Raw genomic sequence first — 72,089 nt, 5'->3', positions numbered from 1 at the left:
CTCAATTTCGTCAAGTGGAACAATGAAGGTTTCATCCGATAGGCACTTCTTCAGGTTTGACACGTGAAAGACACGGTGTACGTTGCTAAGTTATGGTGGTAATTACAGCTTGTATGCCACCGGACCGATCCTGGCAAGGATCCCGAATGGTCAGATGTATCTTGGATTTAGCTTTCCCCGTTTTCCGAATCGGATCATCCCTTTCCAGGGGGAGACTTTGAGTAGTACGCGATCACCCACTTGGAATTCCAGGGGCTTTCGCCTTCTGTCTACATAGTTTTTATGTCGGTCTCGAGATGCCTGGAGTCATGCTATGATTTGGATGATTTTCTCTGTTGTCTCCCATATGATTTCGAATCCTATAAGAGTGTTGTTTGGTACCTACCCTCTCACCAATTATGTGTCTCCTACCTCCACCCAACAAAGAGGTGATCTGCATTTTCGTCCGTACAAGGCCTTGAAGGGAGCGACCTTAATTCTTGTGTGGTAGCTGTTGTTGTACGAGAATTCGATTAGTGGAAAGTGGGTATCCCATGCCTTGTAGAAATCTATCACACAGGCTCGGAGCATATATTCTAGTGTTTGAATGGTTTGCTCACTTTGGCCGTCACTCTGGGGGTGGTAGGCGGTGCTCATATCCAGCTGAGTTCCCAAATGCTTTCTGAAGTTACTGCCAAAATCGTGAGGTGAACCTACTATCCCGGTTAGAGATAATAGATATCGGTACTCCATGTAGTCTCACCACCTCTTTTATGTAAATCTGGGTTAGCTTTTCCATTTTGTATGTTTCCTTTATTGGTAGGAAATCAGCGGACTTAGTCAATCGATAGAAAATCACCCAAATGGCATCCATTCTGTCTGCCATCTTGGGTAATTTGGTAATGAAATCTATTGTTATCCTCTCCCATTTCCATTGGGTAGAATGTTTTGTTGCAGCAAACCCGAGGGCTTTTGATATTCTACCTTCACTTAAGCACAAGTCAGTTGCTTGTTAATGTAGGTAGCAATCTCTGCTTTCATATTCGACCACTAATAATGTTTTTTGATATCCAGGTACATTTTTTCAGAACTTGGATGGATGAATTATCTTGACTTGTGGGCTTCATTCATGACCACGTCTTTGAACCCTCCAAATTTTGGGATCCAGATCCTATCCATGAGATGGTATGCTCCATCCTCATTGATGGTGAGGATCTTTTCCATTCCCCGTAAGGCTTCGTTAGTGATGTTCTGTGGCTTCAAAGCATCCTACTGAGCCTCGTTGATTTTTGAAGACAAGTGGGAATGGATGGTTATTGATAGTGTTCTTACTTGGCGCCCTGAGTATTCCTTCAAGCTTATGGCATCAGCTACCACGTTAGCTTTTCCTGGATGGTACCTGATTTCACATTCATAGTCGTTAAGTAGCTCGACCCCTCTTCGTTGCCTCATGTTTAATTCTTTTTTCTTTAAAAATTTGTTGGAGGCTTTTGTGGTCTATCTAACTTGTGCATTTTGTCCCATAGAGATAGTGCCTCCAAAATTTTAAAGCAAAGACCATTGCTCCTAGATTGAGATCATGGGTAGTATAATTCACCTTGTGGTTGTTCAGTTGCTTGGACGTGTAGGCAATCACCTTTCCGCACTGCATTACTACACAACCCAAACTTTGGTTGGAAGCGTCGCAATATACTACAAAATCGTCTGTTCCCTCTGGAAGTGACAAGACTAGAGCACTACAAAGGGCTTTCTTTAAGGTATGAAAGGCTATCTCTTGCTTCTTTTCCCAAGTGAAAGGTACACCCTTTTGAGTCAGAGTTGTGAGAGGTTTGGCGATCTTCGAGAAATTTTGAATGAACCTCCTGTAATATCCCGCGAGGCCCAAAAATTGTCTGATCTCAGTGTGTGTTTTCGGAGTTGCCCAACCCTTAATTGCCTTAACCTTAGATGGATCCACATGAATTCCCTCTTTACTAACCACGTGTCCTAGAAAATCCACCTTGCGTATCCAGAACTCGCACTTGGAGAATTTCGCGTATAGCTTTTCCGCCCTTATGGTCTCTAGAACTTGTTGTAGATTTTGGTTGTGTCCTCCTTTCTACGAGAATAAACCAATATGTCGTTGATAAAGACTATCACGTAGTTGTCAAGGAACGGTCAATAGAATCAGTTCATCAGATCCATAAATGTCACGGGTGTATTCATCATACCGAAAGGCATAACCACGATTTTTTAGTGCCTGTAGCGAGCTCGGAAGGCAGTTTTGGGGGTATCTTCTTCTCGGACCCGCAACTGATGGTGTCTGGATCTCAGATCTATCTTCGAGAAGTAATCGGCTCCTTGCAATTGGTCAAATAGATCGTCGATCCTAGGAAGAGGGTATTGATATTTGACCGTGAGATTTTTGAGTTCCTGGTAGTCGATACACGTGTGGAAGAAACCATTTTTGTTTTTGACAAATAAAACCAGTGCTCCCCAAGGAGAGAAACTTAGTCTTATGAATCCTTTGTCTAGCAGCTCACTCAATTGACTAGATAGCTCTTTCATTTCTTCAAGGGCTAATCTATATGGTGCCTTGGCAATTGGTGTGACTCTAGGTACTAGGTCGATTCGAAACTCGACCTGTCACTTGGGGGGTATTCCCGGGAGGTCTTCAGGAAATATGTCTAGAAAAGTACACACCTTCGAGATATCCTTGATGTTCTTCTCCTCTTTCTGTTTGTCCACTATGTGGGCTAGAAAAGCATGATTCTTTTTATGCAGGTACTTTTGTGCCATGATACATGAGATAAGACAGAGATTTGTATCATTTTTATTGCCGTAGATAATTAGTGTTTCGTTGGTGGGTAGGTGAAGGCGAACAGCCTTCTCATGGCACATAATATCAGCATGGTGGGGGTTTACCCAATCCATACTGATGATCACATCAAAACTTTTGATATTAACCGGCATCAAATTGATTGGAAACAAATGATTATTTAATGTTAACGTGCACCCTATGAAAATTCCGTTTGTTGTTTCAGTCCTCCCATTAGCCATTTCCACCGTGAAGGCTTTGTTTAACTTCTGGGGACTTTGATTTAGTAAGCGCTTAAAGTTATGGCTCACGAAACTTCGCTCTGCCCCACTATCGAACAAAATGCATGCATATATGTTGTTTAGGGGAAACGTACCAGTGACTACGACCAGATCTTGCACATCCTCCTCTTTTCTTATTGTTAGGACCCTGACTGATCTCCTTGTGCCTTTATTGATGGCTTTAGTACAATTTCACTTGAAATGGCCAGTCTCCCTGCACCCATAGCACGCCTGACTAGCCCCGACATTATTGGGTTGGCTGTTTTGTTGTTGCTGAGATCTGCAATACCGGGAAGTATGCCCATTTTCTATTGCAATTGGTGCACTGTAAGTCTCGGCAGGTGCTGTTGTGGTGGAAATTACATTTATCACACTTCGGTAGGGTACCCGCGTAGGACCTTGTCGGTGTTGGTGTTGTTGATGTTTGTGCGGTCTGAGTAGTAGTAGCATGGACTGCTACAGTTTTCTACTTCTTAGATGATTCCTGATTCTGTTGCCCTTTTCTTTTGTTTCTCCGGTTGTTCTTGTTTTTGTCCTCCTTCTTTGTTTCAGCGTTGGAAGTCTTTGCGCCCTTTCCATCCCCGTGGTCATACAACTTTTGTGGCAGACGTTTGGCACCGTCGAAGGTCAAGGGGTTAGCAGCAATCACGTTCCCCTGAATTGGAGGAGTTAACCCCCAAATAAAGCGTTCAACCTTTTTTTGCTCAGAAGTTATCATACCTGGGCATAAGAGTGCCAGCTCACTAAAACGGTCAATGTATCCTTCAATGTCATAGTTTTGTACGGTAAGATTACATAGTTCATGCTCGACTTTCTACACCTTACCTCAGGGACAGTACTCATCCAGCATCATCGTTTTGAGGTCTTCCCATGACATAGAATTTGTGACTGGTAGTGTTAGGGCCTCAATGTGGCCATTGCACCATGAAAAGGCCCTATCAGCAAACATGTAGGCTATAAATCTTACTTACCTTCATATGGACACCCGCAAATCTCAAAAATAGATTTGGTCTTTTCGATCCACCGGGTAAGATCTATGACGCCACCACTTCCGTTAAATGACTTCAGTTTTGCATTGGTGAAGACCTTGTATGTGCATGTTCTTTGCTGCCCATGGTTATCCACATGGTTGGAGCTTCCTGCCCCATTCCTATTACCTCCTCCATTTGTGCCCTGATTGATGTGGGCTAATGTTGCAGTGATTGCAGCTGAGATGGCTGCTTGGAAAGTAGCAAAGTTCATCTCCGGTGGAGACGGCGGTAGTGGTGCTACTGTTGTAGCGTTTTTGCGAAAATATCGTCTAGGCATTTCAGGATCCTTGGGAATGGCAGAAGGAGTGACATAATCGCTCTTGGTCCTTGATGAGGAGCCTTCAAGAGACTTTCCCTTGGTACACTTCGAAGAGGACTTCCTCTTTTACCCTTTGCCTTGCCCGATAGCCAAAACAGAGGTAGATGTTAGAGTAGGGGTAGTAGAGGTAACAACCGACTTGCCCTTAAGACCGGTTTCAGCGGTCTTCAAGAGTCCTTGAAGTTTACTAAGAGTAACTTCCTTCTTTTTCATATGATATGTCATACAAAATTGGTCATAGCAAGACGGTAAGGAATGCAAAATGATTTCAATTGCCAACTCCTCAGGGAAGTTCACGTTTAGCTTGAGCAAACGGTCCACATGCCTTTGCATGTTTGGCATGTGGCCCGTGACGAATTCACCATCCTTCATGCGGGTTGTTAGCATGGAGTAGATTATTTCATACCGCTCCTGACGAGCACTCTGATGGTACCTTTCCATCAGGTCTTGGTGCATCTCAAAAGGGTAAAAGTCCTCATAGGACTTTTGGAGGTCGACTGTCATCATGGCCATCATGATGCATGCCACCTTAGTAGCATCTCTCTCATGTGTCCTGAATTCAGCGATCTCCTCAGGAGTAGCAGTGGACTCATCAAGCTCTTTTAACTCCTTATCGAGGTTGTATTCTTTGTCCTCATAACGAGTAACCATCCTCATGTTCCTAATCTAGTCCATGAAGTTGGAACCATCAAAGATGACTCTCCCAAAAAGATTCATGATAGAGAAAGAACCAGTTGGGCTAGAGCCCGAAGCATTAGTTTTGAAAGACATCTGAGAGAAGAAAGTAGTTTTAGATTAGATATATAGAGTCCTTAATAAGACACAAAAATGTAATATTAAGGCTAGGATCCAATCACAATATATTATACTTAGAAGAGGGATGTCGTAATCTAAGTAATAACATATTTGAAAGGTAGGTGAATGACGATTCACCAATTTCCACCATGAAAAACGAAATGAATTATTAGCTTTTAATTGGATTTGAAATTCCTAGATTCTTTTGAGATTCATTTAACTTTTCAATGGCATGTTTCAATCTCAATTGTGCCCTTCAAGTTTTGTGACTGGGATGCCGAGGATCACAAAACAAGTTGTGACTAACCATGCAAATTCACTTGGTACCCTTAATATTATCACCTAATCAATGTGTCGGTTAACCACACACACTCCATTAATCTATGACAAACATTAAGTCACCCTTCGTGATCCTTACTAGTCCAAAGTTAGTGTGTCGGTTAACCACACACGCTCCACCAACGACTTGGTAAGGTACAAAGTGTGAATTCCACGGACTAGCACCATGTTCACATTTTTCCTAAAGTAACTAAGATTGGGAATTAAAAATGTTTAGTTACTTTATAATAATCATTATACTTTTAATGAGAATTTAAAGTCATTGTCCTACCCATTCAGCTAACGACCCTCCACCGATCAAGGAAGCGGTGGGTGAGAGTGGACACCCATTAAGCTGCCATTTTATAGGCAACAACCTTATACCCCCTTATAGACCGGCTTCGTGAATGAGGCCTACTAATGGTAAAACGACTTATTCTTATACATATATATATATATATATATATATATATATATATATATATATATATATACATATAATAATTAATCATTAATGTTATAAATAGTATAAGTGTTGAATTTTAACTATTAAAACTCTAAGGGTTGTAATTAAAGTTTATTAAAGTGTGTGAAACTTTACAAATTCCAAAACTTGAGGGCAAGTTTTGTAACCATTCACAACTTTTCATTTCATAACTTATGAATTAAAGGTTCATAAAAATGAAGACTCTTCATTTTTATGTAACTTATGAAGACTCTTCATTTTTATGTAACTTGAGGACAAATTATGGACTCCATTAAAACACATAAATGATCAAGAATTAATCCTGAACAATTCAGCAAATAATTCCTATCATCTTCTAAATTCATAAGAACATGAACATGATCATCAAAGTTTCAAGAATTATATAAGCACATACAAAGCATGAAATTTTGATATAAGCTATTGTAAATGGATTAGAACAACCATTACACCAACTAAAACAAGTTTTAAAACACCAAAACAGTTTAGGGTAATGTTTCTAGTCCATTTCCAGCAGCTACAGTCGAAAATCTTCATTCTAAGGCTTCTTCTCGCCGAGTGCACGAACCTACTCTACGAGTAGGATGAGTTTGGTCATGGACTCGGTGAGTCCCCCCATGGATTTGGCGAGTTCATCATGCAGACAGCAAGAAAATCGACTTTTTTCACTATTTTGCATCAACTATCAAACAAACAAGCCTAGGCTCTGATACCACTGTTGGGTTTTGAGCATTCTAACACTTCCTAAGTGTACATGCAACCCTAATAAACCTTGGATCTATGTTTGTCTAAGGTACATGCAAAATATTATTTTCCAAGGTTTATAACCTATCTAGCATGGCATGGGGTACTTTTAAACATAAAAGAACTAGATGAATTACATAGCTTTTGTTGATTGTTAATTCCTTGGAGTTTGAGAGCCGAGCACCAATAATGTGAATGCCTCAAATGGAAATCAAAAATCACCACAAACTTGGAAAATATATGAGAGAGTACACTATCACTTAGAAATCGGCCACCACTATTACACACACTAGGGTGGTTTTTCATGCAACATAAGCTTATTTATATACTGTGCATGGTTAGGGTGAAACCCTAATAACCCATGTCTTTTCCTCTTCCAAGGATCCATGGGTTAAAGCTCCATGGATCATCCTTGGACTTCCATATAAGCTTAGCCCATTAACAAATGAGTATTAGCCCACACCATATAAATGTAATAGCCCATGATTTAATTAGTCTTCCTTTTAATCACTGAATTATTTCAAGATTAAAAGTAATTAAATAACATGACTTTATATTAATATATTATAACTTATAATATATTAATAAATTGTAAGTATACAATTCTCATAAAATTATCCATAAATAGTTTGGGTGAAGTGCAACCCAAATGGACCATGCCGAGTCGGGTCAAGTATATACCAAATAAGTTATGGACTTAGACACCTTATCCAACACCTCCCCACCCCTCCCCTCCCCCCCACCCCCCCCCCCCCCCAAAAAAAAAAAAAACTAAAAAAAATAAATAAAAAAAAAAAAAAAAAAAAAAAAACTTGAAACTAAGGGGTATGAAGCTTACCTTGGGGCTTTTCGGTTTGTAGAGGGAAGATGGAGAAGGTTTTCAGTCCTAGCTTACTTCTTGAGGAGATTTTTGAGTGAAAGGTGTTTAAGGGAGCATATTCACGAAAATGAGAGAGTAAGGGAAAGATCTTTAATATAACCTGGAACAAAGCAAAGTAGTTTAACATGAACTTGCCTAGGAGCTTAGAAATCGTTCTTGGATGATGGAGAACTCGAAATCTTCTTGAGAGAGTAATGAAGGTTGACAGAATAATGAGATGAGAGTGTGAAGTTGGAAAAGGAATGGTGGAGAGTGAGAGGGAGGATCAGCCGACTAAAGGGAAGAGGGAGGAGAGATTAGTGCATTGTTACATGTTGAACATTCATCTCTTACATGGAAGTATGTAGGGTAATTAGCATGGTTACATGTTGTATAATTTTTGATGTGACACCATTTTGTGTTTTCTTCCTTTTTTTTACAACATGGGATAACCGATACAAGAGGGATCCTCGACCAAAAAAAGTAGTCCAATAAGAGAAATCCTGATTTTTGGTTTGGCCCAATAAGGAGTTTTGGGTCATTAAAACCTAATATGTGGTTTTCGGTTCAAAGAGCCCCAAAAAATGGTTCTCGGCCCACTAATGTTTTAAGAAAGGTTCTTGGCCCAATTAAGGGGTTTTCGGCCTCATGAGTTTAAGTGGAAGGGCTTTCGGTCCAATTCGGGAAAAATAGTGGTTTTTGGCCTTACAAAACCCATTAGAGGGTTTTCGGCCCAAAATAATACCTAATAGTGGTATTTGGCCCATTATGTTCTGAGAAAGATGTTCATGGCCAAATAAGGGTCTTACGACTCAAAACAATGTTAAGATAAAAAAAATCGGCCCATTAGGGCCCAAAAGAGGTTTTTCGGCCCAAAAGGATCAATTTGACAGGTTATTGGCCCATTAGTGCCCAATAAGAGGGTCTTGACCCAAATAGAGGTTTGGACTGACAACTCTTTGGCTAAGTCCAAAGTTGAGTTGAATTGACTTATTAGGTTGTGGTTCGGGATTTTATAAGGTTGTTTCAACCTAAGTATCAATGTATGGAAGTATGAATTTAGTAGCATTAAAGTTTGATTTGTACGAAACATAATGTTACAATGTTACACAAGGAATTATCTTGAGATCTAGGTACATTTTGTCCGACCCTGGGTGGATAGAGTACTTTGTTTTGTGGGCCTCATTCATAATCACATCTCTGTACCCATCGAACATTGGTGTCCAGATTCGGTCCATAAGGTAGTAGGCTCCTTTGTCTTTGATCGTGAGATTCTTGTCCATCCCTTGCAAGGCTTCGTTTGTAAGGTTTTTCGGTATCAAGGCTTCCTGTTGAGCCTCTCTGATTTGCGAAAACAGGTGGGAATGGATGGTCATTGTTAGATACTTGACTCGGCGAGCCAAACATTCATTTCGGCTTAGGGAATCTGCTACCACATTGGCTTTGCCAAGATGGTGTCGGATCTCGCACTCGTAGTCGTTCGGTATCTCAACCCATCCTAGCTGCCTCATATTGAGTTCCTTCTGGTTTAGAATGTGTTGGAGGCTTTTATGATCTGTGAAGATAGTGCATTTTGTACCGTAGAGATAGTGCCTCCAAATTTTTTGAGCGAACACTACTGCTCCCAGCACAAGATCATGTGTGGCATAGTTCACCTCATGGGCCATCAGTTGTCTCTAGGTGTAGGCAATGACTTTCCTGTTGGATTAGGTGTATAAACCCATAACTATTTTTGGTATGTACTTGATTTGATTATGAGCATGGTCCTTTTGAGTTGCCTTCACTCATGCAACTTGATAGGATGACAAAAGGAGAGAAAGAGATAGTAGAATTTATTATATGAATAATAAATTAGTACTTAAAATGGTTTTATTAATATATTACAAGATAAATATATTATTTGGAAATCATATTATTTAATTAGTATTGATCCGAAATTAATTTGGAATGAATTTAGTGATCAAACGAGACTGATTAAATAATTAGGGGACTGTTATGCAAATCATTGATAGTTACATAATTGGGCTGATGGACTCCATTGTAACGACCAAAATTTTCGACAAAATTTAAACTTTTCAAAAACAACCCATTTTAATAATGTTATTACAAAAAAGGTTTTCAATACATTTATTATCAGAGTATTACCAGAACCATATCATAAAACACAAACTCGAGGAGCGGTACGATCACGCTTTTGCCTTGCCACGGTCTCCTGAAGAACCTGAAAAACATTAAACCACAATTGTAAGCCCGAAAGCTTAGTGAGATACCCCCAAAATACCAACCACATATATCATACACATAACATAACAAATCACCAAACAGCCATGCATATCGGGTCTGCTGTGTGACTGGTCCGCCGCACCGGCCAACAGTCCACCTGGTCCACCCTCCGCGTCTAGCCATATACATCGAGTCTGCAGGGTGGTTGGTCCGCCCGCACCGGGCCTTCAATCCACCTGGTCCACTCTCTGAGTCTACAGTATGACTGCTCCGCCCGCACCGGGCCTTCAGTCGGCCTGGTCCACTCTCCGAGCCTCGGCACGTCTGGTCCGCCCTCGTGGGGCCTACAGCCTATCCGGACCGCTCGCTGGGCCTTCGGAACAACCGGTCTGCCCTGGCTATCTTGTCCTACAGCACAAAGCAGGACCCACCTCAACCCAACTCCAGTCCAAACAACCATGTGCACATAAACATACAATCATATAAGAGTTCACAGTCAACAAGCCGATCAAATAGATCACATAACATATCATCATCCTAACCAGGATACCGACCTAACCGGTCACTAGCATAGCATCACCCTACATATCAGGAAACCGACCTTAACCATGTCTCTAACATATGTCATCCTAGCTACCACGATGCCGACATATCAAAGCAATAACATAACAACAAATACTCGGATCTCAATCCGATAAAGGGTCGGCCTTGGTGCCTTAGACCCTGTCGATATAGTGAGGATAACTCACCTCACAACTGCTGACTGAAAAGGATAAGATCACGCTGCTGCAACCTCCGACCCAAACTCCACCACTGTTAATACCCAAAAGACTGAATTCAATAAATACCAATAATTACCAAATTACCCCTGGAAGTCAACTGGTCAACCATTGGTCAAAGTCAAAATCAAACTCATCCTCCTGACTGACTCTACTCGCCGAGTCAACCTAATGACTCGTCGAGTCGCCATGCTCAGAACTTCCCCAATTCGAGACTCAACTCGATGAGTCTCACAACTCTGAGTCCCCTCGCACTCACTCACCGAGTCCTCCCTTGACTCACTGATTCATGGCTTCACCAGAAGGACTTGGGACCTCATGACCAGACTCGTCGAGTCTAAGAATAGACTCGCCGAGTCTAAGGCCATCTTCAACCTACTCGCCGAGTTGTTCTTCCAACTCGCCGAGTTCCAGACCATCTTCAAGCAACTCGCCAAGTACACCTTTGTGACTCGCTGAGTACCACTAGTTCTTAACCCATACAGAAGCCTTCCAGGCCATGCAAGCGATCCAAAACATAAATCTACCCTTATACAACCCATCCATCACGTAAAGTGGCAAACTTTACGTGAATCCAAAGAGATCTATGCATTTTACACTCTAGGGCTAGGGTTTGGGACAAGATAGCTCCACCAATCACTCAATAATAGGGACTTTAATGCACTCTAGACCTTCTCCACTTCAGATCTGAGGTAGCAACCTCAGATCTACCTTTCAAATTCAAGATACCACAATCTAAGCTTCCCACACAACCCCAAAATGATGAATCTAGAAGAACACAGCCCAAGAACGAGATATTACCTCAAAATGAAGCCCCCAACAGCAAGGAATCCGAATCTAAGCAAAGCCCCTTGCTCCAAGCCTCCTAACTCTCCAAGATCTTCCTCCGACTTTCTTCTCCAAGGCTCAAATGCACTCAAAACCTTCACAAACGCGTATCTAGGGTTTCTGGACTTCAAGGGAGATCAAGGAGGCTGGGGAGAGGGTATAATATCCTTTATATAGGGCTCATCCCCCGAATTTAGGGTTTTCTTCACACAGCGCCTACTCGCCGAGTCTAGCCTTGGACTCGTCGAGTTGGCCACGTAACACTCGACCTGAGTTGCGACTCTACTCGCCGAGTCCTCCCATGGACTCACCGAGTTGCCCTTATACATTTTCACTTTTAGCCCTTCAACTCTACTCTTGATATTCCGAGATGTTACAATTCTCCCCCACTTAAATTCGGCTTCGTCCTCGGAGCCTGCGGCAACTCAACTCTAGAAATTCTCTCGCGTTACAACTCCTGGCATAAACCCAACCAGGTTCCTCAAAGCACAACCATAGAAACCAGAAACTTACTTTCTCCTTTCTCACGGTGTCCTGACCACCGTCGCAAGCCGGCCACTGGATTTACCCTCTGATAGCCACACCTAACTACTGAGTACCACACCCTGATACTTCTCTCGATCCAAGTCACAACTCTCACTTGACTCATACGAGCTAGAGATAATCCCTGAACTACCAGAATCCCGGTCTGAATTCAACTTTACCCACTCCGTGCTGACAGGATGATACATCACTTAATCTCATAGCAACTCTCATGAGTTCCCCTCCGCAATCTCTTACCCCATGCTGAACGGGCTCTAGCACCCTCGGGTTGGAAAACCTGATACACTGACAATACCTCCAAACATCCCCCAGGATGAATTACCACTACATACACAACTCCTTCACCGAAATCGAGCTGGGAATCCAAAACTCCATCCCTGCATCCCTTACGAGTCTCTTGACTTTACACCCTCGGAATTTCCTTCCGTGACCTCGGCAGACATCTAAACCGGATGTGATTCCATATCACCACCGCACACACTGCGCAATAACCATAATTGAAACACTTCAATCGTAACTTGGCACTACTAATTTCACTTCCGTGACTTACACTCCCTCTCAGAGCTACATTCCTTTCCTTTTTCCTTACCAAGGAGATCTACTTGGCTGCCTTGACACTACCACAAGCGCCACGGTGCTCACCTAACACTACATCATTTCCTTATGGCATAACCGCTATCCCATGCACCATACATACTCTGAATCCACTCGTAAAAGCTCTCAAGTCCATGCTCAACTTCCTATCATGATCAATATCCGGAGTCAGACCTACTAACACTAACATATCAAGACATACTCAATCCATTTCCTCGCACCGATCTAATCAACACTTGCAGAGCCTTCAGCATGACTGGACCGCCTTACCAGGCCTTTAGCCAAACTGGGCTACTCTCATAACCTTCAGCAGACCCGGACCGCCCTCTAGGGCCTTCAGTCTAGATGGACCATCCTCCGAGCCTTCAGCCTGACTGGTACGCCTACTGGCCTTCAGCCTATCCGGACCACTCAACTAGCAATCAACATTCTGAGTTACTCCTTCGGGAAACTCCTCCCATGCATATTGTTTTAGCCCCCTAGGGGTTCCGAACTCTACCTCCATCCCATATACTCAGTCCTGGCCCGATCCTAGGCCTTCCACAATCAATCGCTATTGGTCTGTATCCCGCCCCGCACGCCTGCCATTTACTCATACCAGCCTACGCCCCTCGCTGACCGAGACACTACTGAATCCCATGCAGCTAAACAACCTTTCATACTAATCGATCCTCCGGAGAATTCTCCAATTCTCCCCCACTTAGAGCACTGACTATCAACCACCGGTCGCCATCACTGACCTCCCTCAACAACCCTTCATGACACATACTCTTTCACGCGAACCGTTTCCCACTAACATGAACAACCTTCACCAATCACATAACCATATTGATGATCCCGGCACGAAAGAACTCAATCCTCAGCTAACCACTCCTCAGACTGCAATTGTTGCTCAATATCCAGACCAACACCCGATTGCCACGAACAACCCTCATGAATGATAACCAACGAAATTTCTAACACTAAGCCCATAACCATGCCATAACCCTCAAAATCAAATAATACAATACCGAAAACCATGCAGCGAGACTAGCAAATAAACAATGCTCCACAATAATCATAAAATAATAAGACAACAAGAAGAAACATACCCGCAGCTGCATCCGGCACTACCTTGACCTCCTCCGCTGTAAGCTGAAAAGCACGACCCTGAGCCCTTGGGGGCTCTGCTCCACCCTGACCTCCACCTGTGATCCTCAACGTGGCCGGTGATGGAGCCTGCACCGATCCTGCAGTAAGATGTGGACAATTGACCCTCAAGTGCCCAACCTGATGATAATGATAACAGATCCTCAAATCCCGACTCGGGACTACCTGCCGACAATCCCTCGCAAAGTGCCCCTCCCTTCCGCACTTGTGGCATGCACCACTGGACCGACAAACTCTGGTGTAACCCCTCCCACACTTCCCAAAAGTGTGGTTGCTCTGATCTCCTAATCTAGAATCGACAGTCTTAGACCGTTTCGGCGCCGGCTGCGACTGCACCGGAGCCTACCTCTGCTCTCTCAACTGCAACTCAATCTCCAACTCCCGCCGCCTAGCGGCCTCCTGCAACTCCAACAAAGTCTCACACCTCTCCGTAGACACGAACTATCTGATATCCCTCTTGAGCATACTCAGATATCGGGACATCTAAGCCTGCTCCGAAGCGAACTCAGGGCAGAACATCGACGTCTCAGTGAACATCCTGGTGATCTCAGTCACCGACTCCGAACCTTGCTTCAGCTCAAGGAACTCCTGAGCTAATCTCTCTCTCTCTCAACACGCGGAACATAACGAGTGTTGAACATCTCTCTGAACTGATCCCATGAAACCACAGCCCTTTGCGCATCCGAATACGACCACGTGGTCAATCTCCACCAATCCTTCGCCCCGAGCCTCAACAGGTTCAGAGCACATCTCACCCTCTGATCAGCAGGGCATGAACACATGAAGAAACACCCTTCCACATCTGACAACCATCTTATAGCAACAATCGGGTCCTGAACTTCATCAAAGGTAGGGGGCTTCGTATTATCGAAGTCCCGATATTGTAAACCTCTACCAGCTCCTCCCCCTTGTCGCTGTTACAGCCGCTGTAGCCGCCGCGGCAGCCGTCTCTGTGAGAGCCGCATAATGCTCATCAACATACTCAACCATGGCGGTCTTGATCAACCCAAACAGTTTCGGCAGCTCGGCCCGGAACAACGCAGCAACCTCATCGTGCAGGATCTCACGAATCCTGGCATCCAATTCGCATGTGCTCATCTGACCGATAACCTTGGGCAGTACTGACCCGCCCGGAACTCCCTCTCCTGCTACTGATCCTGACTCGGATCCACTCCCATCATGCCTCGAAATCTCCATACTGAAATAAATCACAAAATCTCAGACACTTCCCACTATCCCGGGAACCAACTCCCAGCCCAACCCTAGAGGTCATGGTTTCCCTGATACGCGTATGGGTCTTATGCTTTCAATAGTACGGGCCCATACTACCTTCCACACCTACCCATATTTGTATGAAGTACTACCACAACACCCTAGTGACAAGTATACATAGCAAGCGCTCAATCCTCACTCCTAGAGGAACACTAAAAATCTCATGCAGAAGGAAACCCTAGGCTAGCAGGTATCATAAAACAAGCAACACTATCATGAAATCCTGAAGATCCCTAGCCTAGTACTAGCATGCTGTTCTATCAAAGCTCAAAAACAAATATCATGTATGGTATTTTGGGGTTACTTACTGGCTCCGGCTGATCGTACCTCCGCGTCCTCCTTTTACTTAATTTGAAAACCATTTTAAATTCTCTTTTAAAAACTCTCCCTGATTTGAGACTGGATTCACACGAATGTTCCTCCAATTCGCTCAAACCAAGGCTCTGATACCAACTTGTAACGACCAAAATTTTCGACAAAATTTAAACTTTTCAAAAACAACCCATTTTAATAATGTTATTACAAAAAGGTTTTCAATACATTTATTATCAGAGTATTCCCAGAACCATATCATAAAACACAAACTCGAGGAACGGTACGATCACGCCTTTGCCTTGCCACGGTCTCTTGAAGAACCTGAAAAACATTAAACCACAACTGTAAGCCTGAAAGCTTAGTGAGATACCCCCAAAATACCAACCACATATATCATACACGTAACATAACAAATCACCAAACCGCCATGCATATCGGGTCTGCTGTGTGACTGGTCTGCCGCACCGACCAACAGTCCACCTAGTCCACCCTCCGCGTCTAGCCATATACATCGAGTCTGCAGGGTGGTTGGTCCGCCCGCACCGGGCCTTCAATCCACCTGGTCCACTCTCTGAGTCTACAGTATGACTGCTCCACCCGCACCGGGCCTTCAGTCGGCCTGGTCCACTCTCCGAGCCTCGGCACGTCTGGTCCGCCCTCGTGGGGCCTACAGCCTATCCGGATCGCTCGCTGGGCCTTCGAAATAACCGGTCTGCCCTGGGTATCTTGGCCTTCAGCACAAAGCAGGACCCACCTCAACCCAACTCCAGTCCAAACAACCACGTTCACATAAACATACAATCATATAAGAGTTCACAGTCAACAAGCCGATCAAACAGATCACATAACATATCATCATCCTAACCAGGATACCAACCTAACTGGTCACTAGTATAGCATCACCCTACATATCAGGAAACCGACCTTAACCAGGTCTCTAACATATATCATCGTAGCTACCAGGATGTCGACATATCAAAGAAATAACATAACAACAAATACCCGGATCTCAATCCGATAAAGGGTCGGCCTTGGTGCCTTAGACCCTGTCGATATAGTGAGGATAACTCACCTCGCAACTGCTGACTGAAAAGGATAAGATCACGCTGCTGCAACCTCCGACCCGAACTCCACCACTGTTAATACCCAAAAGACTAAATTCAATAAATACCAATAATTACCAAATTACCCCTAGAAGTCAACTGGCCAACCCTTGGTCAAAGTCAAAATCAAACTCATCCTCCTGACTGACTCTACTCGCCGAGTCAACCTAATGACTCGTCGAGTCGCCATGCTCAGAACTTCCCCAATCCGTGACTCAACTTGCCGAGTCACCCCGAGACTCGTCGAGTCTCACAACTCTGAGTCCCCTCGCACTCACTCATCGAGTCCTCCCTTGACTCACTGATTCATGGCATCACCAGAAGGAGTTTAGACCTCATGACCAGACTCACCGAGTCCTAGAACAGACTCGCCGAGTCCAAGGCCATCTTCAACCTACTCGCCGAGTCGTTCTTCCAACTCGTCGAGTTCCAGACCATCTTCAAGCAACTTGCCGAGTACACCTTTGTAACTCACTGAGTACCACTAGTTCTTAACCCATACAGAAGCCTTCCAGGCCATGCAATCGATCTAAAACATAGATCTACCCTTATACAACCCATCCATCACATAAATTGGCAAACTTTACGTGAATCCAAAGAGATCTATGCATTTTACACTCTAGGGCTAGGGTTTGGGAAAAGATAGCTCCACCAATCACTCAATATCAGGGACTTTAATGCACTCTAGACCTTCTCCACTTTAGATCTGAGGTAGCAACCTCAGATCTACCCTTCAAATTCAAGATACCACAATCTAAGCTTCCCACACGACCCCAAAATGATGAATCTAGAAGAACACAGCCCAAGAACGAGATATTACCTCAAAATGAAGCCCCCAACAGCAAGGAATCCAAATCTAAGCAAATCCCCTTGCTCCAAGCCTCCTAACTCTCCAAGATCTTCCTCCAACTTTCTTCTCCAAGGCTCAAATGCATTCAAAACCTTCACAAACGCGTATCTAGGGTTTCTGGACTTCAAGGGAGATCAAGGAGGCTGGGGAGAGGGTATAATATCCTTTATATAGGGCTCATCCCCCGAATTTAGGGTTTTCTTCACACAGCGCCTACTCGCCGAGTCTAGCCTTGGACTCACCGAGTTGGCCACGTAACACGCAACCTGAGTCGCGACCCTACTCGGCGAGTCCTCCCATGGACTCGCCGAATTGCCCTTATACATTTTCACTTTTAGCCCTTCAACTCTACTCTTGATATTCCGGGATGTTACATCCATAGAGTGGAGTGGACGAAATTTATGGGGAAGCCCATAAGATTTCGTCTGTGGGCTCTAAGGAAGGATTTCATGGGCTACTTGTTGCCTAAGTTAGGTATTAGGGTTTCCACCTAAAAACCCTAGCAGCCACAACTATATATAGGACCCCATACAAGGGGATTTTCGGCCTAAGCATTCAAGAAAGAAACCCTAGCCGAAATCTTTCTCTCCTAATTCATCCTCCTTGCATTGGGTGTTTGTGACTCCATTAGAGGTGCAACACTTGGGGCACTAGGCTTTCAGAAGTCAAGATCAAGAAGAATTAAACTTGTTATTGCTACATAACAAGAAAGGTAAAGATTCTAACCCTATCATATGTGATTTTTGATATATGTATGCTAATCATAGGGTTATTGCTTTGGTATTCATAGTTGTATGTTCAATTTAGAAAAGCCTTAGATCCAAGGCAATTTGGTTTGCATGTACATCATACGAATCATGTTATGCTTAAAACCCAATGGTGGTATCAGAGCCTAGGTCGTTTTTCTACTGAATAGATGCAAAAGTGAACTGCCAAAGCATCAAAAAGTCGAGAATTTTATTGTCTGACAGTTCAACTCAACGAGTTGGATGAACTCGACGAGTTAGATGAACTCGACGAGTCTAGTGATCTGATGTCAGGATTTTTGACTTTTTGAACAGATTTCTATTAGGATAATTACCAAAATTCGTTTTTCTTGCATAAAATCGATTTTTATGATTGGTATAAGATATCCTTATCAAAATTAGTGGATTTGGTTAAATATGGATAAGATAGGATTATTTTTATTTAAATATTTAACCTAGTAATTTTGAAAAAGTTTTAAATTACACCCTTTAGGTTTTATAGTTTAAATTTGAAATTAAAAGTTTTAGTTTTTGAAATTTAAATAGTTAAACCCTAATATTTTGAAAAAAGTTTCAAAATTTATTCTCAAGTTTTGGAATTTAAAATTTGATTAAAAGGTTTTAATTTTGAAATATTAAATTCTAAAACCCTAGTATTTTGAATAGCTCAAATTACACCCTTATGGTTTTACTAAATTAATTAAGTGTTTATATAAAATAGATAATTAATAAATCCATTAATTATATGGTTTAAGTTTAATCAAATTAAAAGTCTAATTTATTAATAGATTAAATCACTTAGTATTATAAATGTATAAAATACACCATTATACTATATAAAATTAAAGGTCTAATATATATTATATATGTATAAGTAAAAAAGTTAGTCTTACTGTTAGTATGCCTCATTCACGAAGCTGGTTTATAATGGGTGTTTAAGGAAATTGCCTATAAAATAGCAATTAAGTGGGTGTCCACTCTCACCACCACACTCTTGACTAGTGGAGGGTTGTTAGCCGAACGGGTAGGATAGGCACAACCTTCCATTAAAAGTATAATTATAATATGAAGTAACTAAACGCTTTTATAAATTTATAAATCTTAGTTACTTTAGGAAAAAATTAAATTTGGTGCTAATCCATGAAATTGCACATTGCACCTTGTTGGTCGTTAGTGGAGCGTGTGTGGTTAACCGGCACACTAATATGGGACCAATGAAGGATGGAAATGGGTAACTCGTACATTATCATAGATCTATGGAGCATGTGTGGTTAACTGGCACATTGATTAGGTGATAAACATCTTCGAGAGTCACAAGCTAATTTCCATGGTTATTCACACCTTGTTTGTGATCCTCGTTATCCCAGTCACAAACATGAAGGGCATAATCGAGATTAAACATGTCATTGAAAAGTTCAATGAATCTCAAAATATATAGGAATTTCAATTCATTTAAAACCTAATTTTTCATTTCGTTTTTCATGGTGGAAATTGGTAAATCGTCATTTAGCTACCTTCAAATATTCTGCAATTGAATTACGACATCCCTTTTCCGTATTGTAGAATATTGTGTTAAATTCTAACTTGAATTTCTCCCTTTTGTAAATCGTCATTTACCTAGCCTTAATATTTCATTTGGGTGTTATATTAAGGAGTTAAATCAACTAACTTGAATTTCTCCCTTTTGTAGATGTCAAATTCTAACAACTTTGGTCTTCCCGAATCTTGGAAAAAGCTTTCCATATGAAGATGATGTTCCACGATTGGATCATGGAAACTGAAATCTGTGACAACCCGAAATTTATCCCATCATTTTAACTCTGATTTGGTTAATAAAATCCGCTTTATTAAATTGTCCGTTAACCTTTTGGATTAGGTTAATTAAATTGGGACTTTTTATGACTGCATAAGGGTTGAAACAATTAGAAACACCCTCGATATTCCCTTGAAAAATTTTAGTTGCAACCAAGTCAAATTACGACCATCTAATCGGGTGCGACCAAAAGCCCCTTTTAACGTCAGTATCGGGTAAATTTCAACTGCGCCACAAACTCAACCCCTATATAAAGGTGAGTGGACTCCATTTGAACCTTTTCCACCATCTCTCTATTCTCTCTCTCTACAAAGCCGATTTTGATCCAAAAAACGCCTCTTTCAAGCCCCAAACTAGTAAGTGATCTACCCTAACTTGTTGTTTATCTCATTTAACATGCAAATTCATGTTTAAGACATCCAAAAATGGCAAAATCATGTGTTTACGGCCCAAGAACACTCTTGGACCGCAAACACCTATAAGTGGGGTTTTGAAGCCCCAAAACCCTCCTAAATCACTCTTAGGGCTTAGATATAACTTGTGGACTTACACATATGAGCTTAGAACACCAAAACCTTATCATATGGAGAGTAAACAAGAGTTTACAGCCTAAGAACACTCTTGGACCGTAAACCCCTCTTCATGAGCTGTGAACACCTTTTAAGGTGTTAAATTAGCCCTTCAACACCTCCTAAGGCTTGGGTAAATGTCTAGAAGCAACCACAAATGAAGTAGGGGCTTTAAACATCAAAGGAACCAAGGACTTAGGAGTTTACAGTTGTAAACCCCCCAAGGATTGGTCCATGGGTCGTAAACTCCCATAATGGACCCAAATGATGCCCTAACTTCCCCATTTGACTTGGAAAATGCATAGAATTTTATATCCTTTCATTTAAGACCTAAATTCATGAAGGAAATGACCAAGTGAGATTTTACGGTCGTAAACTCTAAGTTTACAGCCATGAACTCCCTTAAGTGGTTCATTTAGAGCCTTAAACCCTTCTTAAGCCCTAAAAGTGAACCTAGCCTAACTCTACGAGTGATATAAGACCTTTTAGCATCCAAAAACACACCACCCATGAGTTTACGGCCGTAAACTCATGGGGATATGGTCTTATGGCTGGAAACTCCCTAACTAGGCCATATACCCCCTTATTTCAACCCACTAGCCTCCTAGCACTTGACCAAAGTGTTTTGCGCACATTAGGATGCTTATACGTGTTTAATTAGTATTATAATTACTAATTGTATGTAAACATATGTCATCATTTCTTAATAGGTCACTAAGTGTGTTAAAGTCTTTACTTGACACCGAGCACCCAACCGGCACCTCCATCCGATCCACTTACAGCAGGTGAGTTCATACCCCTGAATTGACCTTTTAAATGATTTTATTGCTTTTTTAGGGGGGGGGGATACAAGTTGAACTGTAGAGTTATTAGATATGTCCCATGTGATTAATAATTGTATAGCAAAATAGATTTTGCATATTAAACTGTTTATCCAGCTTAAAGGTTTCCAAATTATGTTTTCAACTCTTGATAAAGTATGAAAGGTTTTTCAAAGGATTTCAAAGATTTCAAAACTTGTTTTACAAATTGATATTAAGTCATAAATTTCTTATGTGTGAAGGTTTTTCCAAAGTTTTCATCAGAGTTTTCTTTAATGCTTTTATTTCATTAAATTGCATGCCTGTATTGGTATAGTTGTATAAATAATGTTTAAAAGACTTAGGAAGGCTAGTTCGCCCTATTTCCTTTTCCTCATTGGGATGTGGTCTGGTGGGTAACGGTTATCCATCCGAAGGTCATCTAAACATTAGTTATATATCATGTATACACGTATAGACATAAAAGTTTTCATCGACCAGTTCACTTCCCTTGGATAGCAAGGCATCCTTCCATTCATCATTCATAGATTTTTCGTTAAATGTATGCATGTATTTGTGTAGTTATATAAGTAATGTTTGAAAGACTTAGGAAGGCTAGTTCGCCCTATTTCCTTTTCCTCGTTGGGATGTGGTCTGGTGGGTATCGGTTATCCGTCCGAAGTTCGTTCAAACATTAGTTATATATTATGTATACATGTATAGACATAAAGGTTTCCATCAACCAATTCATTTCCCTTGGGTAGCAAGTGCATCCTTCCAGTCACCGTTCATAGACCAGAGACACTAGTAACTATTATAGGAATAGTTAGGAAGTTCTATTTACTCTTTCTAGTACGAGAATTCCAAAGGAGTCAGTTCATTCGAGAGTCTCTATCATTAGTCCAGTACCTATATTAGAATTTAGAATTACGAGATGCATCCTCTGGACACGGATTTCCCCGTTGTTAAGTTGGTAACCAGAGTCTCCTGCAGGGAGAGCGGGCATTGTGTGTATAGATCTATACGGGACTGACACTCCCACACCCTGACTGCTAGCTACATTCCCCGGCCGACCAATCCAAGGGGTGACAAATGTCATATTAATTTCAACGCTTGTAGGGCATCAAGTTCTCTACTGTCATTCAGTATGGTTACGAGTATCTCCATGCTTACCTTATAATTCATGGCCTTAAGGTAACAAGATTTATCACTGTATTTCCTTGTTTTAAGACTTCGCTAGCTGTATCGTTCATTCGATATTGTCTGGAGTTTGTGCTTCCTTTTGTTAGACTGAGCCAGGCGTATCATTCATTCAATATTCTCCTGGAGTCTATGATTTCTTTTTCCTTAGTTAGAAGTATTACTGCTGAGGTATATGTTATTTTTCCCCTGTATTTTTCCTTGTGATTTTATCATTATTCCTTTAAAGTAAATATTGTTTTTTGATAATGATAGTATTTTGGGGAAGATTACTCCTTATAACATAAGTCTGTCGGGTCTTGGTAGAAGACTGCTTTTATTTAGAAAATATAGGATTTTCTGGAAAGGATGCTAATACACCGTAAATTCTAAACTACTACTTTTCATAAAGTTATTTTGAATAAAAATGCTTACTTACACAAATGACACTAAATACTTATGAACTCACCAGCATTTATAAAAATGTTGATACTCGCTTTCAAAATAACTTGTATTCTCAGGTCAGCAATAGACAGGTACACCCGGAAGCTTTTGCGAAGTCAACCTAGAACCGAGCTGCATCAATATTAGCATCTGTATTACTTTGATGTCTCTATAAAATGTAACTTATGTAAAACTATTAATATTAATGCAATGGTTGTTGTACTTTGATTACTATACTGCATATGTTGTGATACTTGACATGACGTCATCCACCCCAAAACGTTTCCGCCATTCCGGTTTTGGGGTGTGACAAAATCGTTCTTCAATTCCTCCACCTCCTCCAATAATTCTCCCTAACCCACATGTTCGTCGATTTGAAAAGTTCAAGGTCACTCAAGCACTATTGGCAAGAAAACACAAAGATGGAAATTATACATGTGCTCACGTCTTGGAGATGAAGTTATATATTAACAGGTTGTAAATATTGGGTGTCAATGTCTCAAGGAAGCTGGCTATTGACTTGGTTCTTCAATCACTTCATGAATCATATAGTGAGTTCATTAAAGATTACTATACGATGGACCACGACGTGACCCTCATTAATCTTACCTATTTGCTTATTGTTGTTGAATCAATAATGATTTGGCACCCAAACTTCCATGGATATTGATGATAGCAACATTGGAAGTCTAGAAAAGTTTTATCTTCCCAATGGAAAGGGATCGACCAAGGTCAAACCATTTGACCAGATGGTAAAGAGAAAGGTTGAATCTGAGATTGTCCCATATGTTGTTCCGAAAGAGCCCATTTGTTTCTACTGCCAAGAGAAGTGGCATTGGATGCGAAGCTGTCATATTTACCTGAAAGAGCGCAAGGATGGAAAAGTCAAAATGTATGACATTGCTTCAGGTAAGTCCACTATCTAACTCTATTAAGTTCCTATTTGTAGATTCTTTATACATGATGTGATAAGATTACATTTTGATGTTTTGTAGGATCGAATAAAAGAAAGGAAGCTTAAAGGAAGAGTGGGTTGAGTTTCATCACGAAGATATGGATTTCGATCACATGGTTCGATGATCGGATTTTTGAGCTGCTTAGGAGTTACAATAGATTGCTTAGGTATATTAATAACATAGTTTTCATTTGTGATTGCATTGTAAGGACAAGTTTTTCCGCGTTTTTATAAATAAAATAAATTTTGATTTTTGTATTATATATATATATATATATATATATATATATATATATATATATATATATATATATATATATATATATATATACACATATATATATATATATATATATATATATATATATCCTTGCAATGACTTTTGTGAAAATTGATGTTTGTATGTTTCTATTGTTAGTAATATTAAAAATGGACTTGATTCTTTCGTTTGTGGTAGTGTCAAAATTTTCCAAATAAGGAAAGATTCTCATCACTCAAATTTCAATTGGACAGAAACTTGTAATCATGCGACTTGTATAATATGATGAATAAGAACTTTTGTATTTGGGAAATTAATACTAATTTTGTGTTCACATAAGCATGTGAGTCAAGTGAAGGACTAAAGGATCTAGTACACATTGTTTTGCACTAGGTTAAGTCCACCACAAAGAACGATAAGAATATTTGTCATGATTTGCTAGAAGTTTAGTAAATATGGTTATGTTTACAAGATTAAGTATAATTCTGAATCGTTGAAAAGGTTTCAATATAAAGCAGAACGAATAGAAAGAATCAATTAGGCAGAAAGATAAAAGTTTCTCCAATCTGAAAAGAATGGAGAGTACTTAAGTATCGTGTTTTATGATTAACTTAGTGATTAAGAAACCGTGTCACAATTGATCCTCTAAGGATACCTTAGTGCACTAGTATGGCTAAGAAGAGGAATCAGAAATTGTTGCAATGCTTAAATCAAAAGGTGAATCATACTTCATTCCAAAATCGAGTCTTAGAGTTAACTCCAAGATTCTGACTTGAGTGGCACATCTTAAGAAGGTTTATAACATACTCCTCAAATGTGGAGTAGAAAATGTCTTCTTATTCCTGCACATTTGAAATTGGTAAGTTGTGATATCTTGGATGAGATAAAGACTAACTAGGACTAATTGTGTGAAGTGTTTGTCTTGATAAGAAGTCACACTAACTCTTAAATATTTTCTTGTCAAGGAATGTTTCTTGACAATAGAATCTTATATGTCAAGAGGTCAGTGGGAATCTAAATGATCTTGAAAAGTTTCAAGAGCTAATCAAGAGTAAACCAATTGTTAATCAATAGCACACGACTTGAGGTTTATAACCTATCGTGTTGACATATTCTTGTTTCTGTTCCATTCAAGTTGAGTTGACTATACATGTGAGTTCTATGATCGGTTGATTTTTAGCTAAGGTTGTCAAAAAGGAAAGTCGTACTATTCGTTGAAATAAGATTTTTTAGACAAAAATCACCAAAAACAGGATCCGTATGGGGAAGTTATAATTTTATTAAAATCAGTTTAGTATACCCCCACCTTCCAAGTCTAAGGGCTAAAAATAAAATTTGCAATTGGCCAAAATGATCAAAAAAGAAAGTTGTAGTACTCGTTGATACCTACATGTGGATATAAAGACCATCGAAATCGGAGCACGTATGATAGTTACAGAATTTAGAATATCATTTTCCTTTGGACACATGATAGGCTTGCAGTGCACAGTGCAGACTCAGAGGCCAAATATTCTGAGATATGGATGATGTGGCCCACTAGAAAAAGGACATGTGTCAACACCCGGTTAAGCCATTGTGCACATTCATGACACACAACTTAGATATGGGTTGTGCAGACCCCAAAATCAAGCTATAAATAGAGGGCTTAGAAAACCCCATTATGCACCCTCTCATATCCTCTCTCTCACTCTTGATCAGGTTCTTTAGTCTCAAGTAGTTACCGAGGTTCCCAAATCTCGACACAACACTACCCGCTCGATTCACGCTACTACGGGGAGTTCACGGCCCCACTATGATTTTCAAATGATTTACTGGGGGGGATACATGTTATAATACTACGTTATCGATTTTATAAAATATTATTATTTTTAATATCAATAGCTTACAAAATACATGAAACGTTAGACTTATATTATGTATGGTAGTTACCTTGTAAAAAATTTAGGAATGATATTATGCCTAATCGTTATGCTACTCAAAACCATGGGATGATATTATACTTGGTAGAAACTCTACTCAAAACTATATGATAATCTTATACCTCATTGTTATACTGGGAGATACTCCAAAGTACCTAGTTGTTATGCTAGTACTTAGTTTTTACTTTGCCCTAATATTCTATAAAAAAATATCAAGAACTACATATATATATATATATATATATATATATATATATATATATATATATATATATATATATATCATTTTTAGATTACCAAAATCAGAGTTTCACAACAAAGTTATTAAATACATAATTATCCCAAAACAACCAATATCATAATTATCAGAGTTCATAAACTTGTCCCAGTAGTAAATTCCCAACGTGTGTGTACAATCAGACCTTCGCCTTCCCGCGGTCAGGTGAAGTACCTGCCACATATAAATCAACAACTATAAGCACAAAGCTTAGTGAGTTCCCCAGCTGACCAAATACAACACAGTATACATAAACAACTATGGGTTATCAGTAACCCTAAGGACTATCAGCAGTCCTGATGAACTAACAGCACGCCCGACAGGTTATCAGCAACCATGGTTGGCTATCAGTAGCCCCAACCACATATAAATAGAAAAACATAATCATAATAGCTAGACCCAGGTGGTCATCATAAATATAACTATCCTACCATATAGGTAAGAGTCAGTGAGGAGACTCACCTGATACTGATGACACTAAAAATCTAGCACTCAAACTGCCTGATCTAGACTCCACCTAGTCAACAAAATGATTAACCCTAATCAATAATTAATCCCCAAAAACTCATTCGCGATTCCAAATCCCACGGCTAAACCTTCTAAGGGCAAAAGGACTATTTTGCCCTTCTCATGGTCCTAAAACCCTAAATCTTAACAAAGGGTCAAAGTCAACAAAAGTCAACAATCAGCGAGTATGCTGATCGTACCACAACCTATGCGAGTTGTACAACTCGAATCAACAAAATAACGAAGCTAGTACTGGCTGCGCGAGACGTAGCCAGGAGTACGCCCAACGTACTCCGTCTGTACCCATTTCTACCAACTTATGTCTTAGACCCTTAAGACAATTACTCCCAAACATAGATCTAACCATTCTAAGATGTCTAAAACCATAAAGTTATCAAATTTAAGCCTTTGCATGGCTAGAAAAGTCCCAAAGCAACATTCATAAACTCTCAAAACATTATAGTCATGCATAAACCAAAAGAAGTGATCACGCTACCATTTTTATGAATGTACAATCCCATAATACATTAAAGGACAACTACAAACCCCTGGAGTACCCCAAACTCATAGAAGGTCCAATCTTTAGGGATACAAATCTTAAAACTTCAAACATGGAGATCTAATGAAAGACTTGACAAGGTACAAACTTTATACCTGAAAATGGTGCACAATGAGGGAAGTTTCCTGGATCTATAAGCTTGCTAACACCCACTTCTTCTTCTCTAGCTTCCTTCTTCAACTAAATGCACCAAAAACACCCAAATGAACTTGCAAGGATCACTCAAACTCAGGATTAGGTTTTAGGGAATGTTTGGAGCCTGATAAGGTGACCAAAAGAGGACTTAATGCTCTTTATATAGGGGCAACCCTTGAAATTAGGGTTTGGACTCTATGATAGTACACCAAGCATACTACACGTATGCCCAACGTACTAGCTGGCCATCCGCGATCATGTACGCTATATGAGTACAATGCGCGTACTCTTGCGTATGCCCTGCGTACGACCACTTCCGTGATACTCTTACTTCAAGTGACCAAATGTGCCACTATTGATAAAGATTCAAGAGACAAAATATAATACCTGGTTTTCGGGATGTTACAATTCTCCCCCACTAGAATTAGACTTCATCCTCAATGTCATCCTCCGGAAACAGCTCAGGATATTGCTCAAGCATCTCAGACTCAGGTTCCCACGTCCACTTCAAACCTCTTCGGTGCTGACACTGAATTTTGACCAAGTTCACGACCTTGTTCCTCAAGGTTTTCACTTTCTGATCCAAAATCGCCATAGGTTTCTCCACACAATTCTAGTGATCATCGACCTAAATTTCCTCCAAAGGAACCACAGTTTTCTTGTCAGCTAATCACTTCCTTAGCTGGGAAACATGGAAGGTATCATGAATTTGTCCCGCCTCCTCCGATAACTCCAACCGGTAGGACACCTTGCCCAACCGGGCCAATGAACCTGGGGCCCCTGCTTTCCCCGCTTCCTGAAGCGAATAACACCCTTCAGAAGCATTAAATCTCCCACCTAAAACTCCATCTCAAAGTGTCGCCGATCCGCATAACTCTTCTAGCGGTTCTGCACTGTCAACGATCTCTGTCAAACCTGTTGTATAAGCTCAGTCATCTTGAGCACTACCTCCGTGCTCCCCATGACCCTCTTTCCTACCTCGCCCCAACAAATAGGAGTCTGACATCTCCGCTCATAAAGGAGCTCGAATGGGGGCATACCGATACTGGCATGATGGTTGTTGTTATAAGAAAAATCAGCCAACAGAAGATGGGAATCCCAACTCCTACCAAAATCAATAACACAGTGCCACATCTCTTTTGATACATGTCCACCAATAATTATGCTTTAAGTCAAGATACATCTTGGTAGTCCCCAGGTGGATGGAAAATCTCAATTTATGGGCCTCCTCCATAAAAATTTGTCAAGCCCCACCCGCGTACGGTAGAACCCTAGACGGTAAAGTCACAACAATCATAACTTTCTAAACTACATTACAACGTCTGATGAAGTTTTGTGTGGGGAAAATATCTAGTCAAAATCTAGATTATAGGAACTCATTGTAACAAATGATCGGCCAACCTTAATAAAATAAATTGGGAATGCCTTGAGGTAGTAATAGTATGTATCAACAAAGTAAAACGGGTGAAAAGCCTTAAGATAAACGAAATATAATGATTTATCTTAAAAGAAATAAGTTATAAAATTACAAGAAGAGATATTAATAAACAAGTACATGAATAATGATAGGTACTTTTCTAAGTATCCTATCAAATATCTACTCAAAACTAATCGAGTGTATAAATATGAATATTCCTGAAAGAATGAGGTGAAATAAAAAGAGAATACTAAAGGAAAGATGAAAAAATACGAATCAACGATAATGAAAGAAAACACTCCCTAAAATCTTAGAGTATAAGAGGATTTATGAAAGCCTATATATTCAAAAACAAAGATCCTATATTGAAAACCTTTATGAATAGTATTTTCAATTAACTATAAAACCTGTGAACTCACCAACATTAAGTTGAGCGTTTTTAAACCACATGTATTCCTAGAGAGTTGAAGAAGAGAAGATCACTCCAATGGAGTACACTACGCAAGGAAATAGATAGTTTATGACATGTAAAACTTTCGATGTAATCAATTGTCTTAAATAAATAAATATTATGTATTGTTGGCTTTATGTCATGTGGTTATGATATTCAACTAATTTTGCACGGTTCGACGTTTCTACCGCTAGCCGAGAATGCGACACATCGTTATGTTCAATTTCAAGTCCAAATTATAGTTTTGGTCCTTGTGGTTTGGTCAGATTTGCAATTTCAATTCAACTTTGAACATTTGACAAGATACACCCATGCATGTGGTTTAAATGTGGTTTAAAGAAGTGGACAATGTAACTATGGTTATGTTCATTTCAAATCCAAATTACAGTTTTGGTCCTATGGTTTGGTCAGATTTGCACTTTCAGTTCAACTTTGAAAATTTTACAAGATATATCTCTGTGGTTTAAAGAAATTACACTACACATTCTTAGTCTATTTAAAAAGATCATTTTATCCTTACTGTTATATTTTTGTTTTATTTTTTTGCTTACATTTTATTTTGTTTATTTATATTTTTTTATTATTTATATTTTATTTGACATTTTTTTTATTATATTGTTTAATGTTTTTTTCATGTAGTTCTTTTATATTATATTGAATAATTTTTTCTAGTTTTTTGATATGTTGTTTGAATATATATATATATATATATATATATATATATATATATATATATATATATATATATATATATATATATTATTTTTTTTGACGTTTTGTTCGTTTATATTTTTTAAAATATTCTATGTAAAAAATATTAAAAAAAAAAGTTTGTTAAATGTGAATATTATTAACATATATTAGTTATAATTTTTTTTAATAGGATTAATAAACAAGCTAACCGAAATTCAAAAACAAGTTTCAAATTATATAATGACTAATTGAAAACCATATAACTCGAAAACAAATAAATTTTCTAAAAAAAAAAGTGAGGGTAAAATGGTTTTTTTATATGACTAATTAGAAACATATCTGTTAATAGTATTAATAGATAGGTTAACCGAAATTCGAAAACGAGTTTCAAGTTATATAATGACTAAATGGAGACAATATAATTCGAAAACGAATATATTTCAAAAAAAAAATGAGTGTAAAATAATCTTTTTAAATGAATTAAGGATGTGCACTGCAATTTTTTTTTAACCGTAGAGATGCATCTTATCAAAATTTCAAAAGTTAAACTGAAAGTATGAATCTGACTAAACCATATGAACCAGAACTATAATTTACTCTAAATTTTATTAAAATCAAGAATATGTTTCGCCAAGGTCGTAAACTTTACTTCTTACTAGACATTTGAAATATAAAAAATATCATGGTCAAAAGTATGTAACTTTTTCTTCACAAAATATTATTGTTCAAAAACATTATTAAGAGTTAAAGAGGTAGAAATTTATATTCACAAAATACTAACTTCATAATTTTTAATTGTATTTTTATGGACAAAATGAACAGGTTGTTAGTTAATCATTTTATTTTTTAAACTATTATTTTTTTAAAAAGACAAACAAAAAAATTGTTAATTATTTATAATATTAAACTTTTATAAATTAAAAATAATGATTTGGAAACTATTTTTCATGAACTCAATTTATGTTAAGAAATCAACCATATAAAATTAAATACATATATCTAAAGAATATGTAAATGTAAAACTTGGTAAACAAAATTTAAATTTGTTTGAATGAGATCCATATTTTGAGTTAACAAGAAGCCATGAATGCAGGAATAGAAAACTACAAACATGAATGCATGAATAGAAAACTACAAAGAAAAATTCCAAAGCCACGTGATCCTATGATCTACACAAATCTTATCAAATACAGTCAGCACTCCGCAGAATAGAATTGAACAACAAACCAAAAAGCAAAAGCGAAAAGCTCCATTAGAAAAAGACGGTTTTCTCCTTGCCTTGTAGACAAAATTACAATCAAGGACAAGAATTGCAACCCTTTTATCTCTCCCCTCTTTCTAAACACTACCCATCACCAACAGAAAGTAAATTACCCTTTTGCCCTTCTCATGCTTATTCACCTCTCTCAAAACACATATACACATTTTAACGGACTCAAAAGACCCAAACTATCACACACTTGATGACAAGTTGTTTAACCTCTACATATACAAAAAAAAAAAAAAAAAAAAATGAACTAGACAGAAATGCCCCTCTCTCATCAAAATTCACTTTGTGCTTATTGATCTTTTATGCAACAGCGGAAATGCCCCGGCAGTTGAATCCTTCGACCCTGACCGCAGGGCATTTTTGTCCAAATTTTCCTCTGGCACAACTTCCGCCATTTTTACGGGAAGATGGTGAGGCTTCGATGGCGGGTGATGGAAGGTTTGGGTTTTCGTTACCAAATTGAGCATCTTGGACCACCGGGTTTGCCGCCCGGCTAGGTGGAGACCCACAAAAGAATGGTGGTGATGATGATACCACATTGTTGGATTTTTCAGCACCATAACATTCCTATAAGAAACAAGAAATAAAATATGACGAGATGAGATTTTAAGTAAAAAGGTTTGACTTTCTTTTTAAGAAGGGGGAGTAATAACAACCAAAGTAAAGCTGGATCTTGGAGGTACTATAACATTAAACACCTCCACTGGTTTTCAATCAAGTAGTTAAACCTTATAGTACAATATGCAATCAAAGTTGTGATTTTTTTGGTTTTTGGTGAAATCGGATTATGACAGAATGACATTCCATGTTTCAATACAAACCCACCAACCATGGTAGCAAAGTATCCATGGAAATTAAAATGGGTACAGTCGAAAAGAATGGGATCTATGACCAGATCTTTGTCAATAAAATGATAAATTATAGGTAAACGATGAACAAAGTTGGTAAAATACTATACCCAAATTGAGGAATTCAAAGTGTTTGACCTTATAATATCAAAAGTTTAGTCCAATGAGTCTACAGTTATATAATAAATCCCCAATTAAGAATTAGCCAGCAGAATCCCTGAAAAAGTTGAACAGAAAGAAACAAAATTTTGGACTCAAACGTCACTTTCAAATTAAAGGAAAATTGGACACTCGACTTAAATCCCATAAATCGAAGTAAAAGTTTAGTAGGTGATTTCAAGGAATTTTGACTTTATGTAAGTGGCGAAATCATGATGTGACCAAAGTGAAAACAATTGGCTTGTAACTTTGATCTCAAATTACCGAGAATTCGGTTTGAAATTATATCACACAAATCACAGAAGTTCGTTTATACCTTCGTCAAAATCATATCTAGAAGCTCCATCCTTGATTTTGATTCATGCGTCTCCGTTTGATGACTGTTTTAAACATCAGACCCAAAACAGAATCAAAACATCTGGAGATAAATCGAATGAAAAATAAGAAAAGTAAAATAGAAATTGAAACAATACATGGAATAGTGGTTCTGCCATCGAGGAGATGAGGTAGAAATGGACTCTTTCATGGAAGGATTCAAGAGATACAATCGACGAGGTTTCGGGCAAACAACACCGTTCATCGTCTCTTCACTTCTCACCAAGGCGTTGTTGTTGATGTTGTTGTTGTTCTGCTGTTGATATGCACAGCGATTCATCATCTCGAAACTCTTTCAATTAGAAAAAAATCGAGATCTGTATGCAAAATCAACAACACCTGCACACAGAAAACATAAAACGCGATTCATATTAATGAATAAACATATATACATTAGATAAACATGTCGAATATGGAAATCAAATACGGTTCACAAAACGAATCCGAAAATCAAGAGAGAGAGAGAGAGAGAGAGAGAGAGAGAGAGAGAGAGAGAGAGAGCGGGGGAAATACCTTGGGTGAAGGGTATTCATAAACAGAGGACTAGAAAGAGATTTTGAAGGGGGTGAAGAGAGGAAGCTAGAAATGGGAGGTGGGTGACTATTCATTAGAATGGGATGAGAGAGATGATTGGGGACAGATTTTTAGAAAAAAATATATATATCTTTTCTTTCTGGGGAATTATTTACCTTTTAAATATATTTTGTTTTTAATTTAAGATATTTTTTGTTATATATATATATATATATATATATATATATATATATATATATATATATATATATATATATATATATATATATATATATATCAATCAAAGTTCAACTGAAAAAATAAAAAATAAAAACTTCAAAATTATGGAATCATTATCATCTAATAAATTATTTTTACCATATCAAGTCGACGAAGAATAAGTAATATTTATATATTAATATAAACATAAGTATATCCATATATGAATATATCATCAACTCTCCGCCTCCACCATCACCACCTCTGTAACATCCCGACGTGTGGTACCTTTAAATTAAACCCTTTGATTTATTTATGTTGCATTTTAGTCGCAAGTTCAAGATATGTATGCAAAAGGGCCTGAATGGCATTATTGTAATTTTAAGCCTTCAGAGTACGTCATGCGTACATGGTGTACGTTGAGCATACTATGGCGCGCTCTAGTATGTTGGGCGTATATCAGTGTATGTTGGGCGAACGTGCCAGATGAGAAACCCTAATTTTAGGGTTTGGTTGGTATTTAAGCACTCTTATGGCCTATTTTCTTACACCTTATCAACCTTCAACCTCTCATACGTGTTTGTAACCCTAATACCCTCTTGATGAGCCATTTCTAAGCTTGTATGTGTTTTGTTGCTTTTGAAGAAGTAAGGAAGAGAAGACCACCTTGGAGGAGTGAAGCTTTCTAGATATAGGATCACACCACCTTTTGGCACCATTTTGAGGTACAAGTTCTAAACATGGTGTAGTTTCTTTTAGATCTTCTTGTGTGTTAATTTTAGGTTCTTTTGTCCCAAATGTGGTGTTTCATGAACAAAGCATGTTCTTGACCCATTAAGTTGTCCTTTCAGACCCTTGGGAGAGTCTTGAGTCATAAAAATGGGTTTCAATGGTTGGTTTTTGTAACACCCTGAATCTTAAGGAACACTTATTCGGAATAAATCCCTTTTTGAGGATTGGATCCAACATGTTGGAGGAACCAACACGGTGTGTCTAGGTAAAAAAAATGCATAGTATTCATTAAGGTCAACACGACATATTGACAGCTGTGATGAAAACCCTAATCTTCTGGGTTTTTACTCCCTATTTAAAGGAATACGGAGGCTAGGGTTTGTCCTTCACAAGCCCCTCAAGCCCTGAAAGAAACCCTAATCATCTTCCTCCATTTTTAAAGCTAATTTTGTGCTTTTTTATCTAAGAAGGAAGAAGGAGGAGGAAGGAAGCAAAGATCATGCAAGCAAGTCCCCATTCTCCACTTTGGCACTCTTCTCGACCTTTGTAAGTGTTAAAGACTCGATTTTTATCACTAAAAGTTGTTAGATCTTCAATTGTGTTCCTTTAGCTTCTTATTCTTGAATGATGGAATGGTTAGACCTCATAAAGTTGGTAACCTTATGAATCTCCAGGTCAAGAGGAGTTAATAGTGTTTTGGATCTAGATTATAATCAAGTTTGATGTCATGCATAGAGATTAGGTCATGAATCCCTATTTTGACCTGGTTCGGGTTCAAGACATGCATTGGACATGTATGTTTATAAAGAAACAATTGTAGGGATGGTTTTGGTGTTTGAATCACTTCTAGAAAGGATGGACTTCGGACTTGGAGAATTAAGTGCTTGTTGGCTAAGCTCTTACATTATTAAGCTTTATGGATTTAGTCTTGAACCTTTTTGGGTAGTCCTAATGGATAAAGTTGGAAATATTATCCTTTTGGACCACGTCATGAATCTCTATTTTGACCTAATTCGGGTTCAAGACATGCATTGGACATGTATGTTTATAAAAAACAATTTTAGGGATGGTTTTGGTGTTTGAATCACTTCTAGAAAGGATTGACTTCAGACTTGGAGAATTAAGTGCTTGTTGGATAAGCTCTTACATTATTAAGCTTTATGGATTTAGTTTTGAACCTTTTTGGGTAGTCCCAATGGATAAAGTTGGAAACTTTATCCTTCTGGACCACATTATGGACTAGATCTGAGCTTTATAGCTCTTGGAATCGTAGAAAACAACTTGATATATTAAGTTGTTGAATCTCGGGCGAACACGGTGTGTTAGCAAGCTAACACGGCTTGTGGCCAGGATTTTTCCCGACTGATTAGATGCTGGTGGAACACTACGTAGACAAGGGGCAACATGGCGTGTTTGGTCAACATGGACTGTTGAATTTGTCTTTTACCAGAGGATTGATCAGGGTTGACCATGGGATATGTTAGGCCATGTTTAGGCCTTTTGGATTGTAGGATTGGGCCTTAATTTTGGGCTCAGCTAGATAAGGGGTGAAATTGTTTCTTTTTTTATCGTAAATATGGATTAAAAGATATAGATTCCTCTCCAACTGTTAATTGGGTGTTATTTGGTATTGATAGTTTGGGTGATTGTCGGACCAGCTGTCAGGGATTATCAGTGTGATTCAGCAGTGCGAGGTGAGTCTCTTTACTATACTATTGGGTCGATACCAATGTCGGCCTATTAATTTATGTATTATAGGAAGACCAGGGGTGTCCCTTGCCACATGTATGAAAGACCAGGAGGTGGGTCATGGAAAATTTATATGCAAGACCAGAGTTTGGACTCTGGCAGTTAAGTAGATAAATAGTTGCAGATTATATGCTAGTTGTCTTTGTGATGCTTTCATGGAAGACCAGGAGGTGGCTCCTGGCTCTTGTTTGTAAGACCCAAGGTTTTGGCCCCCGGCTTAGCAAGGAAAGATCATTATATAGCTCGTGGCATAATGGCAAGACTATGGTTGGCACATAGCACCTCCTATTACATGTTTGATATGTATGACTTGGTATGTGGTATTTGTGGAACTCACTAAGCTTTGTTCTTACATTTGTTGTTTATGGTTTCCGGTACTCCCAGCTAGAAAGGGAAGGGCCAGGATTGATCGCAGCGCATACACCCATATTTTCTGCAGCCTTGAGATTTTGAGATTGTACTCGGATAAATGTATTTATTATAAAATATCTTTAAGTGTTTTAGTGGATAGTAAATGGGTGTTTTGACTGTTTTAAAAATGAAAATTTTAACTTCATATTTTGGTTATTTCAAGTTGGTATTAGATCGTTGGTTTGAGGGATTGAGCATACTCTCGGACGTGCCTGAACTCAGATTGAGGGTTTGGTAGATTTTTCATAAAATAAATATTTTATTAAAAGAGTTTCTAATCAAAGAAAAGGGTGTGATGTGTGCAATCGATCGAGCTCAAGTAAGTGGTTCCTAGAATGCCAATACATGTTTATTATGATACGATATGATTATGAGAATTGCATTTTAGATTAGGTCTAAGAATCTGCTCATGATTTTATGATAAGAGGGATGCCTTTATGTGCCTAATTGTATGAACTTTAATGGATTTCAGATAAGTGGATAGAATGGCTTGATTAGTGTATATTGGTTGGATTTTTCGTTGCATGAATGTTGCTTGCTTTGTGCTTTGTGGGGCTCTTAGCGATGTGAATCAACTACTAGTCAATATACTAAGCCACATTTGGCACAGGTTAAATAATCTCAAAGTGATGAATCTGACCCTATTGCATAGCTCTTGTTTGATTCCAACCGTTCTAGGGTCTAGTCTTTTACTTGAAGGATTATCTAATCTCTATTACATGTGACTGTATTCATGAAGCAGTAATTTGACATTGGTGGGAGCCTTTCAACAACTGAGGACAGGGTGAGGTCGAGAACCTAAGGGAGCCTATGATGTGCTTCATTGGGTTTAGTTGCGTTGCTTAGTGAGTTTTTGGTGCATCAGTTTGAGAATGTGACTTAGAGGATTCACGATGATTCTTAAGGAATGTATGGATATATGTGGAAGATAGTGTTGGGCCCATACTATTGAAAGCACAAGATCCATACTCGAATCGGGGAGAGTCTTGGAGAATCTAGGAAACTTGTGGGAGAAGGATCCTTGGGTATTAACTGATCATTTGCATGTTGTATTTCAGTTTGGTGATGAGCACTTAGGGAGGAGGTTCTAGTTCTGGTTCAGGTGCAGGTACTAAGCCTATTAGTAAGCAGATGCGGGAGTTCATCTCATCGAAGATTACCAGTGGTATTTTAGATCAGACTCTTGTGGTCTTTGGTTCGGTCAAGGAGAGGATTCTTGAGATTTTGGATGAGCGCGTACTATGCTGAGGTTATAGATATCGTTGGAGCTCGCACTCTTTCTTTCCATGAGTTTCGTGCTTGTGGAGCTCCCCTGTTCTCTGGGGAGAATGACCCCATTGCTAGTAGGAGATGGTTAGTGGATATGGATAATGCGTTCAAGATAAGTTTCTGCCTCGAGGAGGCGAAGGTCATATTTGCTTCCTGCCTTTTGAAGGACGGGGTACAAGATTGGTTGGAAGAGGTAGGACGTGAGGTGGGTGATGATGTTGTTGACACGATGACGTGGGATGATTTTTTTGACCAGGTTCCGAGCTAAGTTTGTACTGGTGATTGAGGTACGGCAGTTGGCGCGAGAGTTTTAGGATCTCCGCCAGACTATTGATACTGTGGCAGAGATCACTGCCAAGTTCTGAGAGAGAGACTTATTTCTTTCGTAGTATGCAGCGGATGAGGAGATTAAGAAGGTAAGGTATCATGATATGTTAAGGGATGACATCAGGGAGTCTGTGAGTATTTCAGGGTGCAGGACCATGAATGATATAATTGGATCCTGAGAGCGGGAGATCGATTTGGAGCACCTAGGGAAGAGGGGTCCAAATCAGGTGCAGGTAATGGAGGGTCTCGAGAAGAGACCCAAGACTTCTAATCAGCAATTGAGGTGCCAATAAGGTCGGGGTCAGTACAACACGTGCGGGAAACTGCACGATGGGGTTTGTTGTTCTAAGGGTTTGGGCTTCTACATGTGTGGCAGGTTTGGTTATGTTAGCAAGGATTGTCCTATGGGGGCAATCCCGTTATGTTTTCACTGCAACCAAGTGTGACACAAGAAGATTGATCATCTAATGTTTAGGGGTGGAGCAGTGAGTGCACCTACTCCGGTTACTTTGAGGATCACTTATGGTCGTAAGGGTAGGGCAGGAGCCCTAGCAGAGAGAAGTATGGCATTATAATGTTAGATAGGTGAGGCCAGGGCTTCAGCAGGTGATATTGCAGTTATGTTATCCTTTGATTTCTTTTTGGGTGTTATCAGTATTTATATTGTTTGGGACTTTGTATCTCTTTCGGTAAGTGTTATCTTTGGTTTAGTTCTCTGTTATTGTTTGAGTTGTATCATCAAGAATTGTTATATGACATTTGCATGCCATGAATCATTAGTGGGTCAGAAGGGGTTGCATCTTGTTGAGCAGATTTCAATATGTTCGGTTGTTATTCCAGTTCTTGGTCTGTCGAGATCAGTTTAGGGGTATTGTGTGTAAGTTCTATGATCAGGTTCAGCGAGTTGGTTCTCCAGTATCATTGGGGTTCAGTGGTTTTGGCATTTAAGCTTGGTTGTCCGTTGGGAGTTCCAAGGGAAGTGTTATATTGCTAAGGTTTTGGTCTTGTCACCGGTATAAAGGACTTCAAGATTTGGGTGTTGTATCATTAAAAGCGTTTGGAGTATCAGATTTGTTGGGATTTCGAGGAGTGTTTATTTGATCTTCAAGGATGGTGCAGTCTTTGGGTTTGGCTAGTAATGGAACACTAGCATTGGTAGGTGCAGGTTGCCAGCGGTACAATCATAAGTGGCAAGATGGATTGGGTATCCTTCAAACCTTGTGTGTTGGGAGAGATTTGTCGAACCAAAGTGAGGGAGAACCGTTCAAATGTACAGTGTAGAATTAGGGATGAAACTAGTATGAGTTTCACATCCCCGTCGGGAAGGAAGGCAGTCCAAGTGGTCGTTTGGGTTGAGGACTGTGTGAGTTGGGAGTTCAAGAAACTTCCCAATAGTTGGTTAGCGCCTTCTTGAGGATGGATAGCAGGATTTTGGTGGACCCAGTTTGGGGTTCCAGGTATGGCTCGAGCCAAGTGTGGGTGCTTGGTCGGGTGAGTGTTCGACTAAGGACATGTACGGATGGATTGATAGATGAGCGACAAGACCCTGGGCGGAGGCCATGTCAAAATAGGAGTTCTGTAAGATTGAGGGGTAGCCCGTAGCATTCACTAACTTGGCAGTTAGTGTGGGAGTGTTGTAAGATTGCATGGTGGCCCGTAGCATTCACTAGGTTGGGAGTTAGTGTTGGAGTGTTGTAAGATTGCGGGGTGGCCTGTAGCATTCACCAGAGCCTATGCAGGGGTGAGGGCGTGGTAAATCCATGATTGGTCATGGATTACTTTAGATGGATTAGACCAGGATAGGTTGGTTCACAAGACTATGAGAGGGCCACATCATCCTTGGAATCAAGAAATGGTAGGTCGTTGGAGGCCGGTGTGATATAAGACTACAGTTGGTCATGTTGCATTCACTTTTAGCATTGAAATTAGTGACGGGATAACTAGGGCAGTTATTTCAAATTGAGGCTTGTATTCAGGAGTCGTATGGGGAGATTGTGTGTGTCTATTTGACTCAGTAACTGGGTAGGAATCCGGTGAGTCGGATAGTTGACAGGTAAGTTGGGTCCAGGGAGGTACCAGATGCTTTTGGAAGCAGCTAAGGGGCGGCAAGGCGATTCAAGGAAATATTAGTGATGTGGGATTCATGTGTGGAGTTGCTTGTTATTCGGGGAATGTGCTAAGTCACTCCCAACATGGATTAAATAATCTTAGAGTAATTGATTTGACCCTATTGCATAGCTCACATCTGAGTCTAACCATTGCAGGGGATGAGTCTTTCAACTTGAAGGATTATCTAAGCCTTCTGTCAAGAGAAAGTGTTCCACAACAGTAAATGGCTAGTGATTCTGTTCCCAATGGAGGCATCAAGATAATCAAGGGTGGAAGTGTTTTGCTTGGTCTGGAATTCATTGAGGTTTCAGCATGGTAGTGATTCAGTATGGGCAGACTGTCATGGAGTAAGACCAATTTGAGACTTCAGATTTCGGGTCTCGGGTAAGGTAAGGGTGGTTTTCTACAAGGGATTAAGGATTCGTTCGTCATTGAGTTTGGAGAGTTACGCTAAGGTTGGGTTCGGTAGCCTTTGGAAGGTTTTTGCATGCTCAGGGTTTTGGTTGCGTTCTTCAGGCTACCTAATGTGACTGGGATGGTAAGGAATGATTTCGAGGAAGAAATCTAATTTAAATGGGGGAGAGTTGTAACACCCGAAATCTTGACGAACAATTGTTGGGAATAAATTCCTTTTTGAGGATTGGATACAGTGTGTTGGAGGAACCAACATGGCATGTCTCAGTAAGAACTTTGCAGTTTTCGTTAAGGTTATTACGTCGTATTGCTTCTTCAAACACAACATGTTGACGGTTGTGATGAAAACTGTGACATCTCCAAAATCTCGGCCATAAAAGACCGGTTTCATTTATGCTTTTAAAATAATTTCATGGTAAATCCTTTTGATTTAAAAGAGTTGTGGAATTTGTTCCCAAAACAAAATATGATAAAATAAAGTTTATCAAAGCATTTCATCAAGAGATTCATTTTCATTATATAACAATATTCGGGATGTCATGTTTCGATAAACAGACCAAAAGCATAAACAACATATTACAAGCCATACAACAGTTATATACATATACATGCTCATAAACAAAACAACTTGATGATTCATCCATCTTATGCCCTCACGCCACTTCCTGTAATACAAATAAGACTGAGTGGGTCAGGTTTGGGAGCCTGGTGAGCATATAGGTTTTTCAACCCACAATAAATAATTATATTTAATTTTCACCAACCAATATTAACCCAATTACCCATTCCCGTTATCCTCACTTTACGTCCCTGAAACAACATCTATTACAAGGGACCTAATCTAGGATTTTCATCAGGACGGACATTACTTCAAGGGGTTTCCTCAACAACAGATGTCCTAAAGGCAACCATGAGGGGGATAGAGTACACCGGTGAACACATCGTTCACAACATCTACAGGTTATGAACCTGCTAGCGTTCCACAGGACTATCTAGAAAGAGTCTGTGGTCGTCATCCATATACTCTGCTAGATGACTAGGTCAACATCAACAACATCAAGGCCTCTCATCAGTTTATCACACTTCAACTATCTACCCAAGTTCTACCCAACATTTTGTAGATAACAATATACATATGCATACATATGCAACTTAAAAACTGATAAGATAATCATTTAATACTCGTTCCAAATATACATATTCATTCCAAGTAACAGATAATATATATCTATATACACATAGCACATATTCACTCGGAGATACTTTATATCTATGTGTTAGAAGAAAAGTAATATACACTCACTTGATCAGAAGATGATCGGACAACACTACGACTTGCAGAAGTAGTATTCTTCGGTAGATCTGGAAGATCTTCACACACCGGACTTCTCGCAGGCAGAGCTTCAACTCGCAAACTCTTTTCTTCTAGGGATCTTCGGGCTTCTGGACTCGCTTCGGGTCATGTGGTGATATCGGGGCTTCGGGGGTACTTCTTTTCACATAAATCGAGGTAGAACGGGAGAGAGAGGAGAGAAAATAGCAAGCCTAAACGGTTGGCCCTTCAAATCTATTTATAGGGCAAAATTTCCCCTTGCCACGTTGTGGCACCTTTTTCCACATCATGGGCTTGGTTGTCATTGCAAGTTGCATCTGGGGGACTCCAGAAGGTGTCATAAGACTTGCCACGTCGTGGTATCTGACAGTTTTGGGGTTTCGCGCCCCGAACTTCAGAAATTCATAACTTTCGCATACGAACTCCGTTTTCGACGTTCTTTATATCAACGTGTAGGTGAGATTATGATCTACAACTTTCGTTTAGAATCTGTTGGCTAATTTTGACTTTATTTTTAATATATTATAAATATATTACTTATATATTATTTTTAGTAGGCCGCAACAGGAAAACTCCGTTAAAAATTCATAACTTCTTCATCCGACGTCCGTTTTCGCCTGTCTTTTTACCGTTTCACTACCATTAACGAGATATTCGATTCTAGTTTAGATTGTTTCGGCTAAAAACCGCTCGATCTCAAATCGAGTATTCGGGCTGCATAATGCTAAGTCGAAACTTCAGAAAATCATAACTTCTTCATACGAAGTCAGATTTAGGCGTTCTTTTTATGCACGATCTCAGTTAACGAACTCTTCAACTTTCATTTAGATTACTAAGGCTAGATATCTTTCTATCTTAAATTCATATTTTACATCATTCGGTGTCGTGCCGGTTCTGTCGTGAAACTTCGACAAATCATAACTTCTTCGTTATAACTCGGATTTCAACATTCTTTATATATTCGAAAACCTCGTTTCAACTACTACAACATTATCCAAAGATATCGACTTTATCTACTATTTTATTTTGATGCTTATTTTTTATTCTTAATTCATTTAAGCCACACAACTAAGCACAAAACATATAATACTCAAATAATACATTCTTATTATTTCAAAATGGGTTACAAAGGTTCAAGTAGACTAATACATTGCTATTAATGACAAGCCCAGAAGCACAGGCGTTACAAAAACCCTAATCTTCTTTGTTTTTTCTCCCTATTTGAAGCAATAAGGAGGCTAGGGTTTGTCCTTCATAAGCCCCTCAAGCCCTGAAAGAAACCCTAATCATCTTCCTCCATTTTAAGAGCTAATTTGGTGCTTTTTTGATCTAAGAAGGAAGAAGGATGAGGAAGGAAACAAAGATCATGCAAGCAAGTCTGTAACATCCCAAAATTCAAGACTAAAAATTTCTTTTAATAAAACATTACTTAAAGCATAATCATCAATCCAAAACATAATCAAAGTATTAATTTCCAAAACATATGCTCATTATCAGAGTAAAACATTCCCATGTTGCCTAATCTATGGTGTGTGCCATGCAATCACCCCGAGCTCTTCCCTCCGCTACCGGAAGTACTTGAAACCAAAACTGAAAACCGTAAGCATGAAACTTAGTGAGTTCCCCAACCTACCACATACCATGCATAACCACATACTGCACATGTTGGGCCACACCCGCTACAATGGCCTCACCGCTCCAGGCCTCGCCTAGTTTCGAGCCCTGCTCGGATATAGATCTGTTTCACTTATGCCTCGCATGTCACTGGGCCTCGCCCACTAACATATAATAGCACATAAGCATACAACACACATAAGCTAACATATACTAATAAATCCTATCCCGATGCCTCACCTATCTTAGGACTCGCCCTTATCTTGCTATTGATGAGTCATGGAACCCCATCCACACCCCTACTGGTGGTGAGATACGGGCCTAGCCCACACTCACTCTTTCCCTAACTTGGGCCTCACCCATCCTCTGTTGCTAATGAAATGTGGAACACCGTCCACACTCTGCTATTGGTGAGATACGGGACCTTGCCCACACTCACCTCCCTACTAGGCACATACAAGTATCACACAGACAATAAGTATAAACTATCACATAAACCATTCCTTAGGCACCCGCCCGCTATTATTGGACCTCGTCCTGAATATCATACCAGCATATTGTGCCTAGGGCTAACCCCCGGGTCTTCATCATAACTACATGGGTCGACATTGTTGCCTTAGACCCATTCACACAAAGGAAAACTCACCTGTAATTGTTGAACTTGCTGAACCCCTCTGCTGCTACCCAAAAACTCTTCCGAACTGCGGCCCCACTAGCTCCTCGAGCTATCAATACCAATATAACACTTAGTCAAAGTATCCTCCGAAAGTCAACTAAGTCAACTTGGGTCAAAGTCAACCTTCCAGGTCAACCCTACTCGCCGAGTCTGCCTACTGACTCATCGAGTTTGTATGCTCAGAGTCCTTCCATTCGCGACTCAACTCATTGAGTGTCCACTCGACTCACTGATTCGAGTCTTAATTGGAAGGGTTCGGGGTTTCGCGACCTGACTCGTCGAGTTCAAGGCAAACTTCAACAGACTCGTCGCGTTGTTCATCCAACTCGTCGAGTTCCTCCCAATCTTCATACTACTCGTCGAGTCCACTTGAAGGACTCGTTGAGTCTATTCAGTCCTTCATTTATTCAGAGGCTTTTGAGTCATGCAGGGACTCCAAACTGTAGATCCACTCTCCCAAAGCCTATTCCCCACGTAAAGTTGCAACCTTACATGTAGCTAAGGAGATCTAGGCTAAACACACCACAAACTAGGGTTTAAGACAACCATGCATCACCTACACTCTCAAGGATGATACTTTATGACTCCCTAGGCCCAGAAACAACTGGAGCTAAAAGGATTCAGCTTGGGGACATCCGAACTTGATATGAATCATACTTGGTCCAAAATCTCATAAAAAGGGGCATGAAATGATTCAACAAGTAACAAGGCAAGGAAGGAACTTGATTACCAAAATGAGTAGCTAAAGAGATGAATCTTTTGGATCCACAACCTTCCTCTTGAACCCTTAACTCCTTCTTCTCCTTCTAGGATTCAAGAACACTCCAACTCTTCAACAATGGGTCACACACACAAAGAGGGCACTAGGGTTTCGTGGAGTAGCTTCTGGGCAATGGGGGCTACAAATGAGGCTGATAGAAGGAGAATGAGATGTTTAAATAGGGTACAAGTCTCGAAATTAGGGCTTTTTCAACCCATACCAGACTTGCTGAGTCAGTCTCCCCGACTCGTCCAGTCAATCACTTAAACCGCAACACGAATCGCGCTCCGACTCGTCGAGTTCCTCCCTGGACTCGACGAGTTGACCCCTTTGACTTAGAGTTTTCTTTACTTACTTGGCCTTTTTGATCTTGGGTGTCACAACTCTCCCCCATTTAAACCAAACTTCATCCTCGAAGTTCACTATGGCCAACCGATCTAAGATTCGCCTCCAATACACTACCCATTCATGATCCCTTCCTTGATCACGAAGAGACAAGGGCCTCACCCTAACTTCGCTAACGAAGCTACTATGGAATGCTACGGCTTACCCGTAGTCTTACAACACCTTCCATCTCTGACTGCTAGTGAATGCTTGGGATGCCCCATAGTCTTATAACACCTTCCACCACTGACCACTGCTGGAGAAAGTTGCGGCTCTCCCGCCGCTCTACTACGCTCTATGAGCTGCCTCCGCCACTATCTACTAGTACAAAAGCCTCCCATGTTATTTGTCCTCAAGATCTTCATTTCGACTCACTTGAGTCCTACAGGTATCCTCAAACCTGAATTCCCAACCATGTACTAACCATCACCATTACACGCACTAACTGATGGGGAGTTTCTCAAACTCCCAACCCTGAACTCCTCAATCCATCAAACGCTGCACCATTCCCTTTCCTTCTCAGAGACCTCATACTCATTCTGGATCTGCGTGCTCTTACCCTTGTACATTCGGAGGATTCTCCCCCACTTCGATCCTGCTTACACCTTGCCACCCAATGCTCGAAAGAAATCCCAATCCTTGCTACCACTCCATAATCAATCTGTTGAGGAACCCCAAGCTTACCATAGCTAGGGATCTAACCAGTCCATTTCTGAAACTCTACGGCTCCGAACTAGCGAGACATACCAAGTCCCTCCCAGGCATGCTACAGTTACTGCATCCTAAGTAACCTTCTCCAATAGGGCGTATCCCCTAACTACTATCTAGATATCCAAGATATGCAGATGGCATATAACTCGATCACAAGCAAGCCGCTCACAATAAAATACTCGTACCGATAATGATACAGAACCATAACAATATAATCATAAACAAATAAAAGAACTAAAAATGGAAGTCGCATACCTGCAACGTCTGACGCTACTCGAGTCTCCAAGGTAGTCATATAAAAAGCCCTGCCTCCTACCGTAGTCACCTCTGCACGGCCCTGACGGCCGTCTGGGATCCTCAAGGTTGCAGGGGCAGGTGCCATCACCCATCCTGCTGGAAGCAAACTGGGTCACTAGGCCTTCTTGTGGCCCCCTTGGTTGCAGTGAAAACATATCAATTCCGATCCCTGTGTGGTGGTAGCAGTACAATCCCTGCTAAAATGACCAGCCCGACTGCACTTGAAGCAGCCAGACTCACCACCACTACTACTCCTGCACGCACGCTCGTGTGTCCTACCACACTTCCCACATCGGTCGTGGTCCTGATAATCCCTTGATCTCGAATCGGATCTGATATGTGCATATTTAGTGTGTATTAAGTATAGTTTATTATTCATATATTAGCTAAATTGTTGCATATTATGGACAAAAGGTACTTAAAAGTGTTAAATTATGTTTTTCAGTCCAAAGATGAAGCTCGGAAGCGAAAGGAAGCAAGAGAAGCGGTTAGGAGCTCAAGAGTGGAAAGAAGAAAGAAAACACCCATAAAAGGCTTCTACTCGTCGAGTTGCCCCTTGACTCGACGAGTCCGGTCGCGGAATCAGGAGGATAAGCATTTAGAAGTCAAGATAGTTATCGGATTACGATTATTGTGAGAGGGACTCGACGAGTCACCATATGACTCGACGAGTCGGAACGCATATATAAAGGTAACTCTACAATGCGAGAGGAGAGAATTCTGGGAAGTTTCAGAAGTGTTTAGCTGCGAATAAGAAGCCAGAAGAACCCTAGAAGTCAACCAAAGAAGCTAGAATCCAATCCCGGGAGTAATTAAGGCGTAATTTCACCATTCTACTTAATTCTTTTGTTTTGTCAACATGATTAAGCAACTTAAACTTATTTGTTTGCTGTTATTTACCTTAGTTATGAACTAATTTCTTTATACTTCTGTTTGGGAATACAAAGTTGACAATATGGTTTGATTGATTGGTAGGATTAATTCCAAGTTGGTGATTAATTGTTATTTTAGCTTGCTAAAGAACCTTGTGTATGAATGATAATTGATTTTCTGTTAATAGGAAGATAATTGATTAGCATGAACATCTATTGATTATCAACCTCATATGATATGTGACCACTATATCATATGTCTAGGATTAATGAATATGAAACTAGGATTAATAAGGAAATTGAGTAAACTCATGTACAAGCTTGTAAGATGACCATCAAACAAGAGGTTAATTAAGAATAACGAATTAATTAGTTGTTGCAAGTCTAAATTAACCCGAATAATTGATCTAGTAAATATAATTAAATTAAGCAATTGGCCACTGTTTGAATTAATTTATTTGCTAAGGATTAGGATAGTGAACACAAACTTAATCACTTGAATCGGTAACCAACGAAAGAATTAATCCATTGCACTATTACCTCAAAATCAACCATAAAGTTAACCGAGTTGAACTAAACAGAAGTTTCTTTCCCGTTATTGAATCTAGTTAATTTGTTCTTTTCTAGTCTTGCATTAGTTTTAGTTAGTAAGTTTCTAGTCTTGTAAAACTAGAGAAAAACCTTTATTTTCTAAATTAACTTAGATAGAATTAGTTTTTAATTTAATTTGCCGTTCCCTGTGTTCGATACCCTGCTTATTTAGCTATACCACAATTGATAGGTTCACTGCCTTTTGTGTGTTATTTGATAATTAAAGTAGGATTAAAACTAAGTGAGTTTTACACACATCAAGTTTTTGGCGCCGTTGCCGGGGAACGGTTCTAAAATTAGTATTAAAATTCTAATTCAATCGATCCTTTGTGTAAGATTCATCTTACACAAAGTTAATTTCTGTTTCATTTTTTTGTTTAAGTTTTAGTTAAAAAAAAACGCTGATTTTAACTTGAACTCGCCGAGTGCATTCGCCCCGACTCGGCGAGTGCGACGCTGAATCAGATTTAATTTTTTGTTCTTTTTTACGCGTTTTGTTTTGTTTTTGTTTGCAGTTGGTTCATGACCCGAGGATCTGCTACGCCTCTAGTTCCCCCTCTTGAAGATCCGGAAACCACATTAAGAAGAAACAAGGGCAAAACCGTTGGAGAAACCGCTTCTTCAAAGAACTCACCACTCAAAAACCTCAAATCCGTTTTTAGCAAGAAGAGGAGCAGCAAAGCAGGAGCATCCAGTGCGTCGTTGACAACCGAAGATCCGATCCCAAAAGACACCGATTACGAGACCGAAGAAGAAAGTGAGCACACATCCGAGTTTGAAGACGACTTAGCCACCTCTATGGCTAATATTGACGAAATCCCCATGGGGGAGTGGAAGAAAAGGATGCGTGATGACACCGGCCCGAGACTTGTGCAACCCGCAATCCCCGCTACCGCTACGTTTGAACTAAAGGGCCATATTCTCGCTCAACTCAAGGAGATACCTTTTCACGGGAGAGATCATGAAGACGCCTATAAGCACTTAGATGAAGTAAATGATGTGGCGGATTACTTCAACGTACCTAATGTGCCCGCGAGATCCAGCTACTACGCATGCTTCCTGTCACATTTAAAGGAGCTACAAAGGATTGGTTGAAGTCACTCCCTCCCGGATCAGTTACCACATGGGCCAAAATGAAAGAAGAGTTCATAGATCACTTCTGCCCACCTTCCAAGATAGCAAAGCTAAAGAAAGCCATTGCCAACTTCGAGCAACAACCCGATGAATCCCTTTATGAAGCTTGGGAAAGATACACGAGCCTACTTCGAAATTGCCCCCACCACGATCTCAATAGCCAACAAGAGGTCTCTATCTTTTATGATGGAGTAAATGTCACCACGAGGCAACTACTCGATTCACAAGGCCCACTCACCCGAAAGCCACCCCCGGAAATAAAGGAGTTAATTAAAGAATTCTCCAGGCACTCTAGAGAATACCACAACCCGAGGAATGAAGTGAGTCGAGGAGTAGTAAATTCGGTAAACGATGGTATGGCGGCGATGATAGCTAAACTCGATAGCCTAGACCGAAGAATGACAAAAATGGATCAAACGATCCATGCTATTAGAGTTGGATGTGAAAATTGTGGCGGTCCCCATCTTACCAAGGAATGTGATCGAGACGAGAATGGAAATAAAAAGGCTCAAGTATTTTACTCCAGCGGCGATAGATACGATGAAGACTGGAGGAAACCGAAGAAGGAATGGCTCCCATACGAAGAGTACAGAAAGGCTAAGGAAGAGAAATATAAACAGAGGGAGAGAGGGTATTATCAAAAGGAAGAACCGGTGACGGACAAGAAGACGAATTTAGAAGAAATACTTACAAAATTCATAACCGCATCCGAGAAAAGACATAATGATCATGATGTGGCAATGCAAGAAACCAGAAACATGTTGAGGAATCAGCAAGCTTCTATTCTCAACATAGAGAAACAGCTGGGCCAACTTGCACATCAAGTAAACGAAAGAAGACCGGGCCAACTTCCGAGCGACACCCAACCCAATCCAAGAAACGAGAACGTGAGCGTAATAACCTCCAGCGGTGAAGAAGAATTGGCAGAAACACTAAGAGTTTCCAAGGAGAAGGCAGAAAAGGAAGAAAAATCAGAACAAGAAAAACTCGATCAGACTCGCCGAGTCACCAAAATGGACTCGACGAGTCAAGTCGGGAATGAAGAAAATGCCAGTTTTCTGAAGCCATACAATCCTCCTTTGCCATACCCATCCAGAGCCATGCCTTCAGAAAAAGTTCAAGCCTATAGAACCTTCATGGAGCATGTTAAAGTTTTACAAGTCAATATGCCATTCGTGGACACAATGCTCCAAACTCCTAAATATTTTAACTTGCTTAAAGGCTTGTTTGCTGCTAGGAAAGATCTTGCTGAAGTCGCGGAGATATTGATGAGTGAGCTGCCTGAGAAGAAGGGTGATCCGGGTAACATAGTAATTCCGTGCCAATTTGGTAATGAAGTTTCTACACAAGCATTGGCTGATTCAGGGGCAAGCATTAATTTGATGCCCTATTCATTCTTTAAGAAGCTGAATTTACCAGCACCAAAGCCGGTAAATATGAGAATCCATTTGGCAAATAAAACAATAATTCACCCACAAGGCATATGTGAAAATCTCCTTATCAAGGTGGACAAGTTTATTTTCCCAGTAGACTTCGTGGTAGTGGAGATGAAAGAAGACCCAGAAATACCAATTGTTTTGGGAAGAACATTCTTAAACACCGCAGGTGCCCTAATTGACATATGTGAGTCTACTTTGACATTAAGAGTGGGTGATGAGTCGGTGATGTTTAAAGCTAATCCAGAGGTCAAGCAAGAAGAAGTAAAAGGAATGGAGGTCCAACACGCCGATGTGGCATGCCTTGATACGATGCCAATTGGAGAAGAGTCGAGCACAAAAGAGGATGAGGACATAAATGGAAGCAGAGCGGAAGCTAATCACCAATTCACTACTAAACCTAGAGCACGGACCGCTATGAAATATGAAGTTATCAAATTTAAAGAAAAGGAGGTTCAAAAGTTGGTGAAAAAGCATGGGTTGAAAAAGAAGAAGAGGAAAAGAGAGGCCCAAACAGCTGAGGATGATACAGAGAAAAAGAGAAGAGACGAATTAAAAAGGGCTTACAAGAAAAAGATTCACGCCTACAAGACTAAGTACAAACCACAAAAAGTGAGGCGTACATTCCCGATGCTTGAAGATGACAAAACGTAAATGGGAAGGAGTCTAGCTAATGACTCCTCAAAAAGAAGCGCTTGGCGGGAGGCAACCCGTCGTTAGAGTTTGCTTTCTTTTACTCTTTATTTTTTTATTTTTGTTTTGTGTTTCAATTATAATCTTCCAAATCATCGAACTTGTCTGCTTAAGGGAGCGCCTAGCTTAAGAGTGGGGTGAAAAGATTTTGAATACATAACAAAATTTTAAAAATTAGTAATGTTTTACAAGAGACTCGCCGAGTCTGACCCTGACTCGACGAGTATATACTGATTTCAGAAAAAAAAAAAAAAAGTTTGACTGCGCGATTGGACTCGCCGAGTCTGACCCTGACTCGACGAGTCGATTTTATTTACAGAAAAAAATAATCATTTCGAAATTACTTTTACATCAAATAGGGTTTTAACCCTAAAAATTCAGTTTCCACACCACACTCGCCGGGTGCCTCTCTCTACAACTCTCTCTCAAGCATTCAAGTGTTCTTCAACCTTTCTTCCAAATTCTCAAGATTTAAACTCAAAAGGTAACAACTTTCTTCTTGATTTCTAGATAGAATGTGATTATAAGGTCATCTATACTTGCAATTTCATGAAAAAACCCGTTTTTGAAAAAGTGATTAAATTCTAGGTTTTCGATTTTGTCATGAATATTGTTGTTTTGAACGTTTATTGTGGCCTTATTACTTAGTAGGAAGTCCCTGAACAAAACCCTTGCAAGAATTTAAAGGTTACATGGTTCAATTTTGTGAGACCCGTCGACCGACTCGTACAGGTCGCGCGACTCGCCGAGTCGGGCATGGACTCGACGAGTCCAGTCGATTTCCAGAAACAGTTCGTTTTTTTTTTTAATTATATTCTGTGTTTTCTGGGTCTGGTTTATATGTTTTGCAGGAATCATGTTTAGAAGAGGACAATCTTCAAGTGGTATCCAAGGGGAATTTCCATGGTTGAATTTCCCACAAATCGAATCCGCTTCAACAATGCGGAAATGGAAGAAGAAGCTTTCCGATATCAAAAAGAAGGAGGTCTATGTACCGAACAGAATTGATTGGGAGTGGTTGCAAAATGTAAGATATGAAGAAGAATTAGCTCCGTACCTTCTAAAGGAGTTCCAACATGACAGCGAGTCGATGATATGTGATGGTTGGAGCCGGGTCTTCCGCATACAAGAGCCGGTATATTTAGAGCTTTGCTTGGAGTTTTTCTCCACGGTATCTTTTACCGGTGGAGTGGATTGATATCATCCGGCGAGCTTCACTTTTTGTCTTGGGGGCGAGTGTCATCAATGCTCGGTGGTGGATCTTGCTTGCCGGCTAGGGATTTATGATCAACCTTTGGTTTCAACGAACCTCTTTCGGGCCTTTTTGGCAACCACTCACACGGTGTTTCCCGATGGGGTTACTAGCACGGGTTGGTGGAATACTATAGGGAATAAAGTTTATATCCCGAAGTCTGCGCAGGAAGGGAGCATCCGATCCCCGACTCACCGCCTCATTCACCGCCTTATTTCCTCCACCATCAACCAAAGGAAGGACGATGACAAGGTTTCCAACCTTGATGTTTTCTACCTATGGAGCATTATCACGCCCGGCGTTTTTTGCAACATCCCGTGGTGCATTGCTTCATACCTCTCAGCGGGTGCGGTCAAAGATCGCAAAACATCGCGTATCAATGGAGGCATGTTTGTCACTCGATTGGCTAATTCATTCGGTTGATGAACCGTGGTGCCTGGAACCTCCTAACATTGATCCCGACACCCCCATTTAATCCCATTCTTTTCCGCAGAGCACGAATCATTGAAGACTATGGTGGTGGCCATTATGCCATCCCAAATGATGACCCAGTTGTAGGTCCCGCAGCACCGGGAAGGAGGGTGAGATCGCGAAGGGAAAGGGATGTGGAGGATGAGCCGCCAGTGATTCCGGTAGAGACTGAAGACGTACCAATGGATTGGTACAATATAGAGATGAGGCGGATGCAAGACCAAATGGCTAGGGGGATAAATTTTAGCAACCAATCCCACATACGACTTTTTGACCACTTCAATATTCCACACATTGATGGTGGGAATTATCCATACATTCCATCGTGGGACGAAAGGATTGGTGCACGACAAAGCGGAGCTGGGGGAAGTGGAGCCAACGATGATGAGGGGGAAGATGAGGATTGATCTTTGTGTTTTTGTGTTCAAGCAATTTCAATTTTTATTTTGTTTTGTTTTTGGTGTGTATGCTTTGAGATATTATGTTTAATAGTTGTTTGCTTTAGTTATTTTCAGGATTGCATTTTGATTGCTTGCTTAGGATGGTATACAGATGTAAAGCATGGATGTTTTTGCATGTGAGAGCGAGTCAAGGAAGCGAGTTTTTAACGTCAAATTGTCAAGCCCAGTCTTAGGGGTATGAGCGATTGAGTCCGCATGTGAGGAAGGGTTAACGAAGTTGTGAGAGGCTAAAACAGTTGCCAAGATTTTTCATTCAGTGGCCAACTCGTCGAGTTCACTAAGCTGACTCGACGAGTCGCTTTGTATTTCCAGAAATTTTTAGAAGGCGCGCTACTACTCGGCGAGTCCATCGTCAGACTCGACGAGTCATTCATTTTTTGAGCCAAACGACTGCTGATTTGATGCTAATACTTATACCACTTGCATCCTTCTAATTCCATATCCATTCTTGAAGATCTTACGCCGATTTTCGCATATTTAGAGCGACCCACACGAGACATGGATGAGATTTTTCCATGTATGAAGTTTATTGAAGTTGGAGCTTAAATGAGAGTGATCAACCTATCCACTGCTATCCCAGGGGAGTTTGTTCCAATTCCCTCTTTATTTTTCTGTTTTTATGCATAATATGCAATGAGGGCATTGCATCACATAAGTGTGGGGTAGGGGGTTGGTTACATAATAGTCAAATTTTAAAAATTTTGCATACTAAAAGGATTATTTAGGGTTTAATTTAGAAAATTTTGGTAAAAAAATTAGGATTCCATGTTAGAATTGTGTTAATAATTGCATGAAAACCCAAATGTTTAGTTGAGCCTATATACGTTCTAGTGCATTTGTGGCTTCCTTATTTCAGTGAAATCATGAGACAAAAACACGACCTTGCTCAGCCTGAGGGATGTAATATGTTTAGCAGCCTAAACCTGAAATGTATCCAGGAAGATTTTTATCATTAGCCAATAAAGGTTGAGATTGAGCGCCCCTGCTTAAGCATGTAGGGATTTGAGTGAAAAAAAGTGAGGTATACATGTAAAAAAAGGAGAGAATTACAAGAAAAAGTTTGAAGAATTTTTGGAGCATCAAAGTCAAGTATGAAATATGAAGATCGAAAATTCCGAAGAAATTCAAAAAGTTGAAGATACCAAAAATAAACAACAAAGGTGGTGAATTCAAAGTTATCCAAGATCAAATTATCAAAGAAGTGAAGAATTCCAAAGAGCTCCATAGTGGTATCGAAAAGTTGTAATTCTAGATTATGTATGCTTGGGTTGCTCAATTAAAAATACCTTGAGGGTAAAGAGGTTTTCTGAGGATGGATTCGGAGGGTTGCATAAAATGAGCATAGTTCGGGGTGAGTGGGCGAATGTTTATGAGGATTGTGAGTATTTGAAGTATGGGGGGGCTTTAGGAATTTTAGACACAAATGCATGCGTTGCGGTCTTGGCATAATGGCTGGGTTGGATTGGAGTTATTATATGTGATTCTAATGTGTTAAAATTCAGTTTTGCTTGAGGGCAAGCAAAAGACAAGTGTGGGGTATTTTGATATGTGCATATTTAGTGTGTATTAAGTATAGTTTATTATTCATATATTAGCTAAATTGTTGCATATTATGGACAAAAGGTACTTAAAAGTGTTAAATTATGTTTTTCAGTCCAAAGATGAAGCTCGGAAGCGAAAGGAAGCAAGAGAAGCGGTTAGGAGCTCAAGGGTGGAAAGAAGAAAGAAAACACCCATAAAAGGCTTCTACTCGTCGAGTTGCCCCTTGACTAGACGAGTCCGGTCGCGGAATCAGGAGGATAAGCATTCGAAAGTCAAGATAGTTATCGGATTACGATTATTGTGAGAGGGACTCGACGAGTCACCATATGACTCGACGAGTCGGAACGCATATATAAAGGTAACTCTACAATGCGAGAGGAGAGAATTCTGGGAAGTTTCAGAAGTGTTTAGCTGCGAATAAGAAGCCAGAAGAACCCTAGAAGTCAACCAAAGAAGCTAGAATCCAATCCCGGGAGTAATTAAGGCGTAATTTCACCATTCTACTTAATTCTTTTGTTTTGTCAACATGATTAAGCAACTTGAACTTATTTGTTTGCTGTTATTTACCTTAGTTATGAACTAATTTCTTTATACTTCTGTTTGGGAATACAAAGTTGACAATATGGTTTGATTGATTGGTAGGATTAATTCCAAGTTGGTGATTAATTGTTATTTTAGCTTGCTAAAGAACCTTGTGTATGAATGATAATTGATTTTCTGTTAATAGGAAGATAATTGATTAGCATGAACATCTATTGATTATCAACCTCATATGATATGTGACCACTATATCATATGTCTAGGATTAATGAATATGAAACTAGGATTAATAAGGAAATTGAGTAAACTCATGTACAAGCTTGTAAGATGACCATCAAACAAGAGGTTAATTAAGAATAACGAATTAATTAGTTGTTGCAAGTCTAAATTAACCCGAATAATTGATCTAGTAAATATAATTAAATTAAGCAATTGGCCACTGTTTGAATTAATTTATTTGCTAAGGATTAGGATAGTGAACACAAACTTAATCACTTGAATCGGTAACCAACGAAGGAATTAATCCATTGCACTATTACCTCAAAATCAACCATAAAGTTAACCGAGTTGAACTAAACAGAAGTTTCTTTCCCGTTATTGAATCTAGTTAATTTGTTCTTTTCTAGTCTTGCATTAGTTTTAGTTAGTAAGTTTCTAGTCTTGTAAAACTAGAGAAAAACCCTTATTTGCTAAATTAACTTAGATAGAATTAGTTTTTAATTTAATTTTCCGTTCCCTGTGTTCGATACCCTGCTTATTTAGCTATACCACAATTGATAGGTTCACTGCCTTTTGTGTGTTATTTGATAATTAAAGTAGGATTAAAACTAAGTGAGTTTTACACACATCACGATCCCTAGGGCCTTTTGCCCGAACATGTGGTTACCTGAACCTCATCCGGTTTCCTCTTCCGAATATGCTCTAAATCAATTTCCCTTTCTCTAGCCCGAGTGATCATATCTTCCAATGTTTTGCAGCTAGACCTACTATCACACCCCAAAACCAAGAACTGCAGAAACGTTCCGTGGTGGAGGATGTCATGTGAAGTATCATAACAGTGTAAAGTAGTAAACAAGCAACAACATCATCCATTGCATTAAAAGTAAAGTTTTAATACATGTGTGTTCTTTCATAATGTACAACAATAAAATGAATAATCAAAATAAGACGAGTCTTGTCTGTGCTCTGTCTTCTCAATACCTGGCCATCGTACCTGTCTAACCGGTGACCTATGAATACAAGTTATTTTGAAAGCGAGTATCAGCCTAAAGCTGGTGAATTCATAAGTATTTAAATGTCATTGTCTTGTTTTGGAAAGCTGTTATGTATGCTATGTAAATCATTGAATGAAACAGTTGATATAAGTATGAAAACCCTAATAAATCCCTTATTTCCTACTAGTATGAAATGTAGTCTTCTACCAAGACCCGGATGTTTTGCTATGAAAATGATAGTTTTTCCTTTTGAGACTATTATTAACAATATATAGTCTAACTCATTGTTTATGCGAATGTATCACAAAATAAAGTAATAGGAAAATGTACTAATGTAATTGTTATCCTTATGTATTAGGATTAACACAACATCGCAAAAAGCGAAATGTATAACCTTTGAACATCCGTAGATTATTCAATTTTCCTCTGTAGCTGCAACAAGGGGGAGGAAGCGTTAGTCCCGTAAAGGTACTCCTAATATAAGTATTAACTGTAGGCATTCGTAGATGTTCATCAACCTTTGTAGCAAACAGTAGGCCCAAGGAATGGTTAGTCCCGTAAAGGTACTCCTAGTATAAGTAAAAACCGTAGGCATCCGTAAATGTTCATCAACCGCTGGTGCTAACAGCTGGGATTCGGAATGGTTAGTCCCGTCTAGATATCCCGTTGAACTGGGATAGGCAGGACAATTTACACAAAAGGTACTAATAAATCATCCTAGTAAATCGAGGTACAAGTATCCATGTAAATGTATACAGGAAGATGTATCTACGTAAAGGTACTCATGTAATGTATTCATGTATGGTACTCAAGTAATGTATTCATGTAAGGTACTCAGGTAATGTGTTCATGTAAGGTACTCATGTAAGGTATTCATGTAAGGTACTCATGTAATGTTTTCATGTAAGGCATTCATGTCACACCCCCAAACCAAGGATGGCGGAAACGTCCGGGGGTGGAGGACTTCATGTACAGTATCATAACAATGAATATAATAGTGCTAAAAGTAAATACAACCACCATAAATATAATTGAAAAAGTTACACCAAAGTATATGTTTACATGTTTCAAAAACAATTACATTATGATGACAAAAATAAATTGTTGACGGTTTAACGTCCCATCCTCAAAGCGATGAAGTTTTCCTGTTTCACTGATTTCCTGAGAATACAAGTAGTTTTGAAAAGTGTCAACAATTAAGTTGGTGAGTTCATAAGAGTTTTGTTTGAAATAGACACCATTTTCCTTGTAAAATCGATATAGTTTGATTTGCAGAAAATCCAATATTTTCTTAGTTAAGTGTGAATAGAAATATTCCTTTATGATGCATTAATGAACCCTAGAATGACCCGTAGAGTTCCTCTATAATCGTCCAGTGTATATAAGTTATATAAGGTTTAAATTAGATAAAACGTTGAATATAGTGGGTCTGCCCTAGGTCCACAACCAAAGAAGGAACAGGAGATGAGGCAATCACCACTAATTCTAGGTCAATCGAGACAAAATTCTTATAAGACTCAAACATGTACGCTCAACGATTATAGTTGAAGTCTAACAGTTCTAGATGCAATATAGTTTTAATATCATAATAACTATCTTAAGTGAACACCCGACACTTTGTATTTGTACCCCTTTTTATATAAAAACCGGCACTTTGTATTTGTACCCCTTTTTGTATATAAACCCGACACTTTGTATTTGTACCGCTTTTTGTATGAAAACCGGCACTTTGTGTTTGTACCACTTTTTGTATATAAACCCGGCACTTTGTATTTGTACCCCTTTTTGTATGAAAACTGGCACTTTGTATTTGTACCCCTTTTTGTATATGAAACCCGACACTTTGTATTTGTACCCCCTTTTGTTTTATACGAGTATGTTATATAAATGATCATAAACTATACCTATTATAGTTTATTAAAATGTTTGAAATGTATATGTACCCTAACTATACCTATTATAGTTTAGTATATTTCTTTGTGGTGTTTAAGAATCCCATTCTATGGAAGTCAAATGTATAGTATATTATAGCTATGTTTAACTTGTTTTGTCTCGTACTAATGATTATGATGGAGGATTCTTATAAATTCCGCAAGTAATTTCCTATTATATAATTATATCATAACAAGAAATACATGAATATATGAAGTTATTAAAGTTTTAACACTTTGCTCAACATGTTACAAAGTGTTTTGATAGTTAGAAGCTGTTAATTAATTCTTAGTCTTTCAGCACTGTTTTAGAAAAATCATAGAAAAATCATACGAAGTTGAAAACTAGATCCGTAAATTCTGAGAGTTCAAAAAATGTGTCTAGTTTACTCATAATTTTTATCAAGATTTTTAATGACCTCAAATTTGGGTGAAAAAGTCCATAATCACAGACTGGTCCGGATTGGTGTTTGAAATGATAGGCAGTTTTGTAAAATTCACCATAAAATGTAGAAAAATCGTGTGGAGATGTGCAAGTACTCATTTTAAAGCTAAGAATTTGAACTATTTGCATCTTGTACAGTTTTTAAAAATAAAATGTTTAAGTTGTCCAAAACAGTCCGTGAATGGAGTTGAACTTTTCTGATGAAGGCTGTTAGAAAAATTTAGTTATATTCTTGGTGTTTTAACTTGTATACCCCCCCCCCCCCCTGAAAACTTGAGAAAACATGAAAATGTAGGGGTATGAACTCACCTTGAGTGATTTCAGTAGATAAGTGTTGAAGAAGAGAAGTGTTCAACCCAAGAACACTTGAAGAATCACTTGAAGATTCGAAGCTCTAACGCTAATATGATGGAGTTTGTGTAAGATATTCATGATTTGAGTAGAATGAAGTGAAATAATCATAAGGAGGATGAATTATACTTACTAAGAGTGGAATAACACTTGAAAATCAGTCTTGAATCTCGAAATTGGAGTGGGAAAAGTTTGAGAGAAAAGTGGTGTTTGATACTTAGTGAAATGAGGGCAAATGAGAGAAAATGAGGAGAGAGGATGTTTGTTCCAGCTCTAAAAACGTGGGAATGAGTGTAAATTGAGTGTGAGGGACATTGAAGTGACCTAGGTAAGGTGGGGAGGTGTGGTTAGTCAAAGAGTGGGTGTGGGGTGGTTGCTTGTGACATTGGATAAGACAAAGTCAACACTCCACCTTTAATAATTCACCCATTTGATTTCCGAATTCTGGACGAGGTTCGGCCTTCTGATGCTGAAACCGAGAGGAGGGAGGGTAGAAACCAAGAGGGGAGAAAGGAGAGAGAGGGAACCGAGAGAGGAGAAGAGAGACCGAGAGAAGAGAAGAGAGAGCAGAGACCGAGAGGCAGGAAGAGAGAGCAAAGACCGAGAGGCGGGTAGAGACAGAGAGTGAAGAAACGACAGAGAGGAGAGGAAGCGACAGAGAGGCGGAAGGCGAACAGAGAGTGCGAGAAGCGAACAGAGGCAGAGGCTCGATCCTCGCGTGCCACAGCCAACAGAGGCTCGGTCCTCGCCTAAGAGGCCTCTCTTCTTGGTTTCGGTTCCTAAAGCCTATTTTTCTCGTTTTCGCCCCGTTTTGAGCCGTTTTTGACCCGGTTAAGGGTCGGAATGACCCGAATGATCCCAAAAAGTTACGGAAACTTTTGAGAGAGATTTGGGAGAGATTTCTCACACTTGGAGAGATTTGGGAGAGATTTGACATTCTTGGAGAGATTTCTCATACAAAGAGATATTTGCGAGAGTTTTCACATACTTGGAGAGATTTGACATTCTTGGAGAGATTTCTCATACAAAGAGATATTTGAGAGAGATTTCACATACTTAGAGGGATTTGGGAGAGATTTGACATTCTTGGAGAGATTTTTCATACAAAGAGATATTTGAGAGAGATTTCACATACTTAGAGGGATTTGGGAGAGATTTGACATAGAGAGAGAGATAGAGTGAAAGCGATTGAGAGAGGTTCCATGTGGGACAGTTGTGAGTGTCCGGCATCGCAATGCATGGTTCGTAAACCCTGTTAAGCCTTGTTTAAGGATCCTACACACTCCCGATGAGTAAGCATCATTGTTTTATCGGTTTGGCTTGCCACTTACCGCAACTTTTAGGTTAAAGAGATCTAGTTGTACGTACTTTTCGATTTATGTTTTCTTATCAGAATAGCGAGTTGTTTAGTAAATGCTGAACGTAAGTCCTAGTACACAAGGGTTAGTAGAGCTGACTTGTTGACTTTATTTGACTTTGAATTGACCAGAATTTGACGGTTGTCACAATTCATGTAATGTATTCATGTAAGGTACTCATGTAATGTATTGTGTAGACTCATGAATGAACTGACTCTGATGTAATTCCTTGTAATAGGAATAATGTTATGTATCTCCTAACTATCCCTATAATAGTTAACTGGAAGGTAATTGATTGTCCAAACAGGCTTATACACCCTTGGTACACAAGAGTATGGGAAACTGAATGAAGGATGAAAACTATAACATCAATACATAAATACATATAAAGGAACATAAGTGTATAGATATAGTTTTTTTTTCAAGAAGGTGAAAATGGTTTTGTAAGACATTTAGGAGTTTTGAACGATAATTAACAATGACTTGATGTCATTTTAATAAACATTTCAAACGTAATACTTTTGCTATCAAGGTATTTTTAAGATATAAAACCATTTCATGCATCACATTTTGTAGTATGTGAAATCTGCTGAATGAAAACATAGTTATAAATACATACGATTGATTTAATAACATGTTGTTTTCTACCTGTATCCCCCCCTCATTAAAACATTTAAAACATTTATTAAGGGGTATGAACTCACATGTTGTGGGTGATACGGATGCATTGAAGAGGTAGGACTGCCAGGTGTCAAGTGAAGACTTTAGACACACACAATGGTCCTAATTACATATGAAGACATATGTATATAAACAATTAGTGATTATAACACTAATTAAACATGTATAAACATCCTAATGCGAGGAAAACACTTTGGTCAAGTGCTAGGAGGCTAATGTGTTGAAACAAAGGAGTACAAGACCTCATATGGAAGTTTATGGTCAATAGACCAAGTGTGTTGGAGTTTACGGCCTAGGGGAGTAAACTCCTGGCCGTAAACTCTCTATAGGGCCCCTAAATGAAGCTTAACATTATTACAACTCAGGTGGTGAAGTGCTTCTAGGTTTAAACAGGTGTTTGGGTGGGTTTATGGCCTTAAAATGGCCTTGTTTGATGTTCACAGCACTGGGACCACTCCCCCATGAGTTTATGGCTGTAAACTCATGGTAAGGAGTACCATTTGATGTTTTGAGGTTCCTAACACTTCAAGGATATGATCTATGTTGGGTTCTAGGCATAAGGAAGGAGTTAGGGTGTAATTTGTCCCATTTATAGGGGTTTACGGCCCAAGAACTTGTCTTGGCTGTAAAATCCTTTATCCTTGTGTTTCCTTATGTTTTCTAGGTTATAAACACATTAGGGTACATGTCTAAATTAGTCTCTTGGCTTAAAGAAGGCTTTTAGGGCATTTTGGCACATAAAAATGGAGTTCACGGCCCAAGAACTTCCTTGGCCGTGAACTCATTATCACCCTTGATTCTTAACTGTTTTGTGGTCTAAACATTGTAATGGTAACTTTTAGGTTCATTTCCAAGGCTTTGAGGAACATTAGGCACACTTTGGCTCTTATAAAGGAGTTTACTCTCCAAGTGTTCTTGGGCGGTAAACTCCCAAATCTTGGGGTTTTAATCTGATTTTGATGTTATAAAACACAATCTAAGCTATATAATATAACTAGATAGAAGTACTCACGATTTGGGATAAAAACCCGAAGATCCATGAGAGAGAATTCGGCTTTTCTCTAGTTGGAAATGCAACTAATGAATGAATATGGTTCAGATTTCTATATATAGTCCTGATATTTTTGGCAGAAAGTATTTTATTCCCGGAATGAACTCTAATATCATAGAGTTTTAGAATAACAGTATTGCACAAAACCCTATTGTATCCACTCTCTTGATATCTCTTTAAGTGTAAATCATGAAAACTGTTCAACTTATACCCAAAAGTCTGGAAGTTCACTGTAATTGTTCTAACTTATATTGACTTGATATGGTTTGTTCAGAATGGAAATTTCTTGTTGTCACATCATCCCCCTTTTAGAGGGAATTTCGTCCCGAAATTAGAATCTATGTAAGGAAGTAGGTAGAGGTGATCGAGTCGTGAGGTGGAAACTTCCTACTCGATTGGTTCTCGCGCTCATAAGTGAATCTGGGTCCTCGTTTGGTATTCCAACTAACCTTCACTAACGGGCGACGATGTTGCTTCGATGGCTTGACCTCTCGGTCGATGGTTATTACAGTTCTAATACGAAGGCGAGGATCTCGTTAATCTCGATCTCGTCGAGTGGCTTACGAGAGTCCTAACGGAAAGGTACGGTTTAAACATCGAGATGCGAAGGGTAAAATGTACGTTACTGAGTTCGCGGAGTAGGTCTAGTCTGTGAGGTACAGGACCGATTCTGGTGAGAATCTTGGAGGTCCTAACTATATTGGATTTAGCTTTCCACGCTTTACAAAGCGTATTAAGCCATTCCCAGAGTGAGACTTCCTAAAAAAAAATTTGGTCTCTCACTTGGAATTCCAAAGGTTCTTTCTCTCGTTTAACTTCCCAGTCAAGGGCCACCCCTTGTTGGGTGAAAGTCGAAAACGTTTCTGTAATTTGCGAGGAGTTCTGAATGGACTACGATATTAGGTCTGCACGACCTAGAATTTGGCGAATTTCTGCCGGCATCTCTGGTGTTGACAAATTCCCAACGGTTTTGGACAAATTCAAAGAGTACTAAAAAATTCCCACATTACTAACAGTGTGTCTTAGAAATCTGACTCTTCAATTTAAAACTCGTTTTTAGAGAACTTCACAAAAGTTCCTCTGAAGGTAATGTTTCTATGGGTTCTTTCTTACTACAAGGGTAGATAAGTAAGTCATTACAAGGAGAATGACGAACTGATTCCAGTAAGAAAGACGTACCCTAATCATTTAGCTCATGAATACTACAGGCGTATTGGTCCTATCCGAGGGGTATCACTACGGACTCGAAGTGTCCGCATCGAGTTCGGACGCTAGTCTTCAGGACATCCTTCCCTAACACTCGAACTGGTGATATTCGGATCTCAGGTCCAATTTTGAAAGTAATTATTTCCCTGCGTTTGCTAAATCAACTCATCTATGCAAGGCAGAGATAACGATTTATAAAGGAACTCATAACGGAGTCCCCGATCGTCGAGGTACATATGAGGAAATCCTTCGAGTTCTGGAAGAATAAGACCGGAGCTCTCAAGGGTGAGAAGTCTGGTCTTCAAATCCTACTATTGAGTAGTTCGCTGTGTTGTACGGGTTGTTCTTGTATCTCTGTTGGTGTCTAGACTGTGAGGCGATCTGGTTATAAGAGTCATATTGGGTTGTAAGTTTGTTCCCATGCCAATGCAATTACTCGAAGTCTTCGACAGTCTCCATCCTGAAGTTCATATTAAAATTCATACATGGTTCAATGATCACAATCTCGTGTATACGAGTCGTATATATTTAAGATTGAAAAGGTGGTCGAATAACTGATTCTTCCTTAAGCTCACATCCCATCGAGGGAAAAGAAGTTAAAGTGGAATCATCAATTCTAAACCTGTAGAACATTGATTATATATCACTCTTATGTATACATTCTTCAGTGATAGGTCAACCGTATGAATCTTTGGATTGAACTTGACATACTACACAAGTGATACTGTGGGGATTCCTTCGGAAAGGAAAAAGAACTATGCGGTACTCCATGCACGAGTACTTCGGTGTTCTGATATGACGGCTTTGTTGGAAAAGCGATCTCGAAGAAAGAGATGTATGTATGAAGATGGTGTTGCGAGGATCGAATTTACTCGAGTCGTATGATAAGTCGGAATCATACAGAAACTAAAGACATAAGATTTGAACATAAGGCATTACAGACAAAACACAACAGTGAAACCATTAACAGAGTTACTGTACTTAAGATTTACTACAAGACTATTGCTGCGAACAAGGTATACTAAAAAAAGACAAGTATACGCAGCACGAGCATCCCTTAACGGATGGGATCTTGCCAAAAGATAAGACTCTGGTTGCACTATTTTTGGATGGTTCATAAGTCTGTTACAACGAAACGCCTAAATTACATTAATGTGGTCCCGGAGTAGCCTCTCCTACGGCGGTGGTCGGTAGTATACTTCCGTCTGTACCAGCATTTGCTGCCTCAGGGTAGTTCCTTTTGTAGTGACCCACCTTGCCACAACCGTAGCAAGTCTGGTTCACACCGGTGTTGGGAACTTGGTTAATCGGCCTTGTTAGGCTTTTGCAGTAACGTATGGTGTGCCCCTTTCTGTTGCAGTTTAAGCATTGCATCTCCTGACAAGGTCTATGGTGGTGATAACTGCATTTGATGCATTTTGGGAGATTTCCAGCATATTGTCTGGTTGGGTTAGGGACAATTGGGATGCCCGAAGGGATGGTAGTAGGAGGTACAGATGTCGTGGCTGTGAAAGTTGTTACTGGTGGTTGTTTCCTGTTCGCCCTTTGGAGCGATTTGTCCTTAGATTTAACCCAAGACTTCCGTTTGTTACACTTGGTCTTGGGAGTCGGGGCATCGTGGTAGTTTGCTGCTCGTTGAGGTGCTTGATTGTTACTCTGATTGGAATTTGTGTTAACAATCCTGCTAACTTTTGCGTTGTTAGCGTTAAGGTGGGTCAGAATAGCTAACACGGCAGCCGAGACTGCAGCTTGAAAGTGTTGGATTTGATGTCTAAGCCTATAACTATTATTGGTATATACTTGACCCGAGAGTAGCATGGTCCATTTGGGTTGCATATCATCAGGACAATTTGTTAGGATGGACTTTTGAGAGAAGGTTATTTATGGTTTATTAATATATTATAAGTTATAATATATTAATATGAAATCATATGTTTTAATTAGTATCGATCAAGAATTAATTTGGAATTAATTTAGTGATTAAAAGAGACTAATTAAATCTATGGGGACTAATTATGATAATTAGTTATATTTATATGTGTTGGGCTTATAACCCATGTTGGACCAAGTTTATGTATGGATACATAAAGAGTTGTGCCACATGAACCATGGATCATAAAACCCATGGGTATGGATTATGGGTTATACCCATAACCCTTGGAATCCTACATATAAATAGGTTACTCCATAGCCAAAATCACCACTTCTTTTCCTAGAGAAATATGGAGGTGTTTTGGTGCATGGAATTCTCTCTCAAGAGCCACCTTTGTCCTAGGTGTGTTGTGATTCCATTTGAGGCATTTCATACTATTGGTGCTAAGCTCTTAAGGCCAAATACATCAAGACTTCAAGCCACATACAAGGTATGTTTCCCTAACTAGTATATCATATGGTTTATGTCAAATTAATGCTAGTTATAGGTTTAATGCCTTGGAAACCATTTGCATGTATAATTAGTGAAAACATAGATCCAAGGTATTTAGGGTTGTATGTGCACCATAGGATGTTGTATTATACCAAAACCCAACAGAAAGGTAGCTGCATCAATCTGAAGAGTTGGTGGTTGGTTGATGGGCTGACCGTTTTTCTTTGGCGACATGATTCTGTTACACGGAAAGAAAATGAATTTGTGAGCGAGAATGGTTGAACCTAGCCGTAGTTCGATCGCTCATGTAAAGTGTAGAAGTATGTTCTCTAAGGTTTAACCTACATCCCTATGATGCAGTCATAGTACGGAATGGAAGTATCTTCACGAAGGTTTGACCTCTATCCCTATGATGCAGTCCTAGCAAAGATCAGAAGTAAGTTCGTACAATGGTCTTAAGATGTTTGTCGTTCTAGCCACGGTATCGTTGGTTGGTGAATAACATGATCCAACCATTAAAAGAGACTTGGAGATGTCTCTGGAGTCAAATTGCTATAGTCCAATGACTTGACTAGAGCATGTTTCAAATAGACTCTAATGAAAGTATGATAAGAGTATTTGAATGAAGAATGCCACAGAAGTTAGCCGCCTGTCAATATCTTTGATATTCATGACGTACAAGTTCGGGAAAATGACCCTATAAAAAGGTCTTACATCATATGAAGAGAAGATAGTTCTTGACAGCATAAAGACCTAAACAAAAGTACTTACAGTACAAGATAGTTTCATAGAAAATGCCACATCGGGCATAGATAGAAAAATGATTCCTTTCTAACAAGGAAAATAAAGTAAGGCATCTACTAATGGCAACGGTCATCCCTCTGGTGAACTCTCAGTTCAGCCAGTTGGCGTTCCACATCAAGTAGGTGTCTTTCGTACACCCTCTGGCATACTCAAAATTCTATGACTTCGGCTCGTGATTCAGCCAGTGCTTGCAGTAGGGTTTCATGGTCTCTCTCAGATCTCTCACGAGTATGTTCAAGGCTGTTGGTGCGAAGGATATGCATCCCTCCATTGGTGTCAACTTCCGCGATACGACGTAGAGTTGTCCTACCCTGAATTTCATTTCGGACAACTCTACGGATCAAGATTGGTAGAACTCTATCTGATGTGCTCCCTTCATTTACGTTGTAGAAGCTTCGGTCTCCATTAAACGGCATAGTTAATCTTGATCTTCGCTCCATGATTCCAAACATTCGACCCATGGAGGCATCGGGCCATGAAAAGCCGAACGAGGGTTAGGAATTGGAAAGGGATCTGTCTGGGGTAGGTTCTCAACCTCGGGTTCGGAGTTAGCACCGTCTGAAAGGTCTTCATCATGGTGATCATTCACAGGGATTGGATGATCATTCTATGGTTCTTCTTCAAACCATCCAGCAATAACCTCGTTTGGAAGGTACGGGTTGCCGTGGGGATGGAGTCCAGCCATGTTATCTACACGAGAATTGAGGTAAGAAAATAATTATTAGACAAAACTATCTAGATAATTATTTAGAAAATCTTCATTAGTTACATCGTTATTTGTGAAGTGCATACCAGTTATATGTAATCGAAACAGGATAGGCCTTCAAATAAGTGATATTAACTCCAAATTCACCCAAAATAGGGGTAAAGTAAAAAATTTCATAGATTCTAAGTCGATAATATCGTAATTACATATTGTCATAGTGTATCCACTTAGCAACTATCAACTTAGAAATGAAGATCCCGTTTTAGTTCTCAAGTATAAAGTACTTATAGTAACACCAAATACTCATATAGTATTTTAAGTTTAATGTTATGTTCTACTGTTCTCATTGTGGTAGGGTTGGTAATATTTTAGACTTGTTGCAACCACACAACTACACTTAGGCACATGCTAGTCAACCCTCAGATAATATAGGTGACCAGGCTATATCTTCCCAGTTTTGACTATATGTCTTTAAGTCCACCTGTGTTGCCCAACAATCGTAATTCTTTTGTACTGTCCTAGTGACACTGATTTTAGTATGAATGCAGGCACGCATACTTAATTAAATATTTCATTATTTAAAGTATAAAATCTTGGTCAAAGTGTTTTTGATACCTATGTATTTATAGTTAGTATATCTTTTATGGGTTGATATACTTAATTTACTATAAACAATGCTCTGATACCAATTTGTCACACCCCAAAACCAAGAACGGTGGAGACGTTCCGGGGTGGAGGACGTCATGTGAAGTATCATAACAGTGTAAAGTAGTAAACAAGCAACAACATCATCCATTGCATTAAAAGTAAAGTTTTAATACATGTGTGTTCTTTCATAATGTACAACAATAAAATGAATAATCAAAATAAGACGAGTCTTGTCTGTGCTCCATCTTCTCAAAAGCTGGCCATCGTACCTGTCTAACCGGTGACCTGAGAATACAAGTTATTTTGAAAGCGAGTATCAGCCTAAAGCTGGTGAATTCATAAGTTTTTAAATGTCATTGTCTTGTTTTGGAAAGCTGTTATGTATGCTATGTAAATCATTGAATGAAACAATTGCTATAAGTATGAAAACCCTATAAAAATCCCTTATTTCCTACTAGTATGAAATGTAGTCTTCTACCAAGACCTGAATGTTTTGCTATGAAAATGATAGTTTTTCCTTTTGAGACTATTATTAACAATATATAGTCTAAATCATTGTTTATGCGAATGTATCACAAAATAAAGTAATAGGAAAATGTACTAATGTAATTGTTATCCTTTTGTATTAGGATTAACACGACATCGCGAAAAGCGAAATGTATAACCTTTGAACATCCGTAGATTATTCAATTTTCCTCTATAGCTGCAGTAGGGGGGGAGGATTAGTCCCGTAAAGGTACTCATAATATAAGTATTAACCGTAGGCATCCGTAGATGTTCATCAACCTCTATACCAAGGAATGGTTAGTCCGGTAAAGGTACTCATAGTATAAGTAATAACCGTAGGCATCCGTAGATGCTCATCAACCATTGGTGCTAAAAGCTGGGATTCGGAATGGTTAGTCCCGTCTAGATATCCCATTGAACTGGGATAGGCAGGACAATTTACACAGAAGGTACTAATAAATCATCCTAGTAAATCTAGGTACAAGTATCCATGTAAATGTATACAGGAAGATGTATCTACATAAAGGTACTCATGTAATGTATTCATGTATGGTACTCAAGTAATGTATTCATGTAAGGTACTCAGGTAATGTGTTCATGTAAGGTACTCATGTAAGGTATTCATTTAAGGTACTCATGTAATGTTTTCATGTAAGGCATTCATGTGATGTATTCATGTAAGGTACTCATGTAATGTATTGTGTAGACTCATGAATGAACTGACTCTGATGTAATTCCTTGTAATAGGAATAATGTTATGTATCTCCTAACTATCCCTATAATAGTTAACTGGAAGGTAATTGATTGTCCAAACAGGCTTATACACCCTTGGTACACAAGAGTATGGGAAACTGAATGAAGGATGAAAACTATAACATCAATACATATAAAAGAACATAAGTGTATAGATATAGTTTTTTTTCAAGAAGGTGAAAATGGTTTTGTAAGACATCTAGGAGTTTTGAACAATAATTAACAATGACTTGATGTCATTTTAATACACATTTCAAACGTAATACTTTTGCTATCAAGGTATTTTTAAGATATAAAACCATTTCATGCATAAAATTTTGTAGTATGTGAAATCTGCTGAATGGAAACACGGTTATAAATACATATGATTGATTTAATAACATGTTGTTTTCTACCTGTATCCCCCCCCCCCCATTAAAGCATTTAAAACATTTATTAAAGGGTATGAACTCACATGTTGTGGGTGATACGGATGCATTGAAGAGGTAGGACTGCCAGGTGTCAAGTGAAGACTTTAGACACACACAATGGTCCTAATTACATATGAAGACATATTTATATAAACAATTAGTGATTATAACACTAATTAAACATGTATAAACATCCTAATGCGAGGAAAACACTTTAGTCAAGTGCTAGGAGGCTAATGAGTTGCAACAAAGGAGTGCAAGACCTCATATGGAAGTTTATGGTCAATAGACCAAGTGTGTTGGAGTTTACGGCCTAGGGGAGTAAACTCCTGGCCGTAAACTCTCTATAGGGCCCCTAAATGAAGCTTAACATTATTACAACTCAAGTGGTGAAGTGCTTCTAGGCTTAAACAGGTGTTTGGGTGGGTTTATGGCCTTAAAATGGCCTTGTTTGATGTTCACGACACTGGGACCACTCCCCCATGAGTTTATGGCTGTAAACTCATTATAAGGAGTACCATTTGATGTTTTGAGGTTCCTGACACTTCAAGGATATGATCTATGTTGGGTTCTAGGCATAAGGAAGGAGTTAGGGTGTAATTTGTCCCATTTACAGGGGTTTACGGCCCAAGAACTTGTCTTGGCCGTAAACTCCTTTATCCTTGTGCTTCCTTATGTTTTTTGGTTATAAACACATTAGGGTACATGTATAAATTAGTCTATTGGCTTAAAGAAGGCTTTTAGTGCAATTTGGCACATAAAAATGGAGTTCACGGCCCAAGAACTTCCTTGGCCGTGAACTCACTTTCACCCTTGATTCTTAACTGTTTTGTGGTCTAAACATTGTAATGGTAACTTTTAGGTTCATTTCCAAGGCTTTGAGGAACATTAGGCACACTTTGGCTCTTATAAAGGAGTTTACTCTCCAAGTGTTCTTGGGCGGTAAACTCCCAAATCTTGGGGTTTTGATCCGATTTTGATGTTATAAAACACAATCTAAGCTATATAATATAACTAGATAGAAGTACTCACGATTTGGGATAAAAACCCGAAGATCCGTGAGAGAGAATTCGGCTTTTCTCTAGTTGTAAATGCAACTAATGAATGAATATGGTTCAAATTTCTATATATAGCCCTGAGATTTTTGGTAGAGAATATTTTATTCCTGGAATGAACTCTAATATCATAGAGTTTTGGAATAACAGTATTGCATAAAACGCTAGTGCATCTACTCTCCTGATATTTCTTTAAGTGTAAATCATGAAAACTGTTCAACTTATACCCAAAAGTCTGGAAGTTCACTATAACTGTTCTAACGTCTATTGACTTGATATGGTTTGTTCAGAATGGAAATTTTGGGTTGTCACACCTACTCACAAACTGCTTGATGTCATCCCTCAACATCTCATGATATCGGGCCTTCTTGATCTCCTCATCCGCGACATACTGCGGAACAAGAAGGGCCCTCTCCCTGAACTTGGCGGTGATTTCTGCCACAATATCAGTAGTCTGTGTCAAATCCTGAAACTCCCGTGCCAACTGCTGCACCTCAATAATCGGTGAAAACTCAGCCTTGAACCTGGCTGAAAAATCACTCCATGTCATCGCGTCCAACGCGGCATCATCACCCAAAGCATGACCAATCTCTTCCCACCAATCCCTCGCTTTGTTATTCAGTAGACAGGAGGCGATTCTGACCTTGTCCCCCTCAGGACACCGGCTCGTACGGAACGCGTTAGCAACATCATCCAACCACATGTTGCTAGCAATGGGGTCCCTAGCCCCATGATAATCTGGTGCCCTGCAAGCCCTGTACTCTCGGAATGTCAAAGTACGCGCTCCCATCAAAGCCATCTTCTCGGTGCGGAAGGCTCCCAACCTCTCATCCAAGATCTCCAGTATACCCTCCTTGACCGTGCCAAAGATCACAGGAGTCTGGTCTAGCATGTTGCGCGTAACCTCAGCTGATATCAACTCCCTTATCCGGCCCTCGAGCTGCTCGGCTCCTGAACCCGAGCGTGATCCCTCTTCGGCGCCTGATCCGCCCACTGGTCTCTCTCGCAACGTCACCATGCTGAAAATATAACACAACCACTATCATAATACTTATCACTGCTGCGAGACCAAACACATGCACTACCTGGTTCCCGGTCTTGTCTCGGCCTTTCCCAATTCGAGTATGGATCCTCTGCTTTTAGTAGTAATGGCCCATACTACATTCCACATCTGTCCGTACTTTCCTCAAGAACTGCTTCGACTCCACCAGGTCCCTTTCCCACTACTACTGCTCCCAGCACTACCTCATCCTAGGCTTGCCCTAGGGAAACCTCTGACTCAAACCAAACCAGTCCTCAGCCGCTGAAGGACTGCTTGTGATGCTAATTAGCCATTACCTGGATACCATCACATGTGACGAGGCTCAGATACTCCTTCGAGTAAAATACTCGTCCCTATAACGGTTGGACTCAAACAAGAGCTGCGCAGTAGGGTCAAATCCAACACTCTGAGATT

At 39.5% G+C, this 72,089-nt stretch overlaps 1 protein-coding gene across 1 annotated transcript; it reads right to left on the bottom strand.

Annotated features, from left to right (window-relative positions):
* Positions 1-31,215: 31,215 nt before the first annotated feature.
* LOC145012772 (uncharacterized) lies at positions 31,216-33,282 on the bottom strand. Its single transcript, XM_078971563.1, has 4 exons — positions 33,152-33,282; positions 32,737-32,977; positions 32,580-32,643; positions 31,216-31,823 (listed from the first exon to the last, which is right to left on the bottom strand). Exons 2-4 carry the CDS (start codon positions 32,919-32,921, stop codon positions 31,557-31,559), a joined length of 516 nt encoding a protein of 171 aa, XP_078827689.1. The 5' UTR covers positions 32,922-32,977; positions 33,152-33,282; the 3' UTR covers positions 31,216-31,556.
* Positions 33,283-72,089: the final 38,807 nt, after the last annotated feature.

The sequence above is a fragment of the Lactuca saligna genome, chromosome 8 (assembly GCF_052625555.1).
Source record: "Lactuca saligna cultivar CGN05327 chromosome 8, ASM5262555v1, whole genome shotgun sequence".
In the NCBI taxonomy this organism is placed as follows: Eukaryota; Viridiplantae; Streptophyta; class Magnoliopsida; order Asterales; family Asteraceae; genus Lactuca; species Lactuca saligna.
Note: the sequence above shows the minus strand (reverse complement) of the source record. Positions and strands in the feature narration are given on the sequence as shown.

What these genes read in the sequence shown, in the direction of transcription:
- LOC145012772 (XM_078971563.1), bottom strand. Translation starts at nt 32,921, where the DNA reads ATGATGAATCGCTGTGCATATCAACAGCAGAACAACAACAACATCAAC. An exon ending in TGGCAGAACCACTATTCCAT is followed by an intron (nt 32,644 to 32,736) that starts GTATTGTTTCAA and finishes TGTTTAAAACAG; the next exon opens with TCATCAAACGGAGACGCATG. An exon ending in TAGATATGATTTTGACGAAG is followed by an intron (nt 31,824 to 32,579) that starts GTATAAACGAAC and finishes TGTTTCTTATAG; the next exon opens with GAATGTTATGGTGCTGAAAA.